The 72,089-nt window shown below is 41.6% G+C and overlaps 2 protein-coding genes across 5 annotated transcripts; both read right to left on the bottom strand.

Moving 5' to 3' along the window:
- Positions 1-24,620: 24,620 nt before the first annotated feature.
- LOC135607554 (uncharacterized) lies at positions 24,621-25,297 on the bottom strand. The gene is made up of 2 exons (XM_065099495.1): positions 24,679-25,297; positions 24,621-24,628 (listed from the first exon to the last, which is right to left on the bottom strand). The coding sequence occupies exons 1-2, from the start codon at positions 25,295-25,297 to the stop codon at positions 24,621-24,623; spliced, it is 627 nt and encodes a 208-aa protein (XP_064955567.1).
- A 1,406-nt stretch (positions 25,298-26,703) lies between these two features.
- Positions 26,704-41,759, bottom strand: LOC135584196 (pentatricopeptide repeat-containing protein At4g16835, mitochondrial-like). 4 transcript variants are annotated; one of them, XM_065099408.1, is made up of 5 exons: positions 41,521-41,759; positions 39,548-41,443; positions 27,755-27,877; positions 27,414-27,508; positions 26,704-27,286 (listed from the first exon to the last, which is right to left on the bottom strand). In XM_065099408.1, the coding sequence occupies exons 1-2, from the start codon at positions 41,527-41,529 to the stop codon at positions 39,668-39,670; spliced, it is 1,785 nt and encodes a 594-aa protein (XP_064955480.1). In that variant the 5' UTR covers positions 41,530-41,759; the 3' UTR covers positions 26,704-27,286; positions 27,414-27,508; positions 27,755-27,877; positions 39,548-39,667. The 4 variants fall into 4 exon arrangements, with proteins under 4 accessions (XP_064955480.1, XP_064955479.1, XP_064955477.1 ...); XM_065099407.1 differs by lacking the exon at positions 41,521-41,759 and having other exon boundaries at positions 26,704-27,105; positions 27,193-27,286; positions 39,548-41,512; XM_065099405.1 differs by lacking the exon at positions 41,521-41,759 and having other exon boundaries at positions 39,548-41,512.
- Positions 41,760-72,089: the final 30,330 nt, after the last annotated feature.

The following is a 72,089-nucleotide window of genomic DNA, read 5'->3' as shown; positions in this document are numbered from 1 at the left end:
TTTCTCTTGGGTGTTAAATCAAATGAGAAATACGAAACTCTGATACCAACTATTAGGAAAAGAGTCGGTACTAAGAGGGGGGGGGGGGTGAATTAGTGTAGTGGTAAAAACTACGTCGGTTTGAAAAACATTCGTACGATAAAATCTGATTTCGACGAAAACCGTTTCGGAAAGATATTTAAATTGAAAGCATACGAAAGTGTAGTTGATGTAAAACAAGGAAGGCAGTTTGTAGTTAAGATAAATAGCAAAACAGAAATGTAAACCGATTTATAGTGGTTCGGTCATCGTGACCTGCATCCACTCCTCCGATTCCTCTTCCGTCAAGGCCACCAGCATCTACTATCGATCTTTCTTTAATAGGCAAAGATCAATCTCCTTCTTACACCCCTCTTCTCCTTTTACCAGGTTTAGGAGACAACCCTTATAAGCACTCACTCCTCTCTCAAACTATTCTAACACTTAGACTAGAAGAGGAGGATTCTCACAAGAGATTACAACAGCGTTTTTCTCTCTTTAAATTCTCTGTGCTTGTGTTTCTTAACCAAGGATGAGAGGGATATTTATAGGCCTCAAGTTGATTAAAATTTGGAGCCTAAAAATATCTCATCCCAGGTTTCCTAGGTTTGGGCGATACCACCGCCTGTACCTGTTAGGATCGGAGCGATACTAAGAGGGGGGAGTGAATTAGTGCAACGGATTAAAACTCGTAAGTTTGAAATCAATTTCGTAAATGTGTAGAGATTTCGATTCGACGAAAGATGACTTAGCTAAAATAGCTCGAGTAAAGGTAGTCAAGAGTACGGAGATGAAAGTCAAATGATTTGTAGCTAAGTAAAGAAATGGTTCAGAAAATTAAACACTCACACATTCAAGGAACACCACGATATATAGTGGTTCGGTCAAATGACCTACATCCACTTTCGAAGCCTTCTTTGATGAGGCTCCCAACTTCTACTAGCAAATCACTTTGAAGGGGAATGACCAAATACCCCTCTTACAACCTTCTTACAAGTGGTTCACACTCTTATAGATTTTTTAAAGAGAAAGAGGGAGGTGAACACTTAAGCTATTGAAAACAAGACTTTGCTAGAGCTTTTTCTCACTTTCTAACTTGTCAAAAAGGTGTTATCTCTACTGAGAATTGAGGGGTATTTATAAGCCCCAAGAGGATTCAAATTTAGACTCCAAATTTGAATTGCTTTTGGGTTTCTCGGTGCTGGCGGTGCCACCGCCTATTAGTGTCTGACACTGACAGTGTACTGGCGGTGCCACCGCCAGACCTCTCGGGTTCTGGGTGGTGCCACCGCCCAATCCGGTAGTGTACCGACGGTGCCATCACCGGTCCTCTCGGGTTACAGGCGGTGCCACCGCCCAGTCCAGCAGTGTATTGGCGGTGCCACCGTCGGATCTCTCGGGTTCTGGGCGGTGCCACCACCTGGACTGTTCCAGCTCACTAGTTGGGCTCTAAACTTAGCCCAAACCAGTCCAAACTCAGACTCAATTGGCCCCTCACCGAGTTATAGGATTAACCCTTAATCCTAACCCAAATTATATGTAAACTATGAAATTAAGACATAGCCCTAAGCAAATTTTAACCGGCAATGTCGAGTTTCTTTCCAGCGAACTTCCAGCGGACTTCCGATACACCCTCGAATTTCTTCCGGCGGACTCCCAGTAGGCTCTCGGTCTTGTGGCGAGTTCAATGAGTCTTTGGCAATTATCCGAACCTTCTCGGTAATCTCTGTGAACCTCCGACGATCTTTCCGGTGGACTTCCGAAAACTTCGGCAAGTCCCCGATTATTTCTCGGTTGGTTTCGGTAGCACTTCCGACGATTCTTCGGATTTTCGGCGGACTCTCGAACACTCATCAAACTTGACTCCGGTAAACTTGTTTTATGTCTTTATGCTATCATAGTTAATCCTGCACACGTAAAACACACTTTGATCTAGACAATTAATCTTAAGCATTTAATCAAGTTGTTTAGCATGTCATTGGTCCCTCGACGCTTTGTCCGATTATTCGGCGCATCGTCCTCTCCTACGGCCTATTGCCCAATCGACCAGTTGACTCCATAACTTCGATATCCTTGGCGCAATGTCCGCTCTTCTTGGCCCGATGCCTGAAGCCACAGCTCGAAGCCTTTTGTCGATATGTCGACCGATCCACCAACCCAACGTCCAATCTTCTAACATGTTCCTCCGGCCCAACATGATTTTCCTGCTTTAATTATCTCATCCTGATTGAAGCATTCTGCGTCACTCAAAACGCAGATTAAAACATAAACACATATTGATTGGTTTCATCATCAAAATCTGTGATTCAACAATCTCCCCCTTTTTGATGATGACAACCAATCGACGACGGAGTTAACTTTAACTCCCGGAGTTTAAACAAACTCCCCCTATCAATATACCATATTGATAGAAACTCTTGAATTCAAAAATCCAAGCAACATGTCATGATAAAATCATGACATATAATTAACATACTTTTCCCCCTTTATCATCAACAAAAAGGAGAAGTACCACAATCAAGTGTTTGTGATATACAAGTTCAACTCATTGCATGAAAAACATAATATCCATTTTTATCATCATGTAAGTTTGCTATCATCATAGATATACATGGTAGTATGATAGCAAGTTTATAATATACAAGCTAGCAATTTTGAGATATTCAAGAAAGTAACTCTTGCTTCTTAAAATATAAGTTTTGCTAGATGTGCAAGTTAACTTTTTACTTCTTGAGATAGGCAAGATAGCACTCCTTGGTGATGTTCATGTTGGGAAATCATGGGGGGGCGACATCATATGCGCAGCGGAAGAACAAGAAAACAAAAATCCCCGATTCCCAAAAAGATGTTCATCGTCGTGCGAAGATTGGTGCGCAAAATCCGCAAAAACACAAAACTGCGTATAGAGATTGTGTTACCTAGGGAGATCGTATATCCCTGTTTCCTTGCAGATCCTTAGGAGAGGGTGAAGGAGGTCAAGCGTCCTCCTCTCTAGCGGTGATCCACACAGCAGGGTTGCGACGACGCTCCTCAAAACTCCAGGCCTACTCTGAGGTGGAGAGGGAGAGGAGAATAGGAAGGGCAAGCAAAGACTCTAGCCTATGAGGCTGTGAATCCCTCCTATTTATAGAGATCCCGTGTCAAAACCCTAATGGGTCCTTTCCCTAGTGGGTATTGGATCTGCATCCAATAAGACAAGGGCTCCGTCGGATATCTCATATCCGAACCTCTACTCATCGCAATGCCTACCATATGTGTGTGACCCTCTAGGCCCAATATCGAGCTGGCCGTGAGTCATACCTGTCAGAACCCTTTCTAACTAAGTGAATTATTATCTCTGTAATAATTCACTCGACTCATCGACTACGGAAGTACTAGGCCACTACGCCGTAGTCCCCAGACGATACAGGGGAATCCAATCCATTGGACCTGTCTGTCCTCAGTTACCATGTACCTATAGTCCCTCATCCATCTAATATCCTAGAGACCGTATATTGAGCATGGTGCTGTCAGACCCATACGGTTTCTACTCGAGTCTCGCTCTAATCGGATTCTCCCGGAGAACTCTTTCTCTCTCAACCCGAATGACCCTGGCCAGGGATTTGTCTGAGCAAGAACACATGGGATATTCCTCTCATGATACCGAGAGTGGATGATCCTCTATCGACACTCAATAGCCCTCGTAAGGTCGACTACCACTCCCAATGACCAGCTGTACTAGATCTGGGAACAGCCAAACCTATAAGTCTGGTATCAAAGAGTGGAGCACTCATACAGGACATCCTTGGTGTCTCAAGTCTAAGAACCAGATACACCACTAGGACTACGGAATCGTTGTCTGACAATAAGGCATCATCAACCATCCAGCATTCCGTAAGCGGATCAATCAGTGAACTCATTCTCCAATGAGCACCTGTACTGTATCCCTAGTGTCCCTACACGAGCAGCTATGAGACCAGCTGCATCCATCATATGGACGGGTATACAGCACACCAGTCTATCCGGTTATCACGATGTCCCTCTCGAGTAACCTATGACCGGGATTATTTAGGATATGTGTTTAAAGGTGAATCGATCTCATTATCGTGATCTCATCACGATCCGATTCCCATTGCACAAATCCAAGGACATCACAATATATATGCATTTATGCAATAGTTATAAAGTGATATACGCCAAAATATAATAAGCAAAAAGATTCTGTATCAAGTCACACGTGCCATCACTCACGTGATTGGCTTGCTGGGCACTTATGACTAGCAGTTCAAGATAGCAATTTCTTCTCTTTTAAGAAGTGTAATTTTTGTTTTTTTTCTTGAATTGTGCGAGCTAGCAAATTAGCTTTCTAGTATGTTTTGCTCCCCCTTTGTCATTGTCAAAAAGAAGGGAAGACCCTTTACATTAATTTCTAAATTATGTCAAAGGTAAATAGCATTGATGAAAATTCAAGTCTTGAATGTCAAAACAATTATTTTCTCATGAATATTTCATCATTGTGTGCATCATTATCATACGTTAAAGTATTGCATGCATAATACCAAATCATCATATATATTTTCAAAACATATAAACTCATCATTATATGCATGATTCAAAATCATCATTCATATTATTTCAATCATTGTTTCAATCATCACTATAACTCATCATGCATAAAATATACAAACATTTATTTTCAAAATATTTATCACTATTTTCATGTATGATAATAAAGTATTGATGATACCGAATATTAAATCAACATTTTTAAGTATTTATCACTTCATGATTGTTGGTACCAAACATTTATCATTCAAAGTATTCATGATATACATCATATGCAATACATCACATAAATTATTATAATAAAAAACATATGCATCATTCCAAATCATAAATATTTCAAATTATCATGGTACTAATCTGTCAAATTACATCCTGCCATGCATGATCATAACTTTTCCCCATTTTATCATTGTAAACAAGAAAGAATAAGGGAAGAACAAATTAGTGCAAAATATTTCAATTATTTCAAGGTATACAAGCCATAAATCCAATAGCATCATGTCATGAAAAGATAAGACCTCTTGAATTACAAAAAACATGATTCATTTTATCAAATCTCTTCTTTTTATAAATAACAAAAATTGTAGGTGTACAAAGAAGAGATCGTGATTAAAAAAATCTCAAGTAGTAAATCCAAGAAATCAAGATTATAATTTGAATACAAACTCATTCAAATTTAAATCGTCAAATTCATCAAAATCTCAATATTACTTTCAAGAGATTCAAAATGGTATACATAGATTTATCATAATAATCATCAAGATCAATAAGATAGAGAAAAATAATTATCAAGAAAAAAATATTTTTCTCTTTTTAGTTGTTTCAATTCATCTGATTTTATTTCATTTATGCCAAATAAAAACATGTATCATATTTAAAACCGAAAGTGTAAGATTTATTATGACAAAGATCAATAAGACACTTTCATTATAGTAAAAATCAATAATCCATAAATTGCAAGATTCATCAGGCATAATTTCAAATTATAAAACCATTAAACATGATTTCAAATTAATATGCTCAAGTTTTTTGTATGAAAACATACATCATACTTAAAACCGAAAATGTAACATTTCATTATGATAAAAATCGATAATCCATAAATTACTTAAAAATCACCATGCATAATTTCATTACATAATTTCATCATTATACATGACATTAAAACATGGTTTCAAAATGTTTAATATTTTCAATAAAATTATGTATTATTATATTTTCAAATTTGAAAATGCACAATTTCAAAACCATACATTTCATTTTTCATGCATGATATAAATAAATAAATTATTATTATGAGCATATCATATATGATATTTAAGCATTCATGATACATCATTTTGGTAACATGATCATAGCTTTTCAATTGATGGTATTTAAATGTCAAAGTTCATTACATCCTATCATGCATGATCATTAACTTCGCATTTGTATTTCATGCATAATTTCATCTCATCACATTAGGAACATCAAGTAGAATTAATTGGGTGATGAGATAAATATTTCATGAATACACGGAATTGTATAAAAATCATATCATGAGTGTTTCATGCATTCATATCATCACATGAAGAATATCAAAAAGAATTTTGGTGATGAGATGCATAAATTGTGAACATAAATTTTGAATATCAAGAGACATATTATGATTCTTTTTGAATAACTCAAATAGTGAAAAGAAAGAATTATAATAGACAATCTTGATTTATAAAATAAATTTTCAAGTTATAATTTTCAAAAATCAAGATAAAAATAGTGGTTAGATGAAACTCATTCAAATCATCAAAATCATCAAAATAACTTTTAAGATGATCAAATAGATTCATTAAAGTCAATAAGATAGAGAAAATTTTTTTTTAAGAAAAATACTTTTCTCTTTTTAGTTGTTTCATATTTGATTTTATATTAGCATACTCAAATATTTGTTCTTATGTTAAAACCATACATTAACGTTTAAGATCGAAAAATAAATTTTGTCATGAAAACAACTAAGATCAATAAACCACAAAAATTATCATGTATAACTTTAAAATCTCATGCATAAAATCGTCAAATCATGGTATCAAAATTTTAATATTTTTATTACAACTTTATGCATCATTAAGTATACAATCGTCAAGCATGACACTTACACTATTTCATATAAGCATGCCTATTTCATTTATGTTAAATCAAAACATGCATCATTTTTTAAACCGAAAAAATCATTTTTATTATCATGAAAATCGATAATTCATAAATTACAAAAATTATTATGCATTATTTCAAATCAAACATGATTTCATTTATTTTCAAAATATTCATCATGATAGGGCATTCAAGGCAAAGAAATCATTAAACATAAAGCATATTCATCAATTATGGTTTCATTGAGCATAACGTATTTTCAACTAAAATCATTTTTTTATTTGTTGTAGTCATGCATTTTTCTTTTTAGGTGAATCTATATTTTCATGCTTAGTTTTCCATACAAAAGCCATGCATCATCATTAAGCATGATATTAAACTTCTTAATATTTTCATTAATACATCAAGTATGGTTTCAATCAAAATCGAAAATCATCAAGATACATATTTTTTCTTCTTAAGAAAAACATACATATGATCATTAGATTTAAATCTAATATTTTATTCCATTAACATAAAACATGTAATTTTCATTATTATTTTCAAAATTACGATCATGATCATATTTTTGCATTTTTAATTTTTCAAACATGTAATTTTCAAGAAAAATAATTATTCTAAAAAAAAAGAAAATACATCATGAAAAACATCAAGTAATTTCAAAATAAATTAAGGGGGTTTCGATTACCTCATCATTGAAAGCGGTTAAGGCGTAGTTTGCCACCTCGCCTTTTTTGATTTTCTTCTCGTCTTCGGAGGAGCTCGATTCATCCCAATTTTTATTATTCTTCTTACATTCAAAGCAAGTAGTTAAATTCTTTTTGCTTTTTAATTTTTGTTTCATTTGTAGTTTAAGTTCACTATCACTTGAGCTTATGCTCAAGTGGTCTTCAAATGTTCTATGTCCCAAATCCTTCCTGTTCTTTGGAAGGTTGTTCTCGAGTTCCCTTTTTGCCACATTGTTCATTTCGTAGGTCATTAGAGACCCAACAAGTTCTTCGAGAGGAAATGTTTTAAGGTCCTTGGTATCTTAAATGACCGTAACTTTTGGATCCCAACTGTTTGGAAGGGATCTTAAAATTTTAGTTACTAGTTCAAACTTAGAAAAACCTTTACCAAGAGCTTTGAGTCCATTGATGACATCCGTGAAATGGGTGTACATATCTCCGATGGACTCACTTGGTTTCATCCGAAAAAGTTCATAAGAATGCACAAGAATGTTGATTTTGGACTCTTTCACTTGGTTAGTGCCTTCATGAGTGATCTCAAGAGTTCTTCAAATATCAAAAGCCGAATCACAAATCAAAACATGATTAAATTTATTTTTGTCAAGTGCACAAAACAATGCATTCATAGTCTTTACGTTTAAAGCAAAAACCTTCTTCTCCGATTCATCCCATTTGCTCAACAGAAGAAAAGATTTTTGAAATCTATTTTCAACAATATTCCAAAGCTCAAAATTCATGGAAATAAGGAAGATCCTCATACGAGTCTTCCAATACGTGTAATATGACCCATTAAACATAGGTCGATGTGTAATAGAGTGACCGTCTTGCATGTCGGAGTAAGCCATTTCTCTTGGGTATTAAACCAAATATGAGAGTAAGCCTCGCAATGATACCAATTGTTAGGATCGGAGTGCACTAAGAGGGGGGGGGGGTGAATTAGTGCAGCAGATTAAAACTCGTAAGTTTGAAATCGATTTCGCAAATGTGTAGAGATTTCGATTCGATGAAGGATGACTTAGCTAAAATAGATCGAGTAAATGTAGTGGAGATGAAAATCAAACTATTTGCAGCTAAGTAAAGAAATGGTTCAGAAAATTAAACACTCACACATTCAAGGAACACCACGATGTATAGTGGTTCGGTCAAATGACCTACATCCACTTTCGAAGCCTTCTTTGATGAGGCTCCCAACTTCCACTAGCAAATCACTTTGAAGGAGAAGGACCAAATACCCATCTTACAACCTTCTTACAAGTGGTTCACACTCTTATAGATTTTTCAAAGAGAAAGAGGGAGGTGAACACTTAAGCTATTGAAAATAAGACTTTGCTAGAGCTTTTTCTCACTTTCTAACTTGTCAAAAAGGTGTTATCTCTATTGAGAATTAAGGGGTATTTATAGGCCCCAAGAGGATTCAAATTTGAGCTCCAAATTTAAATTGCTTTTGGGTTTCCCGGTGCTGGCGGTGCCACCGCTTGTTAGTGGCGGTGCCACTGCCTATCAGTGTCTGACACTGACAGTGTACTGACATGCCACCGCTAGACCTCTTAGGTTCTGGGCGGTGCCACTGCCCAGTCCGGCAGTGTACCGGCGGTGCCACCACTAGTCCTCTCGAGTTCTGGGCGGTGCCACCGCTGGTCCTCTCGAGTTCTGGGTGGTGCTACCGTCGATCCTCTCGAGTTTTGGGCGGTGCCACCGTCGGTCCTCTCAAGTTCTGGGCGGTGCCACGGCCCAGTCCAATAGTGTACTGGCGGTGCCACCGCCCAGTCCAACAATGTATTGGTGGTGCAACCGTTGGATCTCTCTGGTTCTAGGCGGTGCCATTGCCCAGTCCAGCGATGCCACCGCTTGGACTATTCCAGCTCACTGGTTGGGCTCCAAACTTGGCCCAAACCAGTCCAAACTCGGGCCCAATTGGCCCCTCACTGGGTTATAGGATTAACCCTTAATCTTAACCCAAATTATATGTAAACTGTGAAATTAAGACATAGCCCTAAGTAAATTTTAACTGGCAACGTCGAGTTTCCTTCCGGCGAGCTTTTCGGTGAACTTCCAGCGGACTTCCGATACACCCTCAGATTTCTTCCGGCGGACTCCTAGCAGTCTCCCGGTCTTGTGGCGAGTTCAACGAGTCTTTGGCAAGTATCTGAACCTTCTTGGTGATCTCCACGAACCTCCAACGATCTTTCCGACAGACTTCCAAAAACTTCGGCAAGTCCCCGATTCTTTCTCGGTTGGTTCCGATAGCACTTCCGACGATTCTTCGGACTTTTGGCGGACTCTCGAACACCCATCGAACTTGACTCCGGTAAACTTGCTTTATGTCTTCATGCTATCGTAGTTAATCCTGCACATGTAAAACACACTTCGATCTAGACAATTAATCCTAAGCATCTAATCAAGTTGTCCGGCATGTCATTGGTCCCTCGACACTTCGTCCGATTCTTCGGCGCATCGTCCTCTCCTGCGGCCTATTGCCCAATCAGCTAGTTGACTCCATAACTCCGATATCCTTAGTGCAATGTCCGCTCTTCTTGGCCCAATGCCCGAAGTCACAGCTTGAAGCATTCTGTTGATACGTCGACCGATCCACTAGCCCGACGTCCAATCTTCTGACATGTTCCTCCGGCCCAACATGATTTTCCTGCTTTAATTGTCTCATCCTGATCGAAGCATCCTACGTCACTCAAAACACAGATTAAAACATAAAAACATATTGATTGATTTCATCATCAAAATCGGAGATTCAACAGTATCGCCTAGTCTAGCGGTACCACCACCTAGTCTGGTGGTACCACCATCCAGTTTGGTGGTACCACCGCCTAGTCTGACGGTACCATCGCTTAGGAGGCTATGCTGGGCGGTACCACTGCCAAGACTAGTAGTACCACCGCCTGCAGCCTCTCGGAGGTTATGTCTGGGCGATACCACCGCCCAGATCGACGGTACCACCGCCTGACACAGTCTTAGAGATTGTGCCACAACGGTGCCACTTCTTGGGTCACTGTTCAAGCCTTTCATTGGGCCCAACTGGTCCCTAATTGGGTTGGCCTAAATCCATTCCCAATTACGTGCTAACTACAAAATCTAAGGCATACTTAAGCTAAACAAGTCCCTAGGTCTTGGTTTCTTCCGGCAAGCTTTCGGTGATCTTCCAACGATCTCCCGGCAATGTTCCAATGAACTTCCTGCAAGCTCCTGGACTTCACGACGATCTTCTTGGCGAGTTCCGACGAGATTCTTCCGGCAAGCTCCTAGACTTCTCGACTGGTTCCTACAGAACTTTCGATGAACGTCTGGACTTTCAACGAACTCTCGAACTCCCATCAAAATCGCATCCTTGACTATTGGACTTCATTTTGCTTCATGCCTTGCTATCGTAGTTAATCCTGCACATGTAAAACATACTTCAATATAGATAATTATTACTAAGCTTAAATTATGTTGTCCGACATGTCATTGATCCATCGATGTTTCGTCCGATTCTTCGGCGTATTGTCCTCTCTTGCGGCCTATTACCCAATCGGCTAGTTGACTCTGCAACTCCGATATCCTTAGCGTAATATCCGCTCTTCTTGGCCTGATGCCCGAATCCATAACCCAAAGCCTTCTATCGATACATCGACCGATCCTCCGGCCCGATATCCAATCTTCTGACATGTTTTCCTCCAGCCCAATATGATTCTTCCTATTTTAATTGTCTCTTGATCGAAGCATATTGCGTCACTCAAAACGTAAATCAAATCATAAATACTATCAATTGGTTTCATCATCAAAATATGAGATTTAACGACATTTGTCTACCCGACAAATTTATCGTAGTAGACTGAAGGTGCATCACATAAAATTTTAAAAATATAATAAAATTTTAATTATTAATAATAAAAATATAATTTTTTAAAAATATATAAGTTAGTCTAATTTACAAATATCTTGATCGATTATTGATAACTGCTTATGCATTGAAAAAAAATGTAAAAAAGAAAAATCAGCAGTACTTATTTATTCCAGAATAGGTAGTTTCTTGGAAGCACTTGAGGTAGGTTGTGTCGACGTCACTGCGAGGAAGGAAGTTGGCCTGATGAAGCCACCAAATGCCGTCATTCTTCTCCGAAGGTAGAACGTGACGATGCCACGTGGACGGAGTCACTAGAGGAAGGCACACTCTCGTAAAAAGCTCCGCGTCGGTAAGTGGACGACAGCTTTCTTCCGCTCCTTCCCTTCTCCTTCCGCTGCCGTGTTTAGTCAAACATAAAGCTAATAAAAAAGATGTTTTATGTGGTCTCTGAAACAGCCACGTGAGATGAGAAATTGTTGGGAGGCGCAACGTTGGGACGGTAATAATTTTAAACAAAGGTAATTTACTGGATAATCTCTCAATTTTTATAGCTCCTCTATCAAATAAATAAATAAGATTAATTATATATTTTTTAATTAATTATCTTTAATATTTCGTATATTTAAAAGTTATATTGAGATTTCTATAAATTTGTTAATTCAGTCGATGAAAATATTATATATATAGTGATAAATTGTAGTCAACATATATTTTAATGATAAATCCTATAATATTTTCATAAATAAGAAGAAACGAGATTAAATATTTTATTTTTATAAATATAAAAATTTTAATATAATTTTTAAAAATATAAAGATCAAAATATTAAAAAAACTAATTATAGAAGATAATATATGATTAGTTTGAATAAATGTGTCATATATCTTTTAGTTCTATTATCCTATTAATGGGTTTTAATTAAGAATCTGCCCAAACTAAAAAAAAAAAAGGATCGATTCCGTATAGTTGAAATTTCTTCCGCTTGAGCTGTTTCTCTCCCCCTTAACTCGTTATTCTTTTTTCTCTCATAAATTTTTTTTCTCAATTTTCGACCCTCTCATCGAATTCGATCATCGATTATGCCAAGTTCTTTTTCTCCTTTTTCTTGCCGCTGCCCCTTCTCTAGAACACCACGATTCAGACTTGTGCCTACAATGCCCCTCACGGAGCTCCCTCCACTTGTTCGATGAAATGCTTCAAAGAAACCATTGTTGCTCCCTCCACTTAACAAAATGCTTAACTAATTATATCATCTTTACCTTTGCCTTGCATGGTACAAAGTTAAAAGTGATTTCAACAAAATTTATCTTGTTATGAAACACACTTGATCGTAGAATCATTCTTAGAATGTATTAAATTCCATATAAAATTTCCTAATTCCTCCAAAAAAAAAACACTGCACATCATAAGTGTCTCATGTGAGCAAAATTTCAGTTGCTTTTGAAAAACTATGTCATTGCACTAAAAAAAATTAAAACACACTTAATTACAGAATTCATTTGATGTATAAAACATAATCAAATTTTATAGTAAACATTGATAAATCATCTAAAAATAGCAAAGACGATGGAATGATGATTCCTATTCATTGCAGAATTCATTTGATACATAAAACATATCAAATTTTATGGTAAACACTGATAAATTATCTAAAAATAGCAAAGACGATGGAATGATGATTCCTATTCATTGCAGAATTCATTTGATACATAAAACATATTAAATTTTATAGTAAACATTGATAAATCATCTAAAAATAGCAAAGACAATGGAATGATGATTCCTATTCATTGCAGAATTCATTTGATACATAAAACATATTAAATTTTATAGTAAACATTGATAAATCATCTAAAAATAGCAAAGACAATGGAATAATGATTCATATTCATTGCAGAATTCATTTGATACATAAAACATATCAAATTTTATAGTAAACATTGATAAATAATCTAAAAATAGCAAAGATGATGGAATGATGATTCCTATTCATTGCAGAATTCATTTGATACATAAAGCATATCAAATTTTATAGTAAACACTGATAAATCATCTAAAAATAGCAAAGACGATGGAATGATGATTCCTATTACAATTGACTATTAATGTGAAAATTTATATAGTTTGGAAGAAATTCATATTGTTATAAAATACACTTAATTGCATAATTCATTTGATGCATAAAACTTATCAACTTTTATAGTAAACACTAATAAATCATCTAAAAATAGCAAAGACGATGGAATGATGATTCCTATTCATTGCAGAATTCATTTGATACATAAAACATATCAAATTTTATAGTAAACATTGATAAATCATCTAAAAATAGCAAAGACGATGGAATAATGATTCATATTCATTGCAGAATTTATTTGATACAAAAAACATATCAAATTTTATAGTAAACACTGATAAATCATCTAAAAATAGCAAAGATGATGGAATGATGATTCCTATTCATTGTAGAATTCATTTGATACATAAAACATATCAAATTTTATAGTAAATATTGATAAATCATCTAAAAATAGTAAAGACGATGGAATGATGATTCCTATTCATTGCAGAATTCATTGATACATAAAACATATCAAATTTTATAGTTAACATTGATAAATCATCTAAAAATAGCAAAGACGATGGAATGATGATTCCTATTCATTGCAGAATTCATTTGATACATAAAACATATCAAATTTTATAGTTAACTTTGATAAATCATCTAAAAATAGAAAGACGATGGAATGATGATTCCTATTCATTGCAGAATTCATTTGATGCATAAAACATATCAAATTTTATAGTAAACACTGATAAATAATCTAGAAATAGCAAAGACGATGGAATGATGATTCCTATTACAATTGACTATTAATGTGAAAATTTATATAGTTTGGAAGCAATTCATATTGTTATAAAATACACTTAATTGCATAATTCATTTGATGCATAAAACTTATCAACTTTTATAGTAAACACTAATAAATCATCTAAAAATAGCAAAGATAATGGAATGATGATTCCTATTACAATTGACTATTAATGTAAAAATTTTATATGGTTTGGAAGAACTTCATATTGTTATAAAATGAACTAAAATATACTTATTACAAAATCCCTGTAAAAATATTTAAATTCCATTGAAAAACTCATAAAATCCTCAAAAAATATAAAAAAGATACTGAAGTGAATGTTACTTTCATATTTGTCTGCTGATTTGAAAGTTTCAGTTGATTTAGAGGAACTTCATGTCATTACAGTAAAAAATGAATAAAGATACACTCTATTATAAATTTAACATGAAAATGTACCAAATTCAATAAAATCATCCTAAAATAAAAAAAAAACTATAGTATCATATTTGAGTGCCATGGTGAAAGCTTATACTATTTACTTTTTATCCTATGATGCTTCTCTGTTAACGAACATTCTTTTTAAAATTTTTATTTTACCCTCTTATTCTAATCAAATAATTTTAAAAAAATTTGATTCTTTGATACGAATTTTACCACTCCACCTATGTCTCCCCTCATTCCTCCTCTCTTCGTATCTACCTCCTCTCTATTCATCCTATCTCCTCTTTCACCTCCTCCTTCCTTACTTACCTCATCTCTTCTCTCCTCTCTCATCTCCTAGTTTTTGAGAGCACCATAAATTTAAGGTGAAGGAGGCAATAGAGAAAGCTAAGGAAGCACTAGGGAACCTCGAGGCACTACAAACGTATCTACTCTGTATCTACTCCAATGCATAGTTGAATTGGAGCTCTCCCTATGAATCCATTCCCTCTCTCTCTCTTTTATCATGTCACCACGATGAAGGCGATGAGACCATAAAGGCCCCCTTCTAAGCTAACCTACTTTAGAACTTGGTGCTCTCATCCTTACTGAAACACCCAATTGTCCCGTCCAACATTCTATCTACTCTCTCCAAAAGACAAAAAAAAAAAAAAAAAGCTTCAAAGATACAAGGCACCCAAGACATCCACACAAAGCTACACGACATGATCATTGTAGTAGCAAACACTTACTGATGCACTGTAGCCTAAAATCCATGCTTTGCCACCTCAAGTTCGGTGTGTTATTTTTCTAGGTGGTGGGTTTTGCTCATGACTATGTTCATCATATTATTGTTGCCTGAGACAAAGAATATACCTATCTAGAAGCAGGATCAGATATGGAGAGGGTGTAACCGTTCCATTTAAGTTCCTCATCCATTATCATTAATTTTTAGAGAATATATCTATTCTCATTTAGTTCATCATTCATTATCATCAATTTTTTCATTTAGTATGATTTAAATATTTTAATTTTTATTCATTATTAATGTAACCGTTATTATTAAATTTTTTTATTTATTATCATTAAATTTTTTTTATTATAATCCAAACATTACAAACTTGAATTAATTTTTTAACATTATGAAGTTGATGGTAATAAGGGAGAACGTCTATATAAATAAGGTTTTTGGTCCCTAGGCTCTCTCTCTCTCTCTCTCAAGTCTTAAGGATTTCCTACACGTGAAAGTTCTAAGTCAAAAAATATCAAAATACTAAAAGAAACCATTACTGCAATTCTCGACAATAATGGTTAAATGTATGCAATTTTTGTTTCTGAATTAATCTCCTTGTGTTTCTATGATACGATGGTTTAGAAACACATTTTGATCTTAAATTTTCTAACAAAGGGCACCCAGTTATGGAAAAGGTTGTAATTGATGAAGAGCAGAAAGACACTGAACTAATCAACATGCCAAATATACTGATGTAAGGGAATCATGGTACTTACTATGTAGCAAACTCTATTGGCAGTGGAAACATCGTACCTTATCATACTTGTTATGGTAAGTAACTTTTTTAGTCGTGACCTTGGGGTCGACGCGGCTGGTTCAGGGGTCCGAACGGCTGGGATCAGGCGTGACTCCCCTCGGGATCTTGTGACGGCCGATTGCGAGGGATCTGGCTGGAATGCTTCGTGACGCCGGATTGGGTCGGCTTCGGTCGAGTACCTGCACACAGGTCGGGTCGGCGGTTCGGCCCGACCCCTCCGACGATCAAGTCAGTGATTGGGAGAGGAGTTTTTGGGTGAAGTCGTGCTTCTGTGTGCTTACCCTGCTCACTTGGAGCCCGAGGGTATTTATAGGTAAGTTCGATTTACCTGATGCGCCATCCTGTCGGGGCAGGGCCGTACACCCGATTGCGTCTGTCGTCGTCGTGGTCGTTGCGTGGAAGGCCAAGTCGCCGCAGGGTATGGCGAGCCTTGGTCGACGCCTTCCCCTGCCTCGTCCGGTCGTGCGGGGTCAGACGATGAGGTTGTCTGGGTACGGTGAGCGAGGGTGCACATTATGTTGGTGTTAATGCTCGCCCCCTGGGGCAGTGTGCCGTCCAGGGGTGGCTGACGTCGGGGTGTATTATGTCAAATCCGGTGTGTTACGTCCAATTTGTTTTTACCCCTATCATATTCCCCCCCTGAAAGGAGCTATGCGTCGGTTTTTGCATGTAGAGGATCCGATGCATGGCTGCTGCCTTCTGGTGGGTTGGCCACGCGGATCCGAGGGGCATGACGTCGGTGGGCCGGTCGGGCAGAGTTGAACTCGGGGGTCATGGAGCCGATGGTGTGGTCTCGGGCGGAGTGCAACTGAGGGCCGAGGAGCACGACGCAGGTGGGTTACCGCGCAGGTGTGGTCTCGGGCGACGTGCAGCCGAGGGCCGAGGAGCACGACGCAAGCGGGTTACCACGCAGGTATGGTCTCGAGCGGCGTGCAACCGAGGGCCGAGGAGCACGACGCAGGAGGCTTACCGCGCAGGTGTGATCTCGGGCGGCGCGTAGTCGGGGGCTGAGGAGCACGACGTAGGCGGGTTACCGCGCAGGTATGATCTCGGGCGGCGTGCAGCCGGGGGCCGAGGAGCACGACGCAGGCGGGTTACCGCGCAGGTGTGATCTCGGGTGGTGTGCAGCCGAGGGCCGAGGAGCACGACGCAGGCGGGTTACCGCGCAGGTGTGATCTCGAGCGGCATGCAGCCGAGGGCCGAGGAGCACGACGCAGGCGGGTTACCGCGCAGGTGTGATCTCGGGCAGCGTGCAGCCGAGGGCCGAGGAGCACGACGTAAGCGGGTTACCGCGTAGGTGTGGTCTCGGGCGGCGTGCAGCCGAGGGCCGAGGAGCACGACGCAGGCGAGTTACCGCGTAGGTGTGATCTCGGGCGGCGTACAGCCGAGGGTCGAGGAGCACGACGCAGGCGGGTTACCGCGTAGGTGTGGTCTCGGGCGACGTGCAGTCGAGGGCCGAGGAGCACGACGCAGGCGGGTTACCACGCAGGTGTGATCTCGGGCGGCGTGCAGCCGAGGGCCGAGGAGCACGATGTAGGCGGGTTACCGCGCAGGTGTGATCTCGGGCGGCGTGCAACCGAGGACCGAGGAGCACGACGCAGGCGGGTTACCGCGCAGGTGTGGTCTCGGGCGACGTGCAGCCGAGGGCCGAGGAGCACGACGCAGGCGGGTTACCGCGAGGTGTGATCTCGGGCAGCGTGCAACCGAGGGCCGAGGAGCACAACGCAGGCGGGTTACCGCGCAGGTGTGATCTCGGGCGGCGTGCAGCCGAGGGCTGAGGAGCACGACGCAGGTGGGTTACTGTGCAGGTGTGATCTCGGGCGGCGTGCAGCCGAGGGCCGAGGAGCACGACGTAGGCGGGTTACCGCGCAGGTGTGGTCTCGGGCGGCGTGCAGCCGAGGGCCGAGGAGCACGATGTAGGCGGGTTACCGTGCAGGTGTGATCTCGAGCGGCGCTCCCTTCAGTTCGACGACGGTGGGGATCAAAGAGCTGGCGCATTTAATTTCTCTCCTGAGGGGGAGTTGATTGCTTCCGCCGCACGTCTTAGGGCGCCGGGATCGAGGCGTCCGGATGCTGCCGTTTTGGCGGGGTCGCCACGTCAGGCCTTCATTAAGGCGGAGCGCCTTTGGGTATTTTCCGATGCGACGCGACGGTTACGTGCGCGTGCGAGTGGGCTGCCGCCCACTCTCGGGAGGCGAAGGGGCGCTGGTTCCGGCGGGACGTCCCCTTTAAATAGCGGGCGCCTGGCTTCACCTCCATCTTTCATTGCTGAGTTTTTTTCCTTCCGGTCTCGCCGTCTTTCTTCCGGTCGTCCTCCTCGCCTCCAGCGTCGCTCTCCTCTCCCGTAGCACCTTCCCTAGTTAAGGTCAGTTAGGATGGTGTCCTCTCCCTCCTCCTCTTCTATCCATTCCCCCGGAGTTAGGGAGGGAAGTCCTGTTCTGCCCCTTGTCGAGTCATCTGACGGGGAGGTGGCGCGGGCCCTTGAGGCCTTGATGTGGCCGCATGATCAGGACTCCTCTGTGAGTGAGTCGTCACTAGTCGGACTCCGGGAGCGCTATGGTATCCCGGGGGACTATGTTCTTGGTGCGCCTGAACCGGGACAACGGGCGTACGACCCGGTCCCGAAGGGCTTCGCCTTAACCCTAGACGCCCTGGAGGCGGGTTTCCGCCTCCCCCTGCACCCCCTCATTGTGTCCTGCTTGTCTTTCTGGCGGATTTTGCCATCCCAAGTGGCGCCGAACTCTTGGCGTTACTTGGTGGTATTCTTGGGGGAATGCCACTATGCCAATATCGCCCCCACCCCCCATCTTTTTCTTTCCTGTTATCGCCTCACCAAGGGTTCGGGGGGTTATTTTTTGTCTGCCCGGAAGGGCTTCCGAGTTGGAGGGGCCCCCTCTAATAATAAAGGGTGGAAGGGGAGGTTCTTTTACGTCAGCCGCGCACAGGACTGGGGTTTCAGAGTTCGTTGGTCTGCGAGGGCGATCGACAACACCACCCCATGTTTGGGCGAAGCAGAGCGCCTCGACCTGGGGAGGCTCAGGGAGATTCTCCCCAGGTCCCAGGCCCTCCGGAACATGACTGAGGAGTGGCTGGTCGAGGCAGGCCTCAACCCGATGCCTCGGGTATTTGCGTGGTTCTTCCTTGGTGCTGACGTTTTTCTCATCTTTTGCAGAAATGGTGAACCTCTAGTCACTCCTCGGAAACGACGCGCCGCAAGCCCCTCCTTCAGCACCCTCGGCCGACCCGCAAGCTCCTCCTCCAGCGTTGCCGACCGACTTACAGCCTGGCACGAAGGATGCGCCTCTGGAGGTCGAGGCCGGGCGCCCTCGGAAGAAGGCGAAGGCGACACCCTCAAAGGGGGCTGAGGAAGGCCCCCGTCGGGGCGAGGCTGGGCCTAGCCGGCGTGCGGCTAGGAAGGATCCGCGACCGACCTCCGTGCGTGACTTGTGTCGACTACCAGCCGGGGACGGGGAGCCGTTCCTGATGCGACTGGTAGGGGAGGCTCCACTCGGGAGGCCCAGCGACCCCCTAGTCGCCCGTTGGGGCGGTTTGTCCCGGGGGGACAGAGTGTGGGCCGGAGGGGACCCCACCGCGACGTTCCTTCGAGGCGCGCTTCATCCCGACATGGCTCGGGATTTATGTCCTGCCCTCGGAGGCGTTGCTTAACAAGTCCGCCCAATCTTTAATCTGGGTAAGTACTTCCCTTCTTGCTTTGGCTAGTCTTGTTTGCCTGACGCCACCCCCTTTTTAACCCGTCCTTTCCTACCGTAGATCCTCCATTATGCGACGGCCCTGATGGACAGGGTGCGTGACGCCGGGCGGATCATCGGGGGCCTCATCAACCGCAATGCCGAGCTCCACCGCCAGGTGGAGGAGGTTCGTGCCGGGGCCAGTCCAGAGGCCGTGGCAGCCGCCGAGAGGCGCGCGGCTGAGTCTGAGGCGGAGGCGGCTCGCCTTTCGTCGGAGCTCGAGGCCTCAAAAAAGGCGAACGAGGAGCTCCAAAAGACAATAAGGTTGGAGCGGGCCGAGCTCCGACTGTGGAAGTCGGAGGCGAGCGCCCTCAGCAAGAAGCTGGAGGGGGCGAAGGCCGAAGCGAGAGCGGCCTCGGAAGCATTGGCGGAGGAGGCCCGACTTCGACCCGCGAAAAACAAGGAGCTCCTCGAGGCATACAAGAAGTCAGAGGGGTTCGAGCTTGGGCTGACGCGGACGGGGCGGGTATCCTTCGAATATGGATACCGAATCGCTACGTCCCGTTTCCGCGCTCGTCACCCTGGTCTCGAGGTGGAGGACAACCCCTTCGCTCCTCACCCCGAGGACCAAGGGGTGGACATGCCCGAGGAGGTCCCATTCGACGATCGCCTGGAGGAGCCCCAACAATGAAGAAGGGTCCTGTATTTTGTTTTGCTAGTCGGTTTTTGTAAGTCGGGTCCTGTAAGTTGGCTTGCTTTCTTCAATAAAAGGAAAAACTTTTCTCCTTTCGTCTTATTGTCTCCTTCTTCCTTTCCTAGGCAAAAAGCTTCTTCCTTCGGAAAAAAGTTCTTCTTCTCTAAACGAAAAAGGTTTCTTCGTTTCAGACGAAAAACTTCTTAAGGTTCCCGACGTTCCAGGTTCTCGGCAAGGGAGAACCGTCCATTGACGTGAGCCGGTAAGTACCCGGTCAGACTACCTCGACGACCCTATAAGGTCCTTCCCATTTGGGGGCTAGCTTCCCCTTGGCTCGGGTTGGGTCGCTGACCTCGGCCTTTCGGAGGACTAGGTCACCTAACTTAATCGGTCGGGGTCGTACCTTCCTGTTGTAGACCCTTGCGACGGCTCTCTTATAAGAGAGGGCCTTCAGGTGTGCGTCAGCGCGTCGCTCCTCGAGCATGTCGAGGCTGGCTCGAAGTCCCTCGTTCGAGACTTCCTCGTCGTAGCTCCTCGTCCGAAGGGTGGAGATAGCCACCTCGGGTGGCAGGACAGCTTCGGTTCCGAACGTCAGGCTGTACGGGGACTCTCCGATTGCGGTCTTAAGAGTGGTGCGTAGTGACCATAGGACGCTAGGGAGTTCGTCGGTCCAGGCCGATCGGGCTGCGGACACCCTTCTTTTGAGTCTGTCCAAGATGAACCGATTGGTTACCTCTGCCAACCCGTTCGTCTGAGGATGGGCCACTGAGCTGAACCTTAGTTGGATGCCATGACTGGCACAGAACTCCCGGAACCTCCTACCGACGAACTGAGGTCCGTTATCCGTAATGATGGTTTTGAGCAACCCAAACCGAGTCACCAGGTTTCTCCACACGAACTTCTTCATTTGTTGCTCCGTGATTGTCGCCAACGGCTTGGCCTCGACCCACTTCGTGAAATAATCCACTCCCACGATGATGTACTTTCGCTGCCCCGAAGCCGGTGGGAAAGGTCCGAGCAGGTCCAACCCCCACTGTGCGAACGGCCACGCGCACGCGATGGGGCTGAGTGGGACCGCGGGCTGACGGGGTGCGCGGGCGTGTTCTTGGCATGAACCGCACCGCTGCGCGTAAGCTTTCGCGTCCCGGCACATGGTCGGCCAGTAGTAACCTTGGCGAAGTATTTTGTGTGCCAAGGTTCGCCCGCCGCTGTGTTCTCCGCAGACTCCCTCGTGGATCTCGGCCAGGACCGTCTGGGCCTCGTCGGGCTCCAAGCATCGTAGGAGGGGGTAGGTGAAGGACCGCCTATAAAGCCGGCCACTCTCTTCAGTGTACCACGCGTGGGTATGACGCAGGCGTCGAGCCGCAACTTCGTCGTGGGGAAGGGTCCCATCCCGCTTGAAGCGTAGCAGCTCCTGCACCCATGTGATCGGCGCACTGTCGGGGGCTGTAGTCGCTACTTCGATGGCGCGGGCAGGAAGCTCCTCGACCTCCGGCCGTGCTTCGTAGGTCGGCTTCGACGCCAGCTTAGTCAGCGCATCGACCCGCTCGTTCTCCTCCCTCGGAACATTGGACAACGTGAAATAAGGGAACTTAGCAGTCAGGTCCCTTACCCGTGCCAGGTATTTCGCCATGGTTGGGTCCCGAGCCTCGTATCCACCGCTGAGCTGCTCGGCCACAAGCTGCGAGTCAGTGAGGACGTGTATAGCAGCCACCTGCATCTCGAGGGCCAACCTGAGTCCTGCTAAGAGCGCCTCGTATTCCGCTTCGTTATTAGTGGCTTTAAACTCGAAGCAAAGGGAGCGCTCGAACGAGCGACCGTCGGGGGCAAGCAGAACCAGTCCTACGCCGGCACCCTTTGAGCTGACCGAGCCGTCCACGTGTAGGATCCAAGCCTCGGGAGGTTGCTCGAGATCCCCGTCTGCCACCTGAGTTAGCTCCGCGATGAAGTCGGATACCGCCTGGGCCTTGATGGCGGTCCTGGGCACGTATCTTATATCATGCTCGCTGAGCTCCACCGCCCATTTGAGGAGCCGTCCTACAACATCAAATTTAGATAAAACCTGCCGAAGGGGTTGGTCGGTGATGACCTCCACCGAGTGGGCCTAGAAGTAGGGGCGCAACTTCCGAGCTGACAGCACCAGGGCGAGCGCGAGTTTCTCTATCGGCGGGTAACGCCCCTTGGGTCCGCTCAGGATGTGGCTGACGTAGTACATCGGAAGTTGTTCGCCAGAGCTTTCTTTGATCATGACGGAACTGACTGCATGGGGGGAGGCCGCTAGGTAGAGGCCCAGCTTTTCCCTGGGAGAAACAGAGGCGAGTCGGGGGAGGTTGGCCAGGTGCTGCTTCGTTTGTTTGAAAGCTTCCTCGCACTCCGTCGTCCACTGGAAGCTTTTCGGGTTTTTGAGCGCCCTGAAGAAGGGGAGGCAGCGATCGCCCGACCGGGTGAGGAAGCGAGACATGGCAACAAGCCATCCGTTAAGTCGCTGCAGGTCTTTGATCGTCCGGGGTGACTGCATGTCGATGATTGCCTGGACCTTCTCCGGGTTGGCGTCAATTCCTTTTTCGTGTATGATGAACCCGAGGAATTTCCCGGAGGTGACACCGAAGGCGCATTTTGTGGGGTTAAGTCGCATACCGAACTTGCGTAGCGTGGCGAACGCCTCGGTCAGGTCGGCAATGTGTGCTCCGGCCTCTTGGCTTTTCACGATCATGTCGTCCACGTAAACTTCCATGTTCCTCCCGATCTGATGGGCGAACATCTTGTTCACCGTTCTCTGATATGTGGCCCCGGCGTTCTTCAACCCGAACGACATGACCTTATAGAAGTACACCCCTTGATCGGTGAGGAAGGCCATATGCTCTCTGTCTTCGGGTGCCATCCTAATCTGGTTGTATCCCGAATAGGCGTCCATGAAAGAGAGGCGTGCGTGTCCAACCGTCGCGTCGACCAGCTGGTCGATCCTCGGGAGGGGGTAGCAGTCTTTCAGGCATGCATTGTTGAGACTAGTGTAGTCAACGCACATCCTCCAGCTTCCATTGTATTTTTTCACAAGGACTACATTGGACAGCCATTGAGGATATCTGGCTTCTTCTATGAAGCCTGCCGCTAAGAGACGGGTCACCTCTTCTCGTATGGCACGTTGCCGGTCAGGGGCTTGCCGCTTGGGTCTTTGTTTCACCGAGCGAGCGTCAGGTGGGATGTTGAGATGGTGCTGTGCAACTCCTGGATCGACACCCGTCATGTCAGATGGGGACCAGGTGAAGACGTCGGCATTTTCCCGTAGGAGGCCGACGAGCTGCTCTCGTTCCTGTTCGGGTAGTTCCGAACTAACTTTGACCGTCCGGTCAGGCCGGGCTTCTTGTAATGGTATATCCACGGTGGACCCCCTCGGCTCGGGATGAGGGGCCGGCTTTTTTGTTTCCCGCGGATCTTCCAGCGGCGGCTCGATCCTGGTCCTCTTGTGTAGTGAAACGGCGGTCAGGTAGCACCGCCTGGACTCTCGGGGGCTTCCCGTAACTTCTCCGACCCCAGCGTGAGTCGGGAACTTGATGGTTTGGTAGTAGGTCGAGACGACGACTCTGACCTTGTTGAGGGTCGGCCGTCCGAGTATGGCGTTGTAAGTAGTGGGAAGGTCGACCACCAAAAAGGTGGTCATTACCGTCTTCGACCTCGGCGGGACCCCTAGGGTTAAGGGGTGAGTAATAGCCCCCAAAGGTGATATCGAATCTCCTGTGAATCCGGTGAGCACTGAACTCATTGGCCTCATGTTCTCCCTGGCCAAGCCGAGCTTCTGGAAGGCGTCGAAGTAGAGTATATCGGCCGAGCTCCCAGTGTCGACCATGATCCTTCTTACCTGCGCGTTGGCCACCCTAGCCGATATCACAAGGGCGTCGTCGTGTTCGGGTCGCTCGGATACCCCGGTCGGGAAGGTGATTTCGGGCTCGGGCCCGTGTCCAGAGGTTACGTCTGGAGCGGCTCGGGCGTACGCCTTTCTTCCCGACATGGAGCCCCCCCCGATGCGGGGCCGCCAGCGATTACGTCGATGTGTCTCTCGACGGGGCCCTCCGGGCGAGATGATAGCTCTTTGTCCGACAGAAGGTAGTGGCCGAGATGCCCTCGGCGAATGAGCTCCTCGATTTGCCTTTTTAGCTCACGACACTGTTCAGTGTCGTGCCCATGTTGCCAATGGAAGCGACAGTATTTTGAACGGTCTGCGAGCTCTCGCGGGTTCCTCATTGGGTGGGGCTCCTTGAGTCCCTTCCCCTTCTCATGGAGAAATATTTCCGTTCGTGACGAATTCAAGGTGGGGAGAGGAGGCCTTGGGTCGGATCTATCCAACTTGCGACGGGACGCGGCGGGTTGTTGCTGTCGGGGCGGCTTCGACTTGACTTTTTTGTGCTCCTCCCGCTTCCCAGCCATCCATGTCTTCGCGGCGATGAACTGGCCAGCACGCTGAATCATTTCGGGGACCGCGGCGGGGGGTCGCTCCACGAGAGACCAGAAGAACCTGGAAGGCCGTAGGCCTGTCATGAATGCCTGCATCAACAGAGAGGGGTGAGCATCTAACAGCCCACGAATTTGCGTCGTAAAGCGGTTCACAAAATGGGAGAGGGGCTCGTCCTCCCTTTGGTTGAGTCCAAGGAGTAATGCCACGGACGGCTTTGGTCGAGCGTAAGCCAGGAAGTTAAGCTCGAAATCTTTGGCGAGTTGGTCGAAGGAGGCGACGGTCCCGGCCTTCAGACTGCTGTACCACGCGCGGGCTGGCCCCCGCAGGGTTGTTGGGAATGCCCTGCACATCAAGGCGTCGGAAGTCCCGTATAGCGCCATCTGAGCGCGAAAAGCGGCCACATGGTCCGCTGGGTCAGCGGCGCCGTCATACGCGTCCAGCGAGGGGAGGCGGAAGTGTGACGGGATCGCCTGATCTTGGATCTCGGGGGTGAACGGGGATCCTTGCTGTCCGTCTACCCCGAGCTCTCCTTTCGACTTACGGACTTCCTGTTATACTTCGTCGAGTCTTTGACTGACGAGGCGCAACTGAGCTCGTATTGCATTTGTAGAGTCGGCAGACGGAGCCTCGCGCTCGGGGCGGCTCGCCGTGTCTTCTGCCTCCCGGCTCCCGGGCCGAGTTATCGGGTTCTGAGGCGAGCCAGGCAGCTCGGGAAAGGGTACGTGAGTGTGGACGAGGGTTTCCTGTTGCTGCGAAGGCCGAGTCGTATGCGGAGGAGTCCGCTGGGAGACGATCGGGATGATGGTTTGCACCATGCTCGTCAGGACTCGGACTTGATGAGCGAGGTCGTGAAAGGCCTCGGGAGACACCGGTGATGGGCCGGTGGGTGCGCCGTTGGGAGGTGACAAGCCTGGGTCATTGAACAATTGCCAGTAACGTTCTGATGCCGCTGCGGGGCGTTCGTCACGGGTTTCGTCGTGCGGGGGGTGTTCCCCCGAGGTGGGGAGCCCGACGGTTGAGGGCTCGCCAAAGTGGATTCGCTGATCGCTTGACATTCGGAGGCCCTCCTTCTAGCGCCAATCTGTTATGGTAAGTAACTTTTTTAGTCGTGACCTTGGGGTCGACGCGATTGGTTCAGGGGTCCGAACGACTGGGATCAGGCGTGACTCCCCTCGGGATCTTGTGACGGCCGATTGCGAGGGATCTGGTTGGAATGCTTCGTGACGCCGGATTGGGTCGGCTTCGGTCGAGTACCTACACACAGGTCGGGTCGGTGGTTCGGCCCGACCCCTCCGACGATCAAGTCAGTGATTGAGAGAGGAGTTTTTGGGTGAAGTCGTGCTTCTGTGTGCTTACCCTGCTCGCTTGGAGCCCGAGGGTATTTATAGGTAAGTTCGATGTTACCTGATGCGCCATCCTACCGGGGCAGGGCCGTACACCCGATTGCGTCTGTCGTCGTCGTGGTCGTTGCGTGGAAGGCCGAGCCGCCGCAGGGTATGGCGAGCCTTGGTTGACGCCTTCCCCTGCCTCGTCCGGTCGTGTGGGGTCAGACGATGAGGTCGTCTGGGTACGGTGAGCGAGGGTGCACATTATGTTGGTGTTAATGCTCGCCCCCTGGGGCAATGTGCCGTCCAGGGGTGGTTGACGTCAGGGTGTATTACGTCAAATCCGGTGTGTTACGTCCAATTTGTTTTTACCCCTATCAATACTCATCGTACCTCATCATCATTCAAACTCTTTCAACAGACCAATAAAAACAACAAAACCAGCCAACAGATCCAACCACTGGAAAAAGGTCAAATTATGATAAGTCAAATATCAGCAGGTAGATTATCAACTCATTATGAGAAGTCAGATTAATTTACATAAGAGAAAGAATGAATATAGATCAAATGACTCTCATTGTATCTACCGCAGCTTGTGATGATAAGTTGGTATGAGGTTGAGGTGGTACGTTGATCGACTCCAAAGCAATGTTTTCCACTGACGTTGATGATGTTCAATTGGAGGGGATCAGACAGTCTGATTTAGGTTGGGATGCCGGTTGAGGGATATTTCATGAAATTTGGGGAACAAGCAGCATAATCAGCTTGAAAGTAGTACACTGCATGGTTGCGGGTAGTATTCACTGATATGGTGAGGGATCATGCTGGCAAACCTGGCCCTTCAGTTTGGCTGAAATCCCAACCTACTTATAAACTAAGCTCAAAGCATTAATTGCATGAAACAAATTCATATCATTAGCAGTATCGAAGAAAGGCAAGGATCACAGTACTTAAGGTAGCTAGTGCCTCCTTACAAAATCGAGTTTGAGGCAAAGGTGGAGAGGCTTCTGAACATTTTGATCGAAATAAATCAGGGCTCTGAACCTGCAAATTATAGAAAGGATGGGAATTGATGAGCTACTATTGGAGTATGATCCAAAAACCTCCACTTGCTAGAGTAATTTTAATCAATATTCACATAAGAAGGACATTGATGGATATGAATGATTACCATATTATCATCATCCCTCAAAGAATGTTTATTCTTCTACAACACTTCATGGTCTAAACGAAATTGGAGCTGCTGAGATTTATAGTGCTAACCATCTGTAAAATATAAATACATTGTTGTCAAAAATGATGGATGAGCAAGAACAAAGGCAATTGTTGAGCCCAATCTCCCTTGGAAATAAAGCTAACCTTACTAGGCCACTGATAAAGTAATTAAAAAGGCTTGATCAACGCTTTTTCTTACTAGGATTATTCTGTCAAAAGGATATATTACCAATACTTCCATCTTTGAACATGGGCATTCATCATCTGACTATTGACTACATGGACTAACAGAATTACCTTTTCTTAAACTCCTTTCTTTCATGGTTCAAGAAAAATTGTAAGACAATGATGCTTTCCTCTGGAGATACCAAGAAGTCAACTGTACTCCAATTGAAGATTACTCCCAAGTCCAAATAATATCTGTTCGCAAGGGGAAAATTTTATCAATAGATAATTAATCCAAAACATGTATCAAGATTATCCAATTCTTCTGTTTAGAAAAGTGTTATAAAAAAGAAAATCAAAGTCTCAACTCCATCAAGGCAGTAACCTTAGTTGGTTTGATAAATAATTTCATTCATTATGTTGAGCTTTCTCTAGAGTTGAGCTCAAGATATGGTACCCAACATCTCAACCAATCAAAGTTGACATTAGTAGTCAACCAAGGATAAATTATTTGGTTAGTTAACCGTTTATTTCAAGGTTCGTCGTGTCGACCTATACCGCCTGGGTATAGGCGGTATGTACTAATCCGATAGGGGATTGGAACGCGGATCGTCCTCTACAGGACAATACTATTATATGACCCCATATCGAGCGATATAAGGTCTGTACAGGTGCTAACGGTCGAAATCCGATCGTTACTAACCTCTATTGATCGATAATAGTCGGATTTCGATGTTACCGATCAAGGGCTGAGATTTTCCTATTTCAAACGGTCAAATTGACCATTTAAACCCTTTCCTCTCCCCTCTTTCAACTCATTTCACTCTCTTAAACTCTTTCTCACTCACATCTCTCTCTCATTCTCACATTTTCATTCTCTTAAACTCAATAAAGTTATGATTTATGGATTAGATCAGATTTGGGAAGCTAATTTGGAAGGATTAAGAGGAAAAAACACTCTAATCAAGAGGAACTAGAGACACCCAACCGTTATAGTCATCTGCTAGCATACAAAGGCAAAGGCAAAGGCAAAGGTAGTAACATCAGCTATACCATTGGAAAGAATCAAGTTGGGCGACGAGACACCTTCGCAATCATATTTGACAACCCACTCAGTCCAGAGACATGGTAGCGACGTGGACAGTAGTGCCTTGACCAATGATGGCAACGATGCCGGGGAGTCGATGGACCCGTCTATACAATTTGAGAGTAGTGTATAGACAGAGTAGCAGTATTTTACATATGACATCCAAGATTTAGATCATTTAACTCGACAAGGTACTAATCAAGTTTATACACGGAGGGAAAAGGCAGTGGATGATTTTGAGCAGATGCAACAGAGCCTATACGACATATACACAGAGCAAAGTTCATCGTATTCACACCCGTCGTATAATAGACAATCTTATGACTAACAACAGTATGGTGATAGTTGGTCATACTTCTCCGAGCAATAGAACTGTCACGGACAAAACTGTAAATGAGGTGTTTGAAGTAATAATCATGTATGTCCGTGTCTTTCGGTTTTGTTCATGCTTTGTACAACATGTAAAAGGCTCCATTTTCTTTGGTTTTAGTGGTCATCTTAGGTTTACAAACAAAGGTTGTGTTATGTGGGCACTTGTGGGTATTTCGATTTGTAGTGAACCATTTTGGACCCTTTTTTATGCGACCGTTCAGAGCTTGTGAAGTCTGCTTGTAATTTGCATTGGCTATGAAGTGTTTGCTGAAATGATTGCTTGTGGATGCTAAGTGAGATGCTTTCTCTAACTCGTTTTCTTTTTTGTAGGTCCTATGAGACTATAGGAGATTTCGAGGAGGCTAACCTTTGCGGACGGACACACAATGGTGCTGCACGACTTACGCAAAACTAGCTAAGTACGTGACATATGGTATCAGAGTAGGACAAGCACACATAAAAACACTTGGCATGCAAACGTGGGGGACCTAACGGGGCCACGTTGATGGCAGCCAGCACGCGTGACCGTTTGGGGGAAACAGGCATAGAGATGTAAGGAAAAGAAGTCGCTCAAAGGAGCGAGCATCTGAGATTGGCATTCAGAGGAATGACCCACCCTTCACGCAAAAGGCACCACAAGGACAAGCAAGCTAGGAAGAATACGTAGCGCACAAAGGTTGGGATGACTAAGTTCGAGTTACGGCTCGACGTTGGCAACCATACTTGATGGTGCTCAAGGCAAGCGAGGTGCTTGGTAAAGGATGAGACCGTGCAAAGTGGAATGGGTTGTTCATCAATCAAAAGAGTTATGCAAAGCTCACAGAGGTGAGGGGAATTGCTAACTCAAAGAATTTGGTACTCATGCAAGGGCTTGTATACAGACTATGGAATGTTCGTGGCCATCCCAAGGCGACTGAAACTTGGTGTTATGGAGCATTGAGACTTTTTCTTTGACATGAGAAGGATACGTCCTGTCACGGACTTAGTTGGTTTTGCCTAAGTCGTGCGGCACCCTTACGTGTTCGTCTGCAAAGGTCAGCCTCCCCGAAGCCTCCCATGGTCCCTTAAGACCCACAGAAAAGAAAACGGGTTAGAGAAAACGCCTTACTCGGGATCCACAAGCAAACATTTCCGAAAACACTTCATAGACAATGCAAATTACAAACAGACTTTATAAGCTCTGAACAGTTACACAACAAAGGGTCAAAATGGTCCACTATAGACCGAAAATCTCTCACAAGTGTCCACATGACATAACCTTTATTTACAAGCCTAAAGCGGCCACCAACCCAACTACAATTGGACTATTAAGCCTTCGGCCGTCCCTCTACATGTTGTGCAAAGCATGAACATACCAAAAGACACGGACATACATAAGCATTACATCAAACATCATGTTTAGAAGTTTGTCCGTGACATTCTCCCCCACTTATTCTTTTGACGTCCTCGTCGAAGCCTTTGCCGACACTGCAACTCCTTGCCTTTGCTGAGTCTTTAATCTTCTGCTCCAGTTGCAATGCGCCTCCTGGCTCCCAACTGCTCTCCGCTGCTGTTTTTGAGTAGTCGAACCTTTGATCCGCCATGCTGCTTCAACTCGCCAATGACTCTGACTCTAGTGTGGGGTTGGCTGAGTTGTGTTGATCCTTGTTGGTTCCTGCGGATCCTCCAGATGAAGGAAAATACCATCCTTACTCTGCGCCAGTCTCTCAAATGCCCCATGCTGCTTGAACTGGGTGGATGCTTGTTGGAGCTTTAACGAGCATCACCTCGTAAACTTCTAAAGTTTTGGGTCCTTCCTCCACAAAATTTGCCCATTGACTCTTCTTTCACTTAGTTGTCACTTCCAAGTAGATTCGCATCACTTTCGCTTTTGATTGGCATTTCGTTGGGAAATGAAGCGGACAATCTACTCTCAGTAGCACTGATCACCATTAGTGAGGATTTGACAACTATTGTCTTCTATTATCTTCGAAGAGTCTTTGAACCTGTGCAAAGCTCCTCTACTGGATAAATAAGAGAATTGGGGTACTCGGTTTCGCCCATTCTCTTAATGGTTGAGAAGACAATGGTTACTTGACTTCGCTCGCCTCCTCAAGGTTGTCCTCCATGCATCGAGCTGGTTACTGCCCTTCGCTTGCTCTTTGCTCATACTTCTGAAGCACTTGAAGTGTTTGCACTCCTTGCATTGAGTTAGTTACTGTGATTCACCTTCTCAATGCCATCGAACTTCTAGAATGCAGGAAGTTTTCACCCCAACTTGGAGTAATTCTCTAATAGATTTGGTCGCCTCTGGGATTGTACCATCTTCTCTATCAACCCTACCGTCTACTCCATTGAGTAACAAAGGTATAGTACCGCGTACTGCCTGCTTTGTTCCTTGGTCGTGCACTCTTGCATTACCCGAAGCCCTTCACTTTCGGCTATCTTGATGAGAAGCTCGTTGACACCGGTCTTACGAAGTTCCTTGGCCTCTGCCCTTCAGCCTTGTCTCGGTACCTGGAGTTTGCCTCTGCATGCTCCACCTTCTCGGTCCCTTTCACGACCAAGCGCCCTCCCTCCATGAGAGCAAGGGATCAATGACTTTCACAAAAGTCCCGCCTCTACGGTACCATGGCGCTGCTATGCCCATGGCCCTACTATTCGTCGCCTCGCATCTGCATCCCTTTTCTTCACGATCAATAGATATGTCTTTGTGGCACTCCTCCAAGTCCATCTCCATTCTAACTGATACTTGATTTTGGGTAGCTAAGTCCCTCTGGACTCGTCGTCACTTCCTCGCTCCTTTCGACCCCCTGCTTCAACACCTTTGTGTTATCCAAGCAGCTCCCTTTGGTCGATGGAAAGACAGACTGCAACTCTCATGCATGGCCTCTGCCATCACGTTGTAGGATTTGCACCGATTCTGTTCTCCTTAGCTTCCTTGGTAGCAACGTTCGCTTACTCGACCTTATCCTCTGACTTGCCGGGCTCCCTTAAGCGAATATGGGCTCTGGAGCAGTCCAACTCTCCAGCTGCTTCGATTATACCTTTGCATAATCAAGTCCCTCCTATGGGACTCACTGGTACATGCATTCAAACTTTTTCCCTGGTGGAACACAGCCCCCATATGTTGATGACCAAGGCTTTCATTCGATGCACGCACGGAAGACCCGCCTCTGCGGTACCATGGCCTTCACTCCTTGAATCCATAGCCCTTCTTGCCATTGTGTTGCTTACCGAAGTGGAGTTTCCAGTAGCTCCCGATCATACCTCCGTATGATCTAGTCTCTCACGAGATTATGTCGTGTGTATCGCATTGTCATGAACTGTTCCACCACGATCCGCTGCACCATGTCACCTCCTGGTGACATCTCTATTGCATTCTGATCCTTGTGGGATGAACTCAAATTAGGATCCCTCCATGTGTGGCCTCTGCCAATAAATCGCAGGGTCTCTTCTACCTTCGATTTTGTTCGCTCCTTTGGCAATCGACCTTCATCCACCCACTCTTGGGTCACACCTAGATGAAGCACCGCTCTAGGACAATCCGTCGCCTAGTAGCTCCCGAAGTCCATCGACTTCGCTGAAAATGGTGCACTATTGTTTGGATCCTAGGCCTCTGCCCCTACCAGCACAATCTTCGTTGCGCACCGCTTCTTGCCTGGAAACTTGACTGACAACACTGTGGCATATTCTTCAAGAGTATCCGCCTCCGCGTCCTCTTGCCCTGTGCCAAGGCCTTTTAAACTCAACTTCGCCTCCACAAGTTGAGTCGCCTTGGTTCCTCCATCAAATGCTTCTCCGAGAAAAGGTGCATGTGCCCAGAAGCTCCCTTCGTCTTTGACACCATGCAAGATGAGTCCACTCCGTCAGAATGAAGGACCCATGGAACAACATGATCCTGTTCTTGCCTCTGCAAGAGTTCATGTCCTTGACATCTATCCAAGGAAAGCACTGTGCCTCCGCTCTATGTTCCATCTTCTATGCTCGGCTTGGGTACTTTGCCAAGTTACACCCAAGTTGCTCCGCTCCTCGTTTTTGCATTAAGTTGATGGTGGCCCTCGCGCCCACCATTCCACGGGTCAGCCCTCCCTTGAGTCCGACCTCCATATCGACTCCAAGTGTGCCTTCATTTGTGTTGCTTTGGGTCGCTCCCCCACTTGATCTCGCAATGCATCCACCAATGCATTCTCTCAAGCGAGATCATGCGACGACTCCTCGTCGCTTGCTCGGTCCATTTAGCTTCGTGGAGTTATTGTTTGTTGAGGTACTCCTCCTCAACAACATGTATGATCTGTCCCACATGATTCTCCCTCTGGAGAGCCGGGACTTATCCCTCCTGGATAATTGTCTCGTTGGAGCAACATCTCTCTTCGTTTCGGAGACCACCATCCCCTTGGACTACTCCGATTTGCTGAATAAACTGTGCATTATTTTGCCTCCTGCAAAAGCACTTGCTAGATTGTGACTCCACGTCAATACAGCCCTCGCTGCACCACTTAAGGCCTAGCAACATGCTGAACTCGTTGCACACTTCAGCCTCCTATGGACGTATCCTTCACATGCCGAAGAGAAAGTTTTAATGCTCCATGACGCCGAGTTTCGGTCGCCTTGGGATGGCCACAAACATTCCATAGTCCGCATACAAGCCCATGCATGAGTACCGAATTCTTCGAGTTAGCAATTCCCCTCACCTCTGTGAGCTTTGCATAACTCTTTCGGTCGCTGAGCAACTCATTGCACCTTGCATGGTCTTATCCTTTACCAAGCGCTTCGCTTGCCTTGAGCACCATCAAGTATAGTTGTTAACGTTGGGCTGCAGCTCAAACTCAGCCATCCCAACCTTTGTGCACTCCGCATTCTTCTAAGCTTGCCTGTTCTCGTGGTGCCTCTTGCGCGAAGGGTTGGCCATTCCTCTGAATGCCAATCTCAGATGCCCGCTCCTCCGAGCGACTCCTTTTCCCTATATCTCCATGCTCGTTTACCCCCAAACGGTCGCGCGTGTGTTGACTGCCCTCAACGCAGCCCCGCTAGGTCCCCCACGTTTGCATGCTAAGTGTTTCTACGAGTGCTTGTCCCGCTTTGATACCATCTGTCACGGACTTAGCTGGTTTTGCCTAAGTCATGCGACACCCTTGCGTGTCCGTCCGCAAAGGTCAACCTCCCCGAAGCCTCCCATGGTCCCTTAAGACCCACAAAAGAGAAAACGGGTTAGAGAAAACGCCTCACTCGGGATCCACAAGCAAACATTTCCGAAAACACTTCATAGACAATGCAAATAACAAACATACTTTATAAGCTCTGAACAGTTGCACAACAAAGGGTCAAAATGGTCCACTACATACCGAAAATCTCTCACAAGTGTCCACATGACATAACCTTTATTTACAAGCCTAAAGCGGCCACCAACCCAACTACAATGGGACTATTAAGCCTTCGGCCATCCCTCTATATGTTGTGCAAAGTATGAACATACCAAAAGACACGGACATACATAAGCATTACATCAAATATCCTGTTTAGAAGTTTGTCCGTGATAGTTCGTAGGAGGCTGATATGTGCAGCGAGTTCAGCATGTTGCTAAGCCTTGAGGGGTGCAACAGGGGCTGTATTGGCGAGGAATCCCAATCTAGCAAGTGCATTTGCGGGGGCAGAACAATGCACAGTTTGTTCAGCAAAGCGAAGTAGTCTAAGGGGATGGTGGTCTTCGAAACTTCCAGAGGGAAAGATGCGAAGAGAGAAGTTGCTCCAACGGGACAGATACCTTAGAGGGATAAGTCTCGATTCTCCAAAGGGAAAATCATGTGCAACGGACTGCACATGTTGAGGAGTACCTCAAGACAACAACCCTACAAAGCTCAACGGACCGAGCGAGTGACGATGAGTCATCATATGATTTCGCATGAGATAATGCATTGGTGGATACATTGTTAGATCAAGTGAGGGAGCGACCCAACGTAACACAAAATGAAGGTACACTTAGAGCCGATATGAAGATCAGACTCAACGAAGGGCTGACCTGTGGAATGGTGGGTGCGAGGGCCACCATCAACTCTATGCAAATCGAGGAAAGGATCAACTCGGGTGTAACTTGGTGAAGTACCCAAGTCGCATGAAGGGAGTCAGCATAAAAGATGGAATATAGAGCGAAGGCATGAAGCTTTCCTTGAATAGAGGTCAAGGACTTAAACTTTTGTAGAGGCAAGAGCAGGATCATGTCGTTCCATGGGTCCCTCATTCTGATGGAGCAGACTCATCCTGCATGGTGCCAAAGACGAAGGGAGCTTTGAGGCACATACACTTTATCTCAGAGAAGCATTTGACGAAGGAACCAAGGCGACTCAACTTGCGGAGATGAAGTTTGGTTTAGATGGCCTTGACATGGGGCAAGAGGACACGAAGGCGGGTACTCTTGAAGAATATGCCATAGTGCTACCATTCGAGTTGCCATGAAGGAAGCGGTGTGTAGCGGAGATTGTGCCGGTGAGGGTAGAGGCCTAGGATCTAGATAATGGTGTACCAATTTAGCGAAGTTGGTGGACTTCAGGAGCTACTAAGTGATGGACTATCTTAGAGCTATGCTTCGTCTGGGTGCGACCCGAGAGCGGCTGGACGAAGGTCGATTGCCAAAGGAGCAAACACAATCAAAGGTGGAAGAGGCCTTGCGATGTGTTAACGGAGGTCACACATGGAGGGATTGCAATTCGAGTTCACACAATGATTAGAATGCAATTGAGATATCACCAGGAGGGGACATGGTATAGCAGATTGTAGTGGAATAGTTCGTGGTAATGCGATATATACGAAACTAGTCCAGCGAGGGACTAGATCATACGGAGGTATAATTGGGAGCTATTGGGAGCTCCACTTCAGTGAACAACACAACAACAAGAAAGGCTATGGATTCAATGAGTGAATGTCATGGTATCGTAGAGGAGGGTATTTCGTACATGAATTGAATTTTGCATCAGATAAAAGCCTTGGTCATCAGCATATGGGGGTTGTGTACCACCGAGGGAGAATTTCAAATATAAGTACTAGTGAGTCCCAAGGGGGAACTTGATCATGTAGAAGTATGATAAGAGCGACTGGAGAGTTGGATTGCTCCAGAGCTCATATTCGCTTAAGGGAGCCCGACAAGTCAAAGGACAAGGCCGAGTAAGCGAATGTTGCTACCAAGGAAGCTAAAGAGAACAGAATCGGTGTGAACCCTGCAACATGATGGCGGAGGCCATGCATGGGAGTTGCAGTCTATCTTTCCATCAACCAAGGAGAACTGTTTGGAAAACACAAAGGTGTTGAAGCAGTGGGTTGAAAGGAGTGAGGAAGCGACGATAAGTCTAGAGGGATTTAGCTACCCAAAACCAAGCATCGGTTAGAATGGAGGTGGACTCGGAGGAGTGCCACAGAGGCAGATCTACCGATCGTGAAGAAAAAGACGCAGATGCGAGGCGACGAATAGTAGGGCCATGGGCATAGTAGCGCCATGATACCGCAAAGGCGGGACTTCTGTGAAGTCATCGATCCCTTATTATCATGGAGGGAGAGCACTTGGTCGTGAAAGGGGCCGAGGAGGTGGAGAATGTAGAGGCAAACTCCAAGTACCAAGGCAAGGTTGAAGTGTAGAGGCCAGGGAACTTCTTAAGACCAGTGTCAACGAGCTTCTCATCAAGATAGCCAAAAGTAGAGGACTTCAGGCCAATGCAAGAGTGCTTGACCAAGGAACGAAGTAGGTAGTACATGGTGTTGTACCTTTGAAACTCAGAGGAGTAGGCAGCAAAGATGATGAAGAAGACAATACAATCCCAAAGATGACCAAAACTATTAGAGACTTGCTCCAAGTTGGGGTGAAAACTTCTTGTATTCCAGAAGTTCGATGGCATTAAGAAGGTGAATCACAGTAGCTAACTCAATGCAAGGAGTGCAAACACTTCGAGTTCTTCAGAAGTGTGAGCAAAAGAGCGAGCGAAGGTTGGCAACCAGCTCAATGCATGGAGGACAACCCTCAAGGAGGCGGGCGAAGTTATGTAACTTTTGCCTTCTCAACTCTTAAGAGAATGGGCGAAACCGAGTACCTCAATTCTCTTATCTATCCAGCAGAGGAGCTTTACACAGGTTTAAAGACCCTTCGAAGAAACATAATGGAAGACAATAGTTGTCAAACCCTCACCATTGGTGATCAATGTTACTGAGAGTAGATTATCCGCTTCATTTTCAAATGGAATGCCAATCGAAAGTGGAAGTGATGCGAACCTACTTGGAAGTGACGACTATGTGGAAGAAGAATCAATAGGCAAATTTTATAGAGGATGGACCCAAAAACTTTAAAGTCTGCGAGGCGATGCTCATTAAAGCTTCAACAAGCATCTACCTAGTTCAAGTGGTATGAGTCATTTAAGAGACTGACGCATACTAAGGATGTTCTTTTCCTTCATCTGAGAGATCCGTAGGAAACAACATGGATCAGCACAACTCAGCCGACCCCACACCAAAGTCAAAGTCATTGACGAGTTGAAGCAGCACAGTAGATTAAAATTCAGCTACTCAATAATAGTAGCGGAGGGCAGTTGGGAGCCAAGAAGCGTATTGCAACTAGAGCAGAAGATTGAAGACTCAGCAAAGGCGAGGAGATGCAATGTCTGCAAAGGCTTCGATGAGGGCATCGAAGGAATAAGTGAGAGAGAATGTCATGGACAAAACTGTAAACAAAGTGTTTGAAGTAATGCTCATGTATGTTAGTGTCTTTCGATTTTGTTTATGCTTTACATAGCATGTAAAGGACTGATAGTAGGTTTAGCAACCCCATTTTCTTTGGTTTTGGTGGTCATCTTAGGCTTGCAAACAAATGTTGTGTCATGTGGGCACTTGTGGGTATTTCGGTCTGTAGTGGACCATTTTGGACCCTTTGTTGTGCGACCGTTCAAAGTTTGTAAAGTTTATTTATAATTTGCATTGGCTATAAAGTGTTTGCTGATATGCTTGCTTGTAGATCCCAAATGAGACGCTTTCTCTAACTTGTTTTCTATTTTGTAGGTCCTAAGGGACCATAGGAGGTTTCAGGGAAACTAACTTTTGTGGACGGACACGTAAGGGTGCTGCACGACTTAAGCAAAACCAGCTAAGTATGTGATAGCACGTTGATCGATCTTATGATATAGAGCAGCAGATCAATAGCGAAAGTAAGAGTTCTAACATTTTCTATGCTCCACACCAATACATGTCACATTCATCCTAGCCTTAAGAGTCGTCTTAGACACATGTGGTTCACGACGATCAGACTACGACCATCACTACATTGTTGCACCAATGACATACGGTGTATCAATATATTATGTCGTTGGATCAATTTCAGGATTAAGTCCGACAAACATATCAAATTGATATACAGATACATAGGATCGAGGACCCCGATCCACTGGCTGTGGTGTCCCGTCGTTTTTTTTCTATGTTAGAACCAAGTATATCCATTAATTGATTACTTAATTCATTTGAATCTTAAAGTTTAAGTTATTTAAAAAAATAATCTAACAATTCAAATCATTTCCTTATAGATAATTCATTATTAACGGAAAGATCTGAAACGTACCACAAAATTACTCCTCAAAGCCTGAAAAAGATATATCATTGTTCTTTCCTAATTTAGATTATTTTTACTAAAATTATACTAAATTTATATTTATTTTCAACTTAAAAATCCTAATATAACTTTTTTTTCTTTCTATTTTCAGGTATATTTTGAGTTATTTTAAATGATTTTAGGCATATCGTCGATACACCCTGTTGTACCGACACATGGTACATCGATATGCCTTAATACATATCATACCAATGACTTGTCGGTACACTAATACAGACCGATAAGACGAACCTTGGTTTATTTAATATGAAATGTTAGATTTGTTATCATAACAAAGACCAGAGTAACCATAACTATTTGATTGCTTTGGCTTCAACATATACACAATTTAATAAAATAGAACATTTTCTTTTGAGAGGGCTATAAACTAATTTGTCAAACCATTTATATTCGTGAAGCTTCATAAGCACAAAACAAGGATATGCAAGGATGTTTGGCCACAATAAGAAGAGAAAAAAGGCAACTTAAACCAAGACTTGCAAGGGTATTGCGATCAAGACATTATCCTAGTATATTCCAGTTAAGAATTGAGCAATAATAGCCCTATAAATAGGTCTTGTGGTACCTATAAGACCTTTTTTTTGCTATTTCTGTTTTTTTTTCTGCAATAAAAAGTTTTTTTTGAACTCTCTAGTTCCGATCTTGGTAGAATTTTCTCCTCATTGAATTGGAAAAGCCCTAGTTTGAAGGGTTAATCCTAACATCTACTTGAGTGCCTAGAGAGGACTATATGCAGCATTTTCTTTTGTAGTCCTCCAAATAAAAAATCATCTAGCATCTTATAGGAATTTGAAATGCAATAAGAAAAGTAAATGTTTAATGCAGGATGATGAGGCATATTATTACTTACAATTTCAGGTTTTTTATTGCATCTTTTCATTCTTCCAATCACTTTGCATCAGTGGCCTTCTCAACAATTGAATCAAGAAGAAATCATTGCTGAAGTTCCTCACCAGTAATCTCCAGTTCCTCACCAGTAATCTCCACACGAGCAATTACCATTGCTGAAATGATGAAATCTAGTGGTGTCTCTGAGGATGATGTCACGCTTCTCAATCAAGGAAAGGAACTTAGCAGCATTGTGACAATCCCCACATACCCGAAGGTTCTTGAAGACTTGGAGTCTAGTCCCTTGCAAAGTGCTAATCAACCCAAAAGCAATAGCAAGTTTTTCACTATGCCTCATCAGCATTAGCTCCTTCTGATCCTCACCAACATCATGTAGATCAAAACTGAGGTCTGGCACATAGCCGACAGCCTTCATCCTCTTTTCCATCTCAGATAATTTCTGATGAATTAAGTCCAACTGTGGATGAATCCTGTCTCCAGATCTGAACTCATGGAAGATGCCCCTCACTTCGATCCAGCTGTACCCTGGCATTTTAACAATGTCATTCTGTTTCATGGACTTCCTCACTCTGGAAACATCCCCCCACTTGTTCATTGATGCATACACATTAGCAAGTTGAACATAAGCTCTTGCACTTTGTGGCTCTGACTCCACAAGTCTCTGTGCGGAAAACTCAGCGAATTCCAAACTTTTATGGATCCTACAAGCACCCAGCAAGTTTCCAAAGACAGCTGGATGTGGTTTGAATGGCATGGAGAGGATCAAGTCCACAGCTTTCCCAAGCGAACCAGCACGGCACAGGAGATCAACCATACATGAATAATGATCTGACTCAGGCTCCACACCATATTCTCTCTTCATTGACTCAAAGTATTGGATGCCGAGCTCCAGCAACCCTGCATGATTGCATGCAGTGAGTACTGCAACAAACGTGATGCAATTGGGTTCTACTCCCTCCCGTTTCATTGCATCAAATAACTCTATTGCTTTCACTCCATGCCCATGCTGTGCACACCCGGAAATCATAGCATTCCATGTAACTATATCCTTTGTCTGGATTCCATCGAACAGTACACATGCATCATCCAATTCTCCGCACTTGCAGTACATGCTCATCAACGAAGTGCCGACTGTAGAATTATGGATTAAAGACAATTTGTGAGCCAACTGATGGATCTGCTTGCCCAACGCAAGAGCTGACAGATTGCTGCACCCAAGAAGAGCGCTGCTGAGGGTCGACGGATTAGGTATGACTTGTGGGAACACTAGCATCTTCCGGAAGTGCTTCAACCCGTCCTCTGCTCGGTTGTTCTTAACGTATCCGGCAAGCATGGCATTCCAGGACACCAGATTTCTGGTAGGCATCGCGTCGAACAGCTCCTGGGCCTTCTCTATATTTCCAGCGTCCATGTATCCAGATATCATCGCCGTCCACAAGACCACATCGTTCTTATCGGGCGCTCTACGGAAGTGCTCCTCCGCCGAGTCCATGTCGCCGGCTCGTGCGAAACCCGACACGATTGCATTCCATGAGACGTGATTCTTCTGGGGCATCGCGGAGAAGAGCTGCCTGGCCTCATCCATGGCGCGGACCCGGGAGAAGCCCGATAGCATGGTGTTCCAGGAGGCGACGTCCTTGAGGGTCATGGCGTCGAAGAGGCGCCGGGCGCCGCGGAGGTCGGCGTTGATGAGGTGGCAGGAGAGGAGGGTGTTGTAGGAGACGACATCAGGGCAAGGGATCCTAGCGAACAGGCGGAGCGCCTCGTCGAGGCGGCCGTGCTTCTTGGAATAGCCGGCGAGAAGGGAGTTCCAGGATACGGTGTTTCTGCGGGGCATGGCGTTGAACACCTTGAGGGCGGAGCGGAGGTCGCCGCTGCGGACGTAAGCGGCGACAGCCTTGTTGGAGGCATGGACGGTGAGTGGGAGTCCCATGGAGCAGAAACAGTGCCTAAACGTGGGGTTCAGTTCCGTACCTCTTCCATTAGCTTATGTTGGTCTGGGCCGGGCGAAGACCACTCCAACTCTACATTTTTGCTGGACCAAATCTCACATGCAAATCAAAATCAACAGATGCTCTGACGACGCCTACCGATCCAAATAAAAAGTGTATACTTAAACGCAGAACCAACCAAAAAAGAAATATCACAGTTTCCTATCACCAGGTTCGGAATGAGCACGATAAGCTGAGATGTGCGCACAAACATTCCACTCCTCAAGCACAATGATCTACATGAAGTGGCAAACACTATACACGTCACTGATAATTAATATACCAAATTTAAAGAGAGCAACTAAGTTAAGGGCCATGAAGTAGAAACACAACAGCCAGCTTCGGTACTCACTGATAATTAATAAACGAGATGTTAAAAGCTATATATATATATATATATATATATATATATATATATATATATATAAGAAAAAATCTCGACCAAGATACAATGTCAAGTACCGGAAGAACCTCTTTGGTGGTTTGCCACAAGAGTCATTCCATGCCTAGGTTTGCCGAGAGACCAGAAATACCGCATCTTGAAGCGGCTGGTGGTTGCCCGGTAAGAGTTCATAAGAGGAGGCCAACACCAATGGCAATCCCAAGCCTTTTCCAACGTAACTCTGACATCAGCATTAAACCATGACAGTTGCCCATCCTAATCCGAGTTCCAACCTTGAGTGTCGTAGCTGTGTCTTACAATCAAATCTGGATCATGTTCTTGGGTTTGTTCATATGCAGAAGCCTGTAAACGTGTTGTTAGATCAATTAAGCACTAAAAGGTTTGGTCCTTAAAAAAAGAAAATGTGAATTAGGAAACTGGAAACATCCTTTGATGTATAGAAGAGAATTTTCTTGCATGTGATTCACTGATTTGCATCAACTACAATCAGACAGTTTGACAACCCACACGTTTTGCTTTATCAAGACTCAGTAAACAAGCACAATGCATGATGTGGAAATTTTTTAGGCGAGGCTTCTAAAAGAGATGCCGGCAAAAATGTTCAACCCAAGGCTTCCTAATCCTTTTTTTTTTTTTTAGAATATTCTTACTTACTTTGTTCTTCTAGACTGTTCTTAAATTCTATCCTTCTTCAGCTCAATCCAAATAAATTAAATAATAATAAGAGAAAGTTTACTCTTAATTATAATATCGCCTAACCAATATGACAGTCATTCAAGTATAGCTATCCTAATAGATCTAAGGAAAAATATTTCATTCATATAATATAATATTATTCTAGACCCAACTTACTATAAAATTTATAAATTTATTATTATCAATAATAGTTACTATTCATCTATAATTCTACTTATCATCTTAATTCTAATTTGAACATTGGAGGGACTTAATTGTTATCTCCATCCGATATCGATCTTTGTATAGATTAGGTCCTTGATGAACATTTGAATCATTTCTTCAATCATCTCAGATCTCTTGCATATGAGTTGGACTAACTAAAACATCACCCACGTTCATCCTATCACACAAAAAAATGAAAAAAGATTATGTAATCTTATGATTTTGATTTTGAAAGAAGACTATGTAACCTAGCAATAGCCTTCACAATACCAATGTTAAAATCCGTTGATGTAACACGCAACAGGTTCAACACATTGATTCTTTAATGATTTATAAAGACTTGGCTGATACTATGTCAGTAATATGTAAAACAATAAATTCTAATAAGTAAAATAAAGATCAATTTACCTTTGACTATGCGCATTAATGTATGTCAATGATCACCCCATTACAATTATTCGTATCTGTTATCATTCAATATTTCACAAGCAACCCATGCTTCAGTTTTTGTGCTAAGCCCATGACATCCATTCATATCTTCTAAATGTAATGGTTTCCTAAAATTGTGTTCTTTTTTCTCATACCTACAGGCATCATGATAACATCTATATACTCAAATCTTGTGCTCTGGTCTGGCAAATTTTAAGTAACATACCGCAGCCTTGGAAGCACATGAGGATATATGCTAGGTGATAAGAAAAATCTGGGTGATGACTCATGGTTTACGGCAACATGATTAAACAAAGAGGGGATAGGATCTGTCTCATGGTTTACCCAAGTGGACACCAGTACAAAAAGAGTGATTCGAGGGTTGTCACCCCTCTCCGGTAATATTCTCTCATTTTCACCTATTATAAAAAAATTATCTTTTGTATGATAATCCAAGTCACTTATATTTTATTAATTTTATCATATCCACCAATTAGACTTTGGTCTTCGTGTAGACTATCCCTTTCAGCATGTGACACCTCGACCCCTTGAGAAGCATCAACAACACCTTATGTATATAGACTCAAATCACATTGGGCTGAGTCAGACCTTATCAATTTTTCTTAAATATTTTGGTGCTAGAACGGCTCATGTTGTAAGAATGTTAACTCATCGACTCACACGACGAAAGCTTTAGCGAAGATGTCCCACCCTTGATATTTAGTATATTCATGTTGAATCTTGGATTTTGATGATGAAATCAATTGATAAAGTTAAGATCTAATATACGCTTGAGTGACATAGGACTAAACTCGATCAAAGAAAGATAATTCGATTAAAGTATGAAGAATTAGATGACGGGCCGGAATAGAACATGTTAGAAGATTGAACGTCGGGCCAGAGGAATAGTACACATGCCGGAAGGACTTCGTGCCATGAGTTCGGGCATTGGGCCGAAGGGTTGGACATTGTGTTAAGGAGATCAGAAGTTGCAGGAGTCAACATGCCGATTAGACAATACGCCAAAGGAGAGGACGATGGGTTGAAGGATCGGACAAAACGCTAGATTAACCAATGACATGTCGAACAACATAGGATTCATACTTGTAATTACTAATCATATTTATCTTGCAAGCCAATCACGTGAATGATGGCACATGTGATATAATACACATTCTTTTTGTTGAATCTTGGATTTTGATGATGAAATCAATTGATGTATTAGTCATCTAATGTACGTTTAAGTAACGTAGGACTAGTTTCGATCAAGGAGAGGCAAGTTGATTAAAGTAGGAGGAATCAAACATTGGGCCAGAGTGAACTGTTAGAATCAAGAGCGGCATTAAGAGGGAGGGTGAATTAGTGCAGCGGAAAACTTTCATGATTTCAGAAAAATATTCGTTTCGTTTAAAACCGATTCCGACGAAAATAGTTTCGATTCGATCTGTTTCGGACAGAAGTTGAATTTGAAAGCTTTCGTAAAAGTGCAAGAGAAGATTAAGGAGGTTTGTAGTAAAGTAAATTGCACAAATGAAAAGCAAACCAAAATTTAGAGTGGTCCGTTCAAGATGGCCTACATTCACTTTCGGATTCCTCCTTCGACGAGATTACCGGCGTCCACTAAAGGTCTTCCTTTAATAGGTAAAGACCGAACACCTCTTTACAGCACTTTCTCTTTTTCCTGGGTTTAGGAGACAACCCTTACAAGTCTCACTTCTCTTTCTTGGATGGTTACAAGGCTAAGAGATGAAAAAGGAGAACTCTAACTTTTACAATACTTTTATAACTTAAGAATTTAAGATTAAGTCAATACTTCCGTGCCCTTTAATGTAGAAAAGGGTGAGATTTTTATAGGCCCCAATAGCTTTAAAATTGGAGTCAAAAAGTATCACATCCCTAGAATCCGAGATACTAGCGGTACCACCATCGTTACTAGGTGGTACTACCACCGTTGATTTGACTCTGGGCAGTACCACCATCGAATAGGGGCGGTACCACCACCTAGAAATCTAGGGGCACTGCCTTCCAAGCGGTGCCACCATCGGCCATATTTTTAGGGGCTGAAATGGGTGCTTAATTCAGCCCAATTCAGCCCTGTTAAGGGTCCAATTGGCTCCTAATTAAGTTAGTAGGATTACCTCCCAATCTTAACTTAATTTATGCTCTAACTATGATAATTAAGACATAATTTATAGTTTTTCTTATTTCGATGTATCAATTGCTCTTCCGGCGAGCTTCCGGCATACTTCTGGCAAATATCTGATGAACTCTCGGCAATGTTCCGACGGACTCCCGGCAAGCTCCTAGACTTTACGACGATCTTCTTGGCGAGTTTCGACGAGCTTCTTTGGCAAGCTCCTGGACTTCTTGATTGGTTCCAGTAGAACTTCTAACGAATGTTTGGACTTCCGTCGAACTCTCGAACTCCCAATGAGATCTCGATCTTGACTCCGGAACAACACCTGCTTTATGTCTCAACATATAGATTAGATCAAACAAATTACAATTGACTTCATCATCAAAATCCGAGATTCAACAATCTCCCTCTTTTTGATGATGACAATCAATTGATGATGGAGTTAACCTTAACTCCCCCTATCTATATGCCATACTTGAGAAAAGACATTCTTGAATTCAAGGCCTTTGAATTCAAGAAACAAACTGATAAGATAAGTTTATTAAACTTATCAACATGCACATCATGATTCCTATCATGATCTAACATTCTCAAAATATGATGCCAAGTATTTCTAAAAATGATGTTAAGGCATGACATCCATTTTTAAGTATGATATTTCAAATATGAAAGATGACAAAGATAGCAATTCATCATTCTATGGCAAGATATCAATTATAAAATAACAAGTTAAGCTCTAGATATCTTATCATAATGAAAGAAATTTATCAAGCAAACATTTCAAGTATATATGATGAAATACATTGCATACATTTGTCATCAATTTACCATATTTTGGTATTATTTCTCCCCCATTTGTCATCAACAAAAAGGAGAACAATTCAACAATGCAAATATGGTAAAATAAATCAAGCAAGTTTCACACTCAAAAGTTCTCATCATTAAATGTTATCAACATTAAAATGATAGATTCCAACAACTTCTCCCCCTTTGTTATCACATTTTGCATGAAGAAGAGGAAAGAAGGTAAGGAGGGAATCCATTAAGAACTTAATTTGTGAAATGATTTGAATCAAGTCAAAAATAATAAATAAGTTTTTGTTAAAACATACTTTCATTTTGACAAAGAGAAGGGATTCATGTAAAGGATCGAGATATCTATATGAAATCAAATCTCTACGAAAATTATCACACAAATGCTTTCATTATCACACATGAGAATTCATCTTTCAAGGATTAATATATCCATTGGAATTCCTTCAATTTTCATGAGAAGAATTCATGGGAGAGGAGTATCACATGAAGGAGAAATTCACAAATAAAACTTTTTAGTGAGAAGAGCATTACATCAAATCCATTTCTCATTAAAAATTCATAAGAGTGAAATCCATGAGAGATGCATTTGTCAATGACTTCCATGAATCAAACATCAAGAAATGTATAAACACTTCATACATTTATAAAATGTTTTGTCATAGTCTTTCATCACTACTTACATAAGGTAATATCATTAGTGCTTGTAGTACTCAAAAGTTAAGAATCTGATGTATGATTAAAACTTCTCAATATTCAATAGAAATCATAATCATCAAAGTAAATATGATATTGCATCATTGTATGATAATATGCTCATCATTTAAAGAGATTACAACATCATAGAAACTTTCAGCATCAAAGCACAAAATTCCAACATCAAAGTAAACATTTTATTGAATCACACAACCTTATCATCATGTAAAATTCACATCATAAAAATTTCAGCACAGAACTTAAGTGAGTGATCCAAAGAATCAAAAAAGTTTGAAAATAAAATTTAACAAATTCATGCATTCGGATAAATTAACATTCCTAATTCTCTTATAATAAAATCAAATTATTTTTCACTTAAGGGCTTTGTAAAAATATCGGCTAATTGATGTTTCATATCAATAAACTCTAAGATTACATCATGATTATTAACATAATCTCATATAAAGTGATACCTAATATCAATATGTTTAGTTCTAGAGTGTTGAATGAGATTTTTTGTTAAATATATTGCACTTGTGTTATCACATTTTATGTGAATATTTTTAAGATGAATCTTATAATCATCTAAAGTGTTTTTCATCAACACAACTTATGCACAATATGCACTAGTTGTAATGTACTCGGCTTCGGTTGTAGATAGTGCAACCGAATTTTGTTTCTTGGAAGACCAAGAAACAAGTGCGTGTCCTAAAATTTGACATGTTCCGGATGTGCTTTTTCTATCTAATCTACATCCAACAAAATCTGTATCAGCATAAGTAATTAGCTCAAAGTTCTCGAATTTTGGATACCATAATCCTATATTTGTGGTTCCTTTAAGATATCTAAGTATTCTCTTAACTGCTTTAAGATGAGATATCTTAAGATTAGATTAAAACCTAACACAAAGTCCTACACTAAACATGATATCTAGTCTAGTTGCGGTGAGGTATAATAAACTTCCTATCATACCCCTATAAGCTTTTTGATCAAAGCTTTCTCCACTTTCATCAATGTCTAACTTAGTGGAGGTGCTCATAGGAGTATTGATAGCCTTTGAGTTATCTATATTAAAACTTTTTAGTAAATCTAAAATATATTTTGTTTGACTAAGAAAAATACCATTGCTAAGTTATTTAATTTGTAAACCTAAAAAGAAGGTTAGTTCCCTCATTAGGCTCATTTCAAACTCTAGATTCATACTTTTGGCAAATGACTCGTATAAAGATTCATTCGTGGAACCGAAAATAATATCATCAACATAAATTTGAATAATAAAAAAATTATTTTTAAAATTTTTGATAAATAATGTAGTATCGACCTTGCCTTTAGAGAAATTATTTTCGATAAGAATTGAGCTAAGTCTCTCATACTAAGCCCTTAGGACTTGTTTTAATCCATAGAGAGCTTTAGTCAATTTAAATACATGATTAGGGAGATTATCATTCTCAAATCCGGGAGGTTGTTCAACATAAACTTCTTTAAAAATAAAGCCATTAAGAAAAGCACTTTTAACATTCATTTGAAATAACTTAAAATTATTACTACTCTTATAGGCAAGGAGCATTCTTATGGTTTCTAATCGTGCCATAGGAGCAAAGGTCTCTTCATAATCGATCCCTTCTTCTTAGTTGAAATCTTTGGCTACTAATCTAGCCTTGTTTCTAACCATGATAACAAATTCATCTTGCTTGTTTCTAAAGACCCATTTAGTACCAATAACTAAATGGTCATTTGGCTTAGGAACAAGCTTCCACACCTCATTTCTCTTAAATTGATTTAACTCATCTTGCATTGTGATACCCATGAATCATCTTTCAAGGCCTCGTCAATGCATTTAGGTTCAATTTGGGAGAGAAAAACTGTGTTTGCACAAAAATTCTTAAGAGAGGAACGAGTTTGAAAACCTTTAGATATGTCTCCTATGATTAGCTCCTTAGGATGAGCATCTACATACTTCCAATCCTTGGGTAAGGATGTTTCGAAAGTAGATATATCTAAGTTGCTAGATGGAGAAAGGGTTTCATTCAAATTCAAAGCATCAAAGTTAACATCAACATCAAAATCATTTTTCTTAACTTCGAAAACTTCATTAAAAACAACATGAATAAATTCTTCTATAATCAAAGTTTTTTTATTAAAGATACGAAATACTTTAGAAATAAAAGAATAGCCAAGAAAAATTCCTTCATCGGATTTAGCATCAAATTTTCCTAAGGCATCTTTTTCATTCAACATAAAACACTTACACCCAAAAACTTTAAAATATGAAACATTGGGTTTTTTGTTGTTCTACAACTCATAAGGAGTTTTGGTGAGTAAGGGTTTTACTAGAACTCTATTCATGACATAGCATGCCATGTTTATAGCTTCGACCCAAAAATATTTGGGTAGGCTATGTTTATTCAACATGGTTCTTGCTATTTCTTATAAGTTTTTATTCTTTTTTTCTACTACTCTATTTTGTTGAGGATTTCTTGGAGTAGAGAAGTTATGGTTGTATCCATTAGATTCACAAAATTCTTGGAAATCACGGTTTTGAAATTCACCACCGTGATCACTTTGAATTGACGAAATCATAAAACCCTTTTCATTTTGAACAAGTTTATAAAACTTAGAGAAATACCTAAAGTATTCACTTTTGTGTGTCAAAAATTAAGTCCATATGTATCTACTATAATCATCCACGATGATAAATGCATATTTGCTACCTCCTAGGCTTGATGTAGTAATTGATCCGAATAAGTCCATATAGATCAATTGCAAAGGTCTAGAGGTGCTTATTTAGTTCTTAGGTTTGAAGCTACCTTTTATTTGTTTTCTTAGTTAACATGCATCACACATATTATCTTTGACAAACTTGATATGATGAATTTTTGTTACAAGTTCTTTAGATGAAATTTGAGTGATTAGTTTCATGCTAGCATGACCTAATCTCCTATGCTAAAGCCAAGCATCGTCATCCAAAATCGAAAAACACATTTTATTGTAAAGATCATTAATGTCAATAATGTATATGTCATTTTATTTTAGTGCAATCATAGATGTATTTTTGTGTGGTTTTCAATAATGCAAGCATTAGATTCAAATTTAATGATGTATCCTTTATCACATAATTGACTAATGCTCAAAATATTATGCTTTAAGCCATCAACTAACAATACATCTTCAATAGAAAAGGTGGATTTGTTACCTATGGTTCCTTTGCCAATGATTTTACCCTTATTGTTGTCTCCAAAGGTGACATATCCTTCATCTATGCTAGTGAGCTTAGAGAATTGAGATGGATCTCCGGTCATATGCCTTAAGCATCCATTATCAAGGTACCATCTCTTGCTCCTAACTTGTGATGGTTAACGTTTCTATAAAAAAGGATGATTTTTAGGTACCCATTTGACCTTGGGTGCCTCAAAAATCGATCTATATAACTTATCATGTTGTATTGAGTCATTTGAGGTTCTTTTAGAAACCCAAATCAATTTGTGTAGACTACATTTCTTAAATGGACAATGATAAGCTACGTGCCCAAATTTGTAATAAAAGTTGCATTTCTTTCGGGGTGAAACATATAAAGTAAGGCCTTTAACAAAGGTGGTTGGATTTTGGTGAGAGCTACTTACAAATCCGATTCCGCCTTTTCTATGAACGTGACCCTTATTGGCAAGGATCATATTCAAGAATTTGCTACCAACCTCAAACTTTTCTAAGGTTTTCTTAAGTAGCAAGTTTTCCTTTTGAAGTAATTTTAGTTCATCACATTTCGTACATGAAGCTAAACTATCATTGTGCTCAACTTTTAATCTATCATAATCACTAACAAGAGAATCATGTTCCTTTTTAAATAATTTATATCTTTTACTCAAGATTCTACATTCATCACACAATTCATGAAAAGCATTTGAAAGCTCATCGAAAGTTAAATTTACATCTAATGAACTTGTTACCTCATCTCTATTGAATCTCGGATTTTGAAGATATAATCAATTGGTGGGTTAATTGATCTAATCCATATTATTGAGTTAAGTGTGCAGGATTAACTACGATAACCAGAAAACATAAAGCAAGGATACCGGAGTCGAGCTCGATGGACGTTTAAGAGACCGAAGAATCATCGGAGATGTTGCCGGAACCATCCGAGAAGAAATCGGGAACGTATCGGAAGTTCACCGAAGAAATCGTCGGAGGCTCGCGGAGATCACCGAGAAGGCTCGGCTACTCGTTAAAGTCATCACAAAGATTGGGAGCTTGCAGGGAGTCCGTCGGAAGAAGTTCGTCGGAAAGCTCGCCGGAACAAGACTCGACGTTCGCGGTTAAAAAACTTGCTTAGGATGTTTTTTTTTTTTTTGTGTTATGTAGTTCACCAGTAATTAGGATTAGGATTGAGAGATAATCCTATATCCTAGTTAGGGGCCAACTGGGCCCAAAGTCAGATTTGGTTTGGGCTAAATTTAAGCCAAACCAATGAATCGGAAAGCCAGGCGGTGGCACAGCCTGGCTGGGCGGTGAAACCGCCCAGCACCCGAGTGCTGGGCGGTGACACCTCCTTGGCTGGGCGGTTGCACCGTCCAGCACCCGAGCGCTGGGCGGTGGCACCGCCTGGCTGGGCGGTGGAACCTCCAGCACCGGGAACCCTAAGAGAATTCAAATTTTGGAGCCCAAAATTTGAATCCTCTTGAGGCCTATAAATACCCCTCAAATCTCAGCTGAGGTTACAACTTTTGAGAAGCATTTTGATTGAGAGAAAAGTCTTAGAAAGTCTTAGCAAGTCTTGTTTTCAATTTGCTAGAGAGTTCTCCTCCTTCTTTCTTATTGAAAATTTGTAAGAGGTTGAGCTGCTTGTAAAAGGTTGTAAGAGGGGTGTTTACCCTTCCATTTCAAGAGACTTGCTAGTGGAAGGTGGGAGCCTCATCGAAGAGGGGCCTCGCAAGTGGAGTAGGTCATTTGACCGAACCACTCTAAAAATCGACGTAATCTCTGGTTTGCTCTTTATTATTGTCATTTACATTACTGCAAATCTTCTTACTGCTTTAGTTCCTTATTACTCTTGCTGCGCAACTTCAAGAATACGCCTTCAAGTTAAATTTCTCAAGTTTCATTCTTAACGTACGAAAGATTTTGTTAAAATCGAAGTTTTAATCCGCTGCACTAATTCACCCCCCCCTCTTAGTGCCGCTCCGATCCTAACAAGTGGTATCAGAGCAAGGTTATCTCTTATATTTGGTTTAATACCCAAGAGAGATGGCTTACTCCGGCATGCAAGAGGGCCATTCTATTGCACGACCACCTTTGTTTAATGGGTCGGATTACACATATTGGAAGACTCGCATGAGAATCTTCCTCATTTCTATGGACTGTGAGCTTTGGTCTATTGTCGAGAATGGATTTCAAAAATCTTCTCTTTCGATGAGCGAATGGGATGAATCAGAGAAGAAGGTTTTTGCTTTAAATGCAAAGGCTATGAATGCCTTGTTTTGTGCACTAGACAAAAACGAATTTAATCGTGTTTCAATGTGTGATTCGGCTTTTGATATTTGGAGAACTCTTGAGGTCACTCATGAAGGCACTAGCCGAGTGAAAGAGTCCAAAATCAACATCCTTGTGCACTCTTACGAACTTTTCCGAATGAAACCAAGTGAGTCCATCGGAGACATGTACACCCGGTTTACGGATGTCATCAATGGACTCAAGCTCTTGGTAAAGATTTTACTAACTTTGAACTAGTAACTAAAATCTTAAGATCCCTCCCTAAAAGTTGGGATTCAAAAGTTACGGCCATTCAAGAGGCCAAAGACCTTAAAGCATTCCCTCTTGAAGAACTCATTGGGTCTCTAATGACCTACGAAATGACATGTCAAGCTCATGACGAGCTCGAGAACCCCCTTACAAAGAACAGGAAGGATATGGCACTCAAATCACAAGAAGACCACTTGAAAGGAACATCAAGTGATGAGGACAGTGACAATGACATTGCACTTTTGACTCAAAAATTTAAAAAATATTTAAGAAAGAACAGATTTAAAAATAATACAAAAAATAAATTTGAACAAAAGAAGAACCAAGTGATTTACTATGAATGCAAAAAACCGGGACACTATAAGAACGATTGTCCTCAAGCCAAAAAGAGAACATAAAAAAAGAAGGCATTCAAAGCAACGTGGGATGATTCAAGGGCATCCGAAGAAGAGGAGTCCAACACCGAGCAAGTTGCTCATTACGCGCTAATGGCGTTAGGAGAAGAGGTATGTGATTTATTTAATGAAGATTTATCTTTTGAAGAACTATCTATCGCTTTTCATGAATTATTTGATGAATGTAGAACTGTTAGCAAGAAGTTAAGTATCTTAAAGAAAGAGCATGCTTTGCTACAAGATAAGTTTGATAGTCTTCAAACTCCTCCATGCTCTAAGTGTGAGCACTTAGAAGCAATAAAAAATAAAAATTTGCTTCTTAAGGAAACCTTAAACAAGTTTAAGGTTGGTAGCAAAGGATTAGATATGATCCTTGCACACAAGGGTCACATCGCAAATAGAAATGGAATTGGATTTGTAAAAGGATTACATCAAAATCCTACCACTTTCATAAAAGGACCTACATTACATGTTTCCTCTTATATGAAATACAACTTTTGTTGCAAATCCGGACATATTGCCTACAAATGCCCATTTAGGAAAATTAGTTCACAAAAATTAATATGGGTTCCTAAAGGAACTATAAAGAATTCAATCATAAATAACAAAGTTAGTGGGTCAATTTTTGAGGCACCCAAAATCAAATGGGTACCTAAAAATCATCCTCTTTTGTAGACAAACCCACAAGCTAGGAGCAAGAGATGGTATCTCGATAGTGGATGCTCAAGACATATGACTGGAGATCCATCTCATTTCTCTATGCTCATTAGCAAAGAAGAAGGGTACGTTACCTTCGGAGACAACAACAAGGGCAAAATCATTGGCAAGGGAACTATTGGTAACAAATTTAATTTTTCCATTGATGATGTCTTACTAGTTGATGGATTGAAACATAATCTCTTGAGTATTAGTCAACTATGTGATAAAGGTTACATCGTTAGATTTGAATCAAATATGTGCATTATTGAAAAACCAAATCATAACATGACTATGATTGCTTTAAAACAGAATAATGTCTATACCATCAATCTTGATGAACTAAGTAATGAAATGTGCTTCTCCGCCGTAAATGATGATGCTTGGCTTTGGCATAGGAGATTAGGCCATGCAAGCATGAAAATAATATCTAAGATCTCATCTCAAGAATTAGTACGAGGAATTCCAAATATAAAGTTTATTAAGGACAAAGTATGCGATGCATGTCAACTTGGCAAACAAATAAAAACAAGCTTCAAACCAAAAAATCAAATTAGCACTACTAGACCATTACAATTGATCCATTTGGACTTATTTGGACCAATTGATACAACAAGTCTAGGTGGAAGCAAATATGCTTTTGTGATTGTGGATGATTACTCTAGATACACTTGGACCTATTTCTTAGCTCACAAAAGTGATTGCTTCAAGTGTTTCTCTAAATTTTGTAAACTCACTCAAAACGAAAAAGGCTTCATGATTTCATCAATTCGGAGTGATCACGGTGGTGAATTCCAAAACCGTGACTTTCAAAATTTTTGTGAAAGTAATGGGTACAATCACAACTTCTCAACTCCAAGAAATCCTCAACAAAATGGAGTAGTTGAAAGGAAAAATAGAAACCTACAAGAAATGGCAAGAACTATGTTGAATGAACATAGTTTACCTAAGTACTTTTGGGCCGAAGCCGTAAATACGGCTTGCTACATCATGAATAGAGTCCTAATAAGACCATCCTTATCCAAAACTCCCTATGAATTATGGAATAACAAAAAACCAAACATCTCCTATTTTAAAGTTTTTGGTTGTAAATGCTTTATTTTAAATGAAAGGGATGCTTTAGGAAAATTTGATGCTAAATCCGATGAAGGCATCTTTCTTGGTTACTCTTCCGTTTCTAAAGCTTTTCGGGTTTTTAATAAAAGAACTTTAGTAATTGAAGAGTCTATTCATGTAGTTTTTAATGAAATTTCCGATTTAAAGAAAAATGATTTTGATGATGATCTTGGTTTTGATAATTTGAATTTAAATGAACCCTCTCCTCAAAATAGCCATTTGAATGCATCTTCTTCCGAAATTTCTTTACCAAAAGAATGGAAGTATGTAGATGCTCATCCAAAAGGGCAAATTATAGGAGATACATCAAAAGGGGTTCAAACTCGTTCTTCTTTCAAAAATTTCTGTGCTAACGCCGCTTTCCTTTCTCAAATTGAACCTAAATGCATTGACGAAGCCTTAAAAGATGATTTTTGGATCATTGCAATGCAAGAAGAATTGAACCAATTTGAGAGGAATGAGGTATGGAAGCTTGTTCCTAGACCAAGTGACCACTTAGTCATAGGTACTAAGTGGGTCTTTAGAAACAAGTAAGACGAAAATGGTATCGTGGTTAGAAACAAGGCTAGATTAGTGGCCAAAGGTTTCAATCAAGAAGAAGGTATCGATTACGAAGAAACCTTCGCTCCCGTGGCTCGATTAGAAGCCATAAGGATGCTCCTTGCCTATGCTAGTAGTAATAATTTTAAACTATTTCAAATGGATGTTAAAAGTGCTTTCTTGAATGGTTTTATTTCCGAAGAAGTATTTGTCGAACAACCTCCCGGATTTGAAAATTCTCTTCTTCCTAATCATGTATTCAAATTGACTAAAGCTCTCTATTGCTTAAAACAAGCTCCTAGAGCTTAGTATGAAAGGCTTAGTTCCTTTCTTATTTTAAATAATTTTACCAAAGGCAAGGTTGATACTACATTGTTTATTAAACATTTTGAAAATAATTTTCTTATTGTGCAAATTTATGTTGACGATATTGTGTTTGGCTCTTCGGATGAATCACTATATGAATCATTTGCCAAATGTATGAGTCTTGAATTTGAAATGAGTTTAATGGGTGAATTAACTTTCTTTTTGGGATTACAAATCAAACAACTTAGTGATGGTATATTTCTTAACCAATCTAAATATACATTAGAATTGTTAAAACGATTTAACATGGATAATTCAAAAGCAATAAACACCCCTATGAGTACTGCGACTAAGTTAGATATGGATGAAAATGGTGAAAGTTTCGATCAAAAAACATATAGGGGAATGATAGGTAGTCTACTCTACCTCACTACGACTAGACCGGATATTATGTTTAGTGTAGGACTTTGCGCTAGGTTTCAATCTAATCCTAAATTATCTCATCTTAAGAGTGTTAAAAGAATATTTAGGTATCTTAAAGGAACTCCAAATTTAGGATTGTGGTATCCAAAATCTGAAAAATTCGATCTAATAGCTTATGCAGATGCTGATTTTGGCGGATGCAGGATAGATAGAAAAAGTACATCCGGAACATGCCAATTTTTAGGACATGCACTTGTTTCTTGGACTTCCAAGAAACAAAATTCAGTTGCACTATCTACGGCGGAAGCCGAATACATTGCTGCAAGTGCATGTTGTGCACAAGTAATTTGGATGAAAAATACATTAGAAGACTATGGAATTCACCTTGAAAATATTCCCATAAAATGCGATAATACTAGTGCCATATGCCTTACTAAAAATCCAATTCAGCACTCCAGAACTAAGCACATCGACGTTAGGCATCATTTCATATGCAATCATGTTCTTAACAATGATGTTGTTCTAGAATTCATTGACACAAAGCATCAATTAGCAGATATATTTACAAAAGCTTTGAATGAAGACCAATTTGAATTCATCCGAAGGGAATTAGGCATGCTAAATTGTCCCTAAAATGAACTTCACAAAAAGGACTCGTTCTTTTCCCTTCGTTTATGAATTTTAATTCTTCCTTCTTTTCAATTCAAAATGATCCATTAAAGTATAAATTATGATCTTAAGAGAAGAAGCTAAACAAAAGGAAGGAAGAAATTTTTTTTTTTTTTTTTTCCTCCGCGTGATGCCAGCGGTGGCACCGCCAGATCCGGCGGTTGCACCGACTGGCGCTCGGGCGCCAGGCGGTGACACCGACCAGTTTGGCGGTGACACCGACCGAGTCACCCTTTTAACCCGAGGGGTTAGGGCCGGCGGTGACACCGCCCCCAACCCGAAGAAAGACCTCTCCAAAACCCTCTCCCATTCCCTCTAACCCTCATTCTAACTCTTAGAAACATTGGAGAAGGATTCTTGGTGGTCCAAGCTTTCCATCTCTCAACATAATCTCCACAAGGTAACACTTGAAATCCCTCCTTTCTTTTCTCTTTCTCTTACTTATTTTTCACAATTTCATCATCATCTTGTCTAGAAAATGACTCCAAAGAGATCAAAAGGAATAAGGATTGAAGGAGATTCATATAACCATGACCTTTTTAGATCAAAAGAGGTAGCCCTTAGCTTTCCAAAATTTGAAACACGATGTGTCCATAAGGGAAAATACGTTGATTTGGATGAACTAGAGGACTTAGATCCCATTAAGTGGTTTGCTAAACTAGAAGCTCTACCTCTACTACAAATAGATGAACCAATCTATCCACGGTTAGTGAGATTGTTCTATGCCAACCTATATGAAGACAATGATAGCCTAAGCACTTACATTCTAGGAACACCCATTAGAATTTTTGACAGCACCATTTGTGAGCTAATTGGCATAACTGAAAAAGATAGGGGATGCTATTTTAAAGGTAAATGGGACGTCAAAAAAATAGGAGCAACCTATTCCGAAGCCGTGAAAACAATTTTTGCAAATCCAAACCTTGACTTCCTACCCAAGAGCTGTGAACACTTAATGCCTTTCAACTCTAAAATTCTTCATCACATTATCACAAGCATCATATTCCCCAAACAATTTCATCTTGACGAAGTAAGTCAATTAGAGATAGGAACCATGTATTGGATTATGACCGGTCAGCATAATTGTTTTGGGTACTTGATTCGCCAACACATGCAGGAAATTATGACTAAAGATACTATATTACCATATGGGAGGTTAATCACTAGAATTCTTCATGCCCATGACATTTGCATTCCACCCGATGAAGAATCTATTCAAAATGATCGATATAACATAATAAATAAAAACCTGCTAAAAAAACTTAGGTGCACTTTTAGCAATGGCATATGGGTTAGGCAGCCTAGAAGGACGGATCCAATTCCTACACCAATAGAACAACCCGAAACACCAATTCTTATGGGAAGTGAATCTCCTCCTCCTAGTCCCTTTGGAGCAGCACCTTCAGCTCCTGTTTCCTCCTCTGAAGATATCATTATGGCGGAGCTATCTCAGATCAAATCACAGCAAGAACAAATTCAGAATCAACAAGCTGAAATTTTGAAGACACTACGACAGATGAATGAAAAAATAGATATCATGTATCAGCACTGTGGATTACCTCCTAAGGATTAAATTGATGTATCTTTTTATTCTGTTCTGTTTGCTTTTAAAAACAAGTTCATGTTTGTCATCGATTGTACGATAACTGATCTTTCCTTTAGATAACTACTGTCTTAATCTGCATCGATGATGATGTCTTTTGGATAAACTATTTCTGGTAAATTTGAATGATGAACTTTGATAAATGCTAAACCTTTTTCTATGATCATCAATTAGCTGGCTTGTCTCTTTTTGTTGATGACAAAGGGGGAGAAGTGATGACTTACACCAGAACGATAGCATGGCTAATATGAATTACAAAAACTTGTGTGATATGAATGTCTTATATGACTTGCAAATCCTTAAAAATATCACAAGATTGATATCATGAAATTTATATTGAAAATGTTTATCTTCTGTGTGATATGAATGTCTTATATATGACTTGCAAATCCTTGAAAATATCACAAGATTGATATCATGAAATTTATATTGAAAATCTTTATCTTCTAGCGTAGCAAAATTCGTCCCGTATCATTTAACTTAAGATTTTCATCGAAGTTTCGTACTTACTATTGTTTAATGAGGATAACGATAAAGTTCTACGATTAGAACTTATCGGGTTATGCTTGAATCCAATGGGATGGAATTCAAGTGTTTTTTATCTTCTCATAATATGGCATATAGATAGGGGGAGTTATGTTTAACTCCGTCATCAATTGATTGTCATCATCAAAAAGGGGGAGATTGTTGAATCTCGGATTTTGATGATATAATCAATTGGTGGGTTAATTGATCTAATCCATATTATTGAGTTAAGTGTGCAGGATTAACTACGATAACCAGAAAACATAAAGCAAGGATACCGGAGTCGAGCTCGATGGACGTTTAAGACACCGTAGAATCATCGGAGATGCTGCCGGAACCATCCGAGAAGAAATCGGGAACGTATCGGAAGTTCGCCGAAGAAATCGTCAGAGGCTCGCGGAGATCACCGAGAAGGCTCGGCTACTCGTTAAAGTCATCATAAAGATTGGGAGCTTGCAGGGAGTCCGTCGGAAGAAGTTCGTCGGAAAGCTCGCCAGAATAAGACTCGACGTTCGCGGTTAAAAAACTTGCTTAGGATGTTTTTTTTTTTGTGTTATGTAGTTCACCTGTAATTAGGATTAGGATTAAGAGATAATCCTATATCCTGGTTAGGGGCCAACTGGGCCCAAAGTCAGATTTGGTTTGGGCTAAAATTAAGCCAAACCAATGAATCGGAAAGCCAGGCGGTGGCACCGCCTGGCTAGGCGGTGACACCTCCTTGGCTGGGCGGTTGCACCGTCCAGCACCCGAGCGCTGGGCGGTGGAACCTCCAGCTCCAGGAACCCTAAGAGAATTCAAATTTTGGAGCCCAAAATTTGAATCCTCTTGAGGCCTATAAATACCCCTCAAATCTCAGCTGAGGTTACAACTTTTGAGAAGCATTTTGATTGAGAGAAAAGTCTTAGAAAGTCTTAGCAAGTCTTGTTTTCAATTTGCTAGAGAGTTCTCCTCCTTCTTTCTTATTGAAAATTTGTAAGAGGTTGAGCTGCTTGTAAAAGGTTGTAAGAGGGGTGTTTACCCTTCCATTTCAAGAGACTTGCTAGTGGAAGGTGGGAGCCTCATCGAAGAGGGGCCTCGCAAGTGGAGTAGGTCATTTGACCGAACCACTCTAAAAATCGGCGTAACCTCTGGTTTGCTCTTTATTATTGTCATTTACATTACTGCAAATCTTCTTACTGCTTTAGTTCCTTATTACTCTTGCTGCGCAACTTCAAGAATACGCCTTCAAGTTAAATTTCTCAAGTTTCATTATTAACGTACGAAAGATTTTGTTAAAATCGAAGTTTTAATCCGCTGCACTAATTCACCCCCCCTCTTAGTGTCGCTCCGATCCTAACAAGTGGTATCAGAGCAAGGTTATCTCTTATATTTGGTTTAATACCCAAGAGAGATGGCTTACTCCGGCATGCAAGAGGGCCATTCTATTGCACGACCACCTTTGTTTAATGGGTCGGATTACACATATTGGAAGACTCGCATGAGAATCTTCCTCATTTCTATGGACTTTGAGCTTTGGTCTATTGTCGAGAATGGATTTCAAAAATCTTCTCTTTCGATGAGCGAATGGGATGAATCGGAGAAGAAGGTTTTTGCTTTAAATGCAAAGGCTATGAATGCCTTGTTTTGTGCACTAGACAAAAACGAATTTAATCGTGTTTCAATGTGTGATTCGGCTTTTGATATTTGGAGAACTCTTGAGGTCACTCATGAAGGCACTAGCCGAGTGAAAGAGTCCAAAATCAACATCCTTGTGCACTCTTACGAACTTTTCCGAATGAAACCAAGTGAGTCCATCGGAGACATGTACACCCGGTTTACGGATGTCATCAATGGACTCAAAGCTCTTGGTAAAGATTTTACTAACTTTGAACTAGTAACTAAAATCTTAAGATCCCTCCCTAAAAGTTGGGATCCAAAAGTTACGGCCATTCAAGAGGCCAAAGACCTTAAAGCATTCCCTCTTGAAGAACTCATTGGGTCTCTAATGACCTACGAAATGACATGTTAAGCTCATGACGAGCTCGAGAACCCCCTTCCAAAGAACAGGAAGGATATGGCACTCAAATCACAAGAAGACCACTTGAAAGGAACATCAAGTGATGAGGACAGTGACAATGACATTGCACTTTTGACTCAAAAATTTTAAAAATATTTAAGAAAGAACAGATTTAAAAATAATACAAAAAATAAATTTGAACAAAAGAAGGACCAAGTGATTTGCTATGAATGCAAAAAACCGGGACACTATAAGAACGATTGTCCTCAAGCCAAAAAGAGAACATCAAAAAAGAAGGCATTCAAAGCAACGTGGGATGATTCAAGCGCATCCGAAGAAGAGGAGTTCAACACCGAGCAAGTTGCTCATTACGCGCTAATGGCGTTAGGAGAAGAGGTATGTGATTTATTTAATGAAGATTTATCTTTTGAAGAACTATCTATCGCTTTTCATGAATTATTTGATGAATGTAGAACTGTTAGCAAGAAGTTAAGTATCTTAAAGAAAGAGCATGCTTTGCTACAAGATAAGTTTGATAGTCTTCAAACTCCTCCATGCTCTAAGTGTGAGCACTTAGAAGCAATAAAAAATGAAAATTTGCTTCTTAAGGAAACCTTAAACAAGTTTAAGGTTGGTAGCAAAGGATTAGATATGATCCTTGCACACAAGGGTCACATCGCAAATAGAAATGGAATTGGATTTGTAAAAGGATTACATCAAAATCCTACCACTTTCATAAAAGGACCTACATTACATATTTCCTCTTATATGAAATGCAACTTTTGTTGCAAATCCGGACATATTGCCTACAAATGCCCATTTAGGAAAATTAGTTCACAAAAATTAATATGGGTTCCTAAAGGAACTATAAAGAATTCAATCATAAATAACAAAGTTAGTGGGTCAATTTTTGAGGCACCCAAAATCAAATGGGTACCTAAAAATCATCCTCTTTTGTAGACAAACCCACAAGCTAGGAGCAAGAGATGGTATCTCGATAGTGGATGCTCAAGACATATGACTGGAGATCCATCTCATTTCTCTATGCTCATTAGCAAAGAAGAAGGGTACGTTACCTTCGGAGACAACAACAAGGGCAAAATCATTGGCAAGGGAACTATTGGTAACAAATTTAATTTTTCCATTGATGATGTCTTACTAGTTGATGGATTGAAACATAATCTCTTGAGTATTAGTCAACTATGCGATAAAGGTTACATCGTTAGATTTGAATCAAATATGTGCATTATTGAAAAACCAAATCATAACATGACTATGATTGCTTTAAAACAGAATAATGTCTATACCATCAATCTTGATGAACTAAGTAATGAAATGTGCTTCTCCGCCGTAAATGATGATGCTTGGCTTTGGCATAGGAGATTAGGCCATGCAAGCATGAAAACAATATCTAAGATCTCATCTCAAGAATTAGTACGAGGAATTCCAAATATAAAGTTTATTAAGGACAAAGTATGCGATGCATGTCAACTAGGCAAACAAATAAAAACAAGCTTCAAACCAAAAAATCAAATTAGCACTACTAGACCATTACAATTGATCCATTTGGACTTATTTGGACCAATTGATACAACAAGTCTAGGTGGAAGCAAATATGCTTTTGTGATTGTGGATGATTACTCTATATACACTTGGACCTATTTCTTAGCTCACAAAAGTGATTGCTTCAAGTGTTTCTCTAAATTTTGTAAACTCACTCAAAACGAAAAAGGCTTCATGATTTCATCAATTCGGAGTGATCATGGTGGTGAATTCCAAAACCGTGACTTTCAAAATTTTTGCGAAAGTAATGGGTACAATCACAACTTCTCAACTCCAAGAAATCCTCAACAAAATGGAGTAGTTGAAAGGAAAAATAGAAACCTACAAGAAATGGCAAGAACTATGTTGAATGAACATAGTTTACCTAAGTACTTTTGGGCCGAAGCCGTAAATACGGCTTGCTACATCATGAATAGAGTCCTAATAAGACCATCCTTATCCAAAACTCCCTATGAATTATGGAATAACAAAAAACCAAACATCTCCTATTTTAAAGTTTTTGGTTATAAATGCTTTATTTTAAATGAAAGGGATGCTTTAGGAAAATTTGATGCTAAATCCGATGAAGGCATCTTTCTTGGTTACTCTTCCGTTTCTAAAGCTTTTCGGGTTTTTAATAAAAGAACTTTAGTAATTGAAGAGTCTATTCATGTAGTTTTTAATGAAATTTCCGATTTAAAGAAAAATAATTTTGATGATGATCTTGGTTTTGATAATTTGAATTTAAATGAACCCTCTCCTCAAAATAGCCATTTGAATGCATCTTCTTCCGAAATTTTTTTACCAAAAGAATGGAAGTATGTAGATGCTCATCCAAAAGAGCAAATTATAGGAGATACATCAAAAGGGGTTCAAACTCGTTCTTCTTTCAAAAATTTCTGTGCTAACGCCGCTTTCCTTTCTCAAATTGAACCTAAATGCATTGACAAAGCCTTAAAAGATGATTTTTGGATCATTGCAATGCAAGAAGAATTGAACCAATTTGAGAGGAATGAGGTATGGAAGCTTGTTTCTAGACCAAGTGACCACTTAGTCATAGGTACTAAGTGGGTCTTTAGAAACAAGCAAGACGAAAATGGTATCGTGGTTAGAAACAAGGCTAGATTAGTGGCCAAAGTTTTCAACCAAGAAGAAGGTATCGATTACGAAGAAACCTTCGCTCCCATGGCTCGATTAGAAGCCATAAGGATGCTCCTTGCCTATGCTAGTAGTAATAATTTTAAACTATTTCAAATGGATGTTAAAAGTGCTTTCTTGAATGGTTTTATTTCCGAAGAAGTATTTGTCGAACAACCTCCCGAATTTGAAAATTCTCTTCTTCCTAATCATGTATTCAAATTGACTAAAGCTCTCTATGGCTTAAAACAAGCTCCTAGAGCTTAGTATGAAAGGCTTAGTTCCTTTCTTATTTTAAATAATTTTACCAAAGGCAAGGTTGATACTACATTGTTTATTAAACATTTTGAAAATAATTTTCTTATTGTGCAAATTTATGTTGACGATATTGTGTTTGGCTCTTCGGATGAATCACTATGTGAATCATTTGCCAAATGTATGAGTCTTGAATTTGAAATGAGTTTAATGGGTGAATTAACTTTCTTTTTGGGATTACAAATCAAACAACTTAGTAATGGTATATTTCTTAACCAATCTAAATATACATTAGAATTGTTAAAACGATTTAACATGGATAATTCAAAAGCAATAAACACCCCTATGAGTACTGCGACTAAGTTAGATATGGATGAAAATGGTGAAAGTTTCGATCAAAAAACATATAGGGGAATGATAGGTAGTCTACTCTACCTCACTGCGACTAGACCGGATATTATGTTTAGTGTAGGACTTTGCGCTAGGTTTCAATCTAATCCTAAATTATCTCATCTTAAGAGTGTTAAAAGAATATTTAGGTATCTTAAAGGAACTCCAAATTTAGGATTGTGGTATCCAAAATCTGAAAAATTCGATCTAATAGCTTATGCAGATTTTGATTTTGGCGGATGCAGGATAGATAGAAAAAGTACATCCGGAACATGTCAATTTTTAGGACATGCACTTGTTTCTTGGACTTCCAAGAAACAAAATTCAGTTGCACTATCTACGGCGGAAGCCGAATACATTGCTGCAAGTGCATGTTGTGCACAAGTAATTTGGATGAAAAATACATTAGAAGACTATGGAATTCACCTTGAAAATATTCCCATAAAATGCGATAATACTAGTGCCATATGCCTTACTAAAAATCCAATTCAGCACTCCAGAACTAAGCACATCGACGTTAGGCATCATTTCATACGCAATCATGTTCTTAACAATGATGTTGTTCTAGAATTCATTGACACAAAGTATCAATTAGCAGATATATTTACAAAAGCTTTGAATGAAGACCAATTTGAATTCATCCGAAGGGAATTAGGCATGCTAAATTGTCCCTAAAATGAACTTCACAAAAAGGACTCGTTCTTTTCCCTTCGTTTATGAATTTGAATTCTTCCTTCTTCTTCAATTCAAAATGATCCATTAAAGTATAAATTATGATCTTAAGAGAAGAAGCTAAACAAAAGGAAGGAAGAAATTTTTTTTTTTTTTTTCCTCCGCGTGATGCCAGCGGTGGCACCGCCAGATCCGGCGGTTGCACCAACTGGCGCTCGGGCGCCAGGCGGTGACACCGACCAGTTTGGCGGTGACACCGACCGAGTCACCCTTTTAACCCGAGGGGTTAGGGCCGGCGGTGACACCGCCCCCAACCCGAAGAAAGACCTCTCCAAAACCCTCTCCCATTCCCTCTAACCCTCATTCTAACTCTTAGAAACATTGGAGAAGGATTCTTGGTGGTCCAAGCTTTCCATCTCTCAACATAATCTCCACAAGGTAACACTTGAAATCCCTCCTTTCTTTTCTCTTTCTCTTGCTTATTTTTCACAATTTCATCATCATCTTGTCTAGAAAATGACTCCAAAGAGATCAAAAGGAATAAGGATTGAAGGAGATTCATATAACCATGACCTTTTTAGATCAAAAGAGGTAGCCCTTAGCTTTCCAAAATTTGAAACACGATGTGTCCATAAGGGAAAATACGTTGATTTGGATGAACTAGAGGACTTAGATCCCATTAAGTGGTTTGCTCAACTAGAAGCTCTACCTCTACTACAAATAGATGAACCAATCTATCCACGGTTAGTGAGATTGTTCTATGCCAACCTATATGAAGACAATGATAGCCTAAGCACTTACATTCTAGGAACACCCATTAGAATTTTTGACAGCACCATTTGTGAGCTAATTGGCATAACTGAAAAAGATAGGGGATGCTATTTTAAAGGTAAATGGGACGTCAAAAAAATAGGAGCAACCTATTCCGAAGCCGTGAAAACAATTTTTGCAAATCCAAACCTTGACTTCCTACCCAAGAGCTGTGAACACTTAATGCCTTTCAACTCTAAAATTCTTCATCACATTATCACAAGCATCATATTCCCCAAACAATTTCATCTTGATGAAGTAAGTCAATTAGAGATAGGAACCATGTATTGGATTATGACCGGTCAGCATAATTGTTTTGGGTACTTGATTCGCCAACACATGCAGGAAATTATGACTAAAGATACTATATTACCATATGGGAGGTTAATCACTAGGATTCTTCATACCCATGACATTTGCATTCCACCCGATGAAGAATCTATTCAAAATGATCGATATAACATAATAAATAAAAACCTGCTAAAAAAACTTAGGTGCACTTTTAGCAATGGCATATGGGTTAGGCAGCCTAGAAGGACGGATCCAATTCCTACACCAATAGAACAACCCGAAACATCAATTCTTATGGGAAGTGAATCTCCTCCTCCTAGTCCCTTTGAAGCAGCACCTTCAGCTCCTGTTTCCTCCTCTGAAGATATCATTATGGCGGAGCTATCTCAGATCAAATCACAGCAAGAACAAATTCAGAATCAACAAGCTGAAATTTTGAAGACACTACGACAGATGAATGAAAAAATAGATATCATGTATCAGCACTATGGATTACCTCCTAAGGATTAAATTGATGTATCTTTTTATTCTGTTCTGTTTGCTTTTAAAAACAAGTTCATGTTTGTCATCGATTGTACGATAACTGATTTTTCCTTTAGATAACTACTGTCTTAATCTGCATCGATGATGATGACTTTTGGATAAACTATTTCTGGTAAATTTGAATGATGAACTTTGATAAATGCTAAACCTTTTTCTATGATCATCAATTAGCTGGCTTGTCTCTTTTTGTTGATGACAAAGGGGGAGAAGTGATGACTTACACCAGAACGATAGCATGGCTAATATGAATTACAAAAACTTGTGTGATATGAATGTCTTATATGACTTGCAAATCCTTGAAAATATCACAAGATTGATATCATGAAATTTATATTGAAAATGTTTATCTTCTGTGTGATATGAATGTCTTATATATGACTTGCAAATCCTTGAAAATATCACAAGATTGATATCATGAAATTTATATTGAAAATCTTTATCTTCTAGCGTAGCAAAATTCGTCCCGTATCATTTAACTTATGATTTTCATCGAAGTTTCGTACTTACTATTGTTTAATGAGGATAACGATAAAGTTCTACGATTAGAACTTATCGGGTTATGCTTGAATCCAATGGGATGAAATTCAAGTGTTTTTTATCTTCTCATAATATGGCATATAGATAGGGGGAGTTATGTTTAACTCCGTCATCAATTGATTGTCATCATCAAAAAGGGGGAGATTGTTGAATCTCGGATTTTGATGATATAATCAATTGGTGGGTTAATTGATCTAATCCATATTATTGAGTTAAGTGTGTAGGATTAACTACGATAACCAGAAAACATAAAGCAAGGATACCGGAGTCGAGCTCGATGGACGTTTAAGAGACCGAAGAATCATCGGAGATGCTGCTGGAACCATCCGAGAAGAAATCGGGAACGTATCGGAAGTTCGCCGAAGAAATCGTCGGAGGCTCGCGGAGATCACCGAGAAGGCTCGGCTACTCGTTAAAGTCATCACAAAGATTGGGAGCTTGCAGGGAGTCCGTCGGAAGAAGTTCGTCGGAAAGCTCGCCGGAACAAGACTCGACGTTCGCGGTTAAAAAACTTGCTTAGGATGTTTTTTTTTTGTGTTATGTAGTTCACCTGTAATTAGGATTAGGATTAAGAGATAATCCTATATCCTGGTTAGGGGCCAACTGGGCCCAAAGTCAGATTTGGTTTGGGCTAAAATTAAGCCAAATCAATGAATCGGAAAGCCAGGCGGTGGCACCACTTGGCTGGGTGGTGAAACCGCCCAGCACCCGAGTGCTGGGTGGTGACACCTCCTTGGCTGGGCGGTTGCACCGTCCAGCACCCGAGTGCTGGGCGGTGGCACCGCCTGGCTGGGCGGTGGAACCTCCAGCACCGGGAACCCTAAGAGAATTCAAATTTTGGAGCCCAAAATTTGAATCCTCTTGAGGCCTATAAATACCCCTCAAATCTCAGCTGAGGTTACAACTTTTGAGAAGCATTTTGATTGAGAGAAAAGTCTTAGAAAGTCTTAGCAAGTCTTGTTTTCAATTTGCTAGAGAGTTCTCCTCCTTCTTTCTTATTGAAAATTTGTAAGAGGTTGAGCTGCTTGTAAAAGGTTGTAAGAGGGGTGTTTACCCTTCCATTTCAAGAGACTTGCTAGTGGAAGGTGGGAGCCTCATCGAAGAGGGGCCTCGCAAGTGGAGTAGGTCATTTGACCGAACCACTCTAAAAATCGACGTAATCTCTGGTTTGCTCTTTATTATTGTCATTTACATTACTGCAAATCTTCTTACTGCTTTAGTTCCTTATTACTCTTGCTGCGCAACTTCAAGAATACGCTTTCAAGTTAAATTTCTCAAGTTTCATTCTTAACGTACGAAAGATTTTGTTAAAATCGAAGTTTTAATCCGCTGCATTAATTCACCCCCCCCTCTTAGTGCCGCTCCGATCCTAACAATCTCCAATAGCCATTAGCACATAGTGAGCTACTTGCTCGGTGTTGGTTGGCTTCTCTTCATCGGAAGCACTTGAGTCGCCCCATGTAGCTTTGAGAGCCTTCTTCTTTGGTTGCTAAGTCTTCATTGTTAATAGTGCTAAGTCTTCATCAAGGTCCTCATCCCTTGAGTTTTCTTTCAAGTGGTATTCTTCTGTTCTCAGTGTCATATCCTTCTTGTTCTTTGGAAGGGTGTCTTCAAGCTCTTCATGAGCTTTATATGTCATTTCATAGATCATTAGTGACCCAATTAGTTCTTCAAGAGGAAAATTATTTAGATCTTTGGCCTCTTAAATGACCATTACTTTAGGGTCTCAACTTTTTGAAAGGGATCTTAAAATCTTATTAATAAGTTCAAAATCTGAGAAACTTTTACCAAGTCCTTTTAGACTATTGACGACATCCATAATCAAGTGTACATGTCTCCAATGGTCTCACTCGATTTCATTCGCAACAACTCATAAGAATACACTAAAAGATTAATTTTTGACTCTTTTACTCTACTAGTGCCTTCGTGAGTCACTTCGAGTGTTTGTCCAATGTCAAAAGCCATTTCACAAATCGATACTCGATTAAATTCATTTTTATCTAATGCATAAAATAAGGTATTAATAGCCTTTGTGTTTAAAGTGAAAGTCTTCTTCCCTAACTCATTCCAATCGTTCATTGGAAGAGAAGACTTTTGAAAGCCATTTTCTACAATATTTCATAGTTTGAAATCCATTAAAATTAGGAAGATCCTTATTCTAGTCTTCCAATATGTGTAATCCGTCCCATTGAACATGGGCGGATGTGTAATTGAATGACCCTCTAGGTTGCCGACAAATGTCATCTCTCTTAGGTTTAAATCCAAATGAGAGTGAATCTTGCTCTGATATTAATTGTTAGGATCAAGAGCGGCACTAAGAGGGGGGGGTGAATTAGTGCAACAGAAAACATTCACGATTTCAGAAAAATGTTCGTTTCATTTAAAATTGATTCTGACAAAAATGGTTTCGATTCAATCTATTTCGAAGAGAAGTTGAACTTAAAAGCTTTCATAAAACTGAAGAGAAGATTAAGGAGGTTTGTAGTAAAGTAAATTATATAAATGAAAAGCAAACCAAAATTTAGAGTGGTTCGGTCAAGATGACCTACATCCACTTTCGGATTCCTCCTCCGACGAGGTTACCGATGTCCACTAAAGACCTTCCTTCAATAGGTGAAGACCGAACACTTCTTTGCAGCACTTTCTCTTTTTTCCGGGTTTAGGAGACAACCCTTATAAGTCTCACTCCTCCTTCTTGGATGGTTACAAGGCTAAGAGATGAAGAAGGAGAACTCTAACTTTTACAACACTTTTATGACTCAAGAATTTAAGATTAAGCCAATACTTTTATGTCCTTTCATGCAGAAAAGGGTGGGGTTTTTATAGGCCTCAATGACTTCAAAATTGGAGCAAAAAAGTGTCACATCCCCGGAATCTAGGGTACTCGCGGTACCACCGCCATTATTGGGCGGTACTACCATCACTAGTTTGACTCTGGGCGGTACCACTACTGGCAGCATTGCTGCCAGTGGTACCATCGCCCAGTCTGGGCGGTACCATTGCCCAAAAATCTAGGGGCCCTTCCTTCCAGGCGATGCCACCGCTAGCTATGTTTTCAGGGGCTGAATTGGGTGCTCAATTCGGCCCAATTCAGCCTTGTTAAGGGCCTAGTTGGGCCCCTAATTAAGTTAGTGAGATTACCAACCAATCATAACTTCATTTATGCTCTAACTATTATAGTTAAGACATAATTTATAGTGCTTCTTGTTTCGGTGTGTCAATTGCCCTTCCGATGAGCTTCCAACGTACTTACGACAAACATCCGACGAACTCTCGGCAATGTTCCGGCAGACTCCCAACAAGCTCCTAGACTTTACGATGATCTTCTTGGCGAGTTCTGATGAGCTTCTTTAGTATGCTCCTGGACTTCTTGGTTGGTTCTGGCAGAACTTCCGACAAACATCCAGATGTTCGTCGAATTCTCGAACTCCCAATGAGATCTCGATCTTGACTCCGGCACAACACCTGCTTTATGTCTTACTACTATCATAGTTAATCCTGTACACTTTTCTTAATAAATAGATTAGATCAAACAAATTACAATTGACTTCATCATCAAAATCTGAGATTCAACATAAACATGTCAGAAAATTGGACGTCGGGCCGGAGGATCGGTCGACGTATCGGTAGAAGGCTTCGTGCCATGAGTTTAGGCATCGGGCCAAGAAGATAAGATTTTATGCCAAGGAGATCGGATGTTGTGGGAAGACAACATGCCGATTAGGTAATATGCCGAAGGAGAGGACGATGCGCTGAAGGATCGGATGAAGCGCTGAATGAACCAATGACATGCTGGACAACATAGGATTCATGCTTGTAATAATTTGTTTAGATCGAGTAAGTTTTGGTCTAATTGAGTCGGTATTGGGGTAAAACAATGCTAACTCAATTAGGGGCCAATTGGGCCTAAACCAGGGCTGAATTGGGCCCATTGTTTGGCTCATTCATATTGAATATCGGATTTTGATGATGAAACTAATTGATAGTGTTTATGATTTGATTTGTGTTTTGAGTGACATAAGAAGCTTCGATCAGGGAGAGATAATTAAAGCAAGAAGAATCATGTTGGGCTGGAGTGGAACATGTTAGAAGATTGGACGTCGAGCCGGAGGATCGGTCGACGTATCGGTAGAAGGCTTCGAGCCATGGGTTCAAGCATCGGGCTAAGAAGAACAAAAATTGTGCCAAGGATATTGGAGTTGTAGAGGTTAATTAGCCGATTAGATAATAGGCCAGAAGAGAGGACGATACACCGAAGATTCGAAGGAACCATCGATGAACCAAGGACATGCCGGATAATATTTGATTAGCTTTATAATAATTATCTAGATCGAAATAGGTTTTAAGTATGCAGGATTAACTACAAGAGCAATCAAGGCATAAAGCAAAATGAAGTCCTAGAGTCGAGAACGAGACTTCGTTGGGAGTTTGAGAGTTTGTCGGAAGTCATGACATTCGTCGAAAGTTCTATGGGAATTGATCGAGAAGTCAAGGAGCTTATCAAAGAAGCTTGTTGGAACTCGCCAAGAAGATCGTCGTGAAGTCCAAGAGCTTGCCGGGAGTCTGTTGGAACATTGCTAAGAGATCGTTGGAAGTTCGCTGGAAGATTGCTGAAAGCTCACCGGAAGAAACCTAAACTTACAGACTTATTTAGCTTAGTGTATGCCTTCAAATTCTTAGTTAGCACATAATTGAGTTGGAATTTGGCCAACTCAATTAGGGGCCAATTGGGCTCAAGTTTGGGCTATGTTGAGCCGAATGAAAAGACCCAAACAATGATCCAACAGGTGAAACCATCATGGCATAGTCTCCAAGATTGTGTCAGGCAGTGGTACCACCCAGATATAGTCTTCAAGAGAGTGTCAGGCGGTGGTACCACCCAGTGGCAGGGTGTCAGGTGGTGGTACCATCAGACTGGACAGTGGTACCGCCCAATATCAATGCTGTAAGCAGTGGTACCGTTAGGACCCAAAAAACTCGGGATGAGATACTTTT

Source organism: Musa acuminata, chromosome BXJ2-3 (assembly GCF_036884655.1).
Source record: "Musa acuminata AAA Group cultivar baxijiao chromosome BXJ2-3, Cavendish_Baxijiao_AAA, whole genome shotgun sequence".
Lineage (NCBI taxonomy): Eukaryota > Viridiplantae > Streptophyta > Magnoliopsida > Zingiberales > Musaceae > Musa > Musa acuminata.
This window is presented reverse-complemented; position numbering and strand designations above follow the sequence as displayed.

Bases quoted from the DNA above. Each gene is read 5' to 3' on its own strand.
- LOC135607554 (XM_065099495.1), bottom strand. From the start codon at position 25,297: ATGGCGCTATACGGGACTTCCGACGCCTTGATGTGCAGGGCATTCCCA.
- LOC135584196 (XM_065099405.1), bottom strand. From the start codon at position 41,479: ATGGGACTCCCACTCACCGTCCATGCCTCCAACAAGGCTGTCGCCGCT.